At 31.6% G+C, this 72,089-nt stretch overlaps 2 protein-coding genes and 1 long non-coding RNA gene across 5 annotated transcripts; 2 read left to right on the top strand and 1 right to left on the bottom strand.

Moving 5' to 3' along the window:
- Nucleotides 1-3,733: 3,733 nt before the first annotated feature.
- LOC143046724 (bone morphogenetic protein 10-like) lies at nt 3,734-6,668 on the top strand. The gene is made up of 2 exons (XM_076219824.1): nt 3,734-4,331; nt 5,656-6,668. Exons 1-2 carry the CDS (start codon nt 4,010-4,012, stop codon nt 6,486-6,488), a joined length of 1,155 nt encoding a protein of 384 aa, XP_076075939.1. The 5' UTR covers nt 3,734-4,009; the 3' UTR covers nt 6,489-6,668.
- A 22,483-nt stretch (nt 6,669-29,151) lies between these two features.
- LOC143044762 (uncharacterized) lies at nt 29,152-33,088 on the top strand. Its single transcript, XR_012968768.1, has 2 exons — nt 29,152-29,483; nt 31,178-33,088. It is a non-coding gene; the product is annotated as an uncharacterized LOC143044762 (long non-coding RNA).
- A 5,515-nt stretch (nt 33,089-38,603) lies between these two features.
- LOC143046723 (perlucin-like protein) lies at nt 38,604-70,736 on the bottom strand. 3 transcript variants are annotated; one of them, XM_076219821.1, is made up of 5 exons: nt 70,592-70,736; nt 42,879-42,952; nt 42,169-42,253; nt 39,462-39,677; nt 38,604-38,696 (listed from the first exon to the last, which is right to left on the bottom strand). In XM_076219821.1, the coding sequence occupies exons 1-5, from the start codon at nt 70,728-70,730 to the stop codon at nt 38,689-38,691; spliced, it is 522 nt and encodes a 173-aa protein (XP_076075936.1). In that variant the 5' UTR covers nt 70,731-70,736; the 3' UTR covers nt 38,604-38,688. The 3 variants fall into 3 exon arrangements, with proteins under 3 accessions (XP_076075936.1, XP_076075935.1, XP_076075938.1); XM_076219820.1 differs by lacking the exon at nt 70,592-70,736 and adding an exon at nt 44,511-44,655; XM_076219823.1 differs by lacking the exons at nt 38,604-38,696; nt 39,462-39,677; nt 42,169-42,253; nt 42,879-42,952 and adding exons at nt 66,291-66,368; nt 66,952-67,155; nt 68,169-68,253; nt 68,822-68,895.
- Nucleotides 70,737-72,089: the final 1,353 nt, after the last annotated feature.

The following is a 72,089-nucleotide window of genomic DNA, read 5'->3' as shown; positions in this document are numbered from 1 at the left end:
TAAAAAATCATGTACGCTGCCAACACACTAGTAATTTTGGATGCATTCAACCTGTCAATCATGTCTGTAACGTGTGCACAACGAGCCATAGCCGTGTATTGGGCGTACGAGAAGCGTACATAAACGTTTGTCGGGCGTTCAAAAAAACGTATGTTTGCGTATGCCTGACGTTTGTCTAACGTAGATGGAATGCACGCTACGAAGGAAAAACGTTTCTTTAACGCATTTGAGACGCGCTCCGGTCGTATATTGGACGTTCTATTGTGGGGTGTTTGTTACAAACACACACGCATACGTTTTACATGTAGTTAAAGTAGAACGACCTGGAAGCGTATACAACGTGCCCTTAACGTGTCTCAAACTTTTCTGTAGCGTTTTCAACGCGCTTGTAGCGTATGTATTACGTTCGTGTAGCGTGCAAGTATACGCTAGACACACTTGAGCTGGATGAACATTTTTATGCTGCTTAAAAATTTCCTCGAGTTGTAGCGTTCACCAAGCGGATACCTTACTATTTCGACGTACTTCAAACTTATGCAACGCGCGTTTAACGATTGATTAGCGTTTCTCTGGCGTGCAACTAACGTGTACCGTCTTTGTCAATTTTCTCTGTACGTTTGGTGCATGCCGGTCTATACGCCAATGTGTGACACCGGCATAAAAAGAAACATTTAATTTTGTGTAACACGGGCACCTTATTAGACTTATTTAAAAATCACGATTATCAACATGTTTCTGGTCATTCTATCTAAATATAAATAATAAAAAAAATATCATCTGAATCCATCTTATAACTTTAACATTAAAAAGAGAATATCCTGACACATATACATATTTATCATTTCCATCAAAAATTTGAACTCATTCGTTTCTTCTTATGATTTTATACACATGCATTAGATGAAAATGAAAAAAATAAATCAAGTGAAAGCCAGAGAGGTAAAACAAAAACTTACAAGGGACATTTTGATTTTCTATAATAAAACAAAATCTTTCGATTTTTTTAAAATTTCTTTCCGTATTTGCAATCATTTAATGTTTTTCTTTTTTCATTTTGCATAAATAATTTTCAAACACTTTTGCAAAAGTAAAAAAAAAACCACAATATTATTGAATGAAGACAAACATATGATCTCGGTTGAGGAATAACATTTTACCGTATTTCCTTAGTATATCTGAATAACTAATCGTTTTTCACAAGTTAAAAAAAATCACAAAAGCTTTTCAATATTTTCTAATTTCCTGCTTAAACATTTTCCCACGTATTTTATTAAAACTTTTGTTCGAGTTGTCTGGCCGTTCGCAGATTAAAATTTTGTCGCCGGACTAATTAAAGATCGCTCATCAATTTGTAAAAAGAAATGATAAATGTATAGTGGTGGGAGTGATAGAGGATTGAAGAAGAAATAGGATTAGTACTAATCCGTATCTTATATACACACCTGTTTACGTAAATATTTTATTGTAATTCTAAGTACTTAAAAAGTTTCCAAGTAATACAATTAATACTAATGTAATTGTAGATTGGTTGCAAAATGAATTATTTTTGTAAGAGTATCGATTTAATTGTATTTATGGTGTTTAAAAAAAAAAAAAATAATAATCTGTACTACCTGATTTTATAATACTATTTTATTTCTTCTAATTTTCACATATTTGTCTGCAAAGCTATATACAAATTATATAATATCTGTATGTCTTATAATAATCAAAATAAGAAAAATACCAAGCAAAAGTTGTTTAATGAGATACTATATAAACATTTTTCGAATCATTCAAAATAAAACTAAAGTACGAGTTGCCAACTAAATTAGTAAGATCCCAATAATGATAGCTATATAAATTTTGTTAAAAAAAAAAAAGCTAAATTTAAAATTCAAACTGTATAATTATATATATATATATATATATTTCCTTTGAAGTAAAAAGTGAAATACATGTTCCACATTTCATTTTTCTCTCACTCAGTTCGTAACACGGGTTATCTTACTTTGTACACGAAATAAAAAAAAATATAAGTTACTTTCATGGAAATTCATATAATTTTTTACACAGCACGCTATAATTTTCCAATATGCTTTGAAACAGATGATCTTTGTTCTCTTTCAGATAAAGGCATACAGCGTACTCCACGAAAATCGGAATCACTCAAGAGGACAACATTCACAAAGTTGAAAAACATCTGGTGAAATTTGGACCGGAAAGAGCCAGAACAATATACCCAAATGATTTCGCTACCGTTTTATTCTTTTATAAATTAATAAAACCAAAATGTTTTACAGCGCTATAAAATTGTTGTTGAAGGCAATTTTTAGAAAATATGGAAAGTTTAAGTTTTTTGTAATATTTTGATCGAGGGATACCAATAACAAAAAACGAATTGTAATATATAACATGATAACTTTAATTGTGATAAAAATGCCAAAATCTCTGAAAATTGAAGTTAGCCATCTCTGAGGATACGTATAAATTTTATTCAAAGACGTTTTGAAAATGATTACTGTATGAATCCTTACATTTTGCACCTCTTTTGATTCTTTTCTATTTATTATCACTATTCTTTTATATTGAAATCAGAGTTATGTGTAAAAATAAAAGCGAAAGTAAAGCCATGCTATAAAATTACTAACTGATTATGAATTGCATTGTTCAAACCATATTTCGTCAAAAAAAAAAATAAAGGATTTTTCTAGGTGGAAAGTGAATATGATCGACCGAATTAAAATGAAATATTGCCTCTTACCCCCGTCCCAAAGAACTAAAATAAAAATATTGAGAAAAAAAAATCAACAGTTAATGGAGAATGAAAAATAACAGTAGCTTAGTTAATTTTTTGTAAATAACTTAGAAACGGATCCAGCTTTACATGCAACCAGAACTAACACAGAGCACCGGAGTAATAATTGTTTGCATCCTATAAGTTTGATAGCCTTTCAGATTTTAAATGGTTATTAATATCCCGACACTTGTAATCTTGGAGCGAAGAGATCCATAAATTTTGCATTTGAGGTACATGTATAAGTAAATTTGATTAAAACTAGTCTTCAGAAATGTAACATTATGTGTCCGGGGACGCACGAGGCAATTTTAAGTAAAGAATTGATTTTTCCTGTCCTATATGGTAAAATAAGAACAATAAAAGTTACTGGTAAATTAGGAAGAACCTCTTTACAGTTTCACATCCGATTACTGACTATGCAGCAGGCAACAGTACGCCAATCAAAAACTCCTGTACACGATTGTAAAATATGCATTGTCCCTGTAGTACAAATAAATGTCAATCATTTCGACCATCAAAATTCTGCTATACTCCATATTAGCAATGCGATTGTTTTAAATGTTTTTTAAACACACAACTCCGACTAATACATTAACAGGACAACAATATATTAGCTTTGAAATTTATTAATTGAATTTGTAACTTTGGTCGCTTCACATCCAGCGGCACATACTTCAAGAACTTTAGAAATTATTTTCTCTTTTTTAAAAGAAATTCATTTTTCTTAATTAATTTTGATTGATTTAAAGTTGTTTAAATATTGATTTACAAACTACGATTTTTTCATCTTATATTTTATTTCTTTCAATAATAAACTTTAATTTTATTCTTAAATTTGATACATGCACAATCGATCATCAAATATTAAAATTACCTAAAATCCTATTTTCCCACACCTATCATTCAGAAATGGTTGTCTGCAATTTCATCAAAGTCATAATGTATTCTAAAAACACGAAGATAAGTACTAAAAACAGAATATAACGAGATAGGATTAGCTACGTAGATAATACGATCTGAGATCAATAGGTCAAATGATAACGCTTATTAGTGGCGGTATATTTTAATCTTTCACTTTTCTTCTGCGATTTAGCGATTGACATTGAGCTATCACCGACCAATTTGCCGTACAATTAATTCTATAGAATTATATTCAGACCTACATGTATTTAAAAACCAACACATATCTCTTATCAGATTCAGTTGTCAGAAAGTAACGTTAGAGCCAACATGTGGACCATCAATATACAAGCAGCTAATTTTTTATCGTTATTTATTTTCCGATCTGTAGTTTGTTTTAGTGACTTTTTAGACTTATCGAAAAATTACCGAACACCATCAACTGTTTTAAAAAACAATTTTTTGTCCGAAACTGAGGCTGTAAAACTAACACACATTACTCCTAAAAGATCAGACCAAGTTATGTCTGCTGAATACATGTTTGATTTATTGAATAAATTAGAAAATGGAAATGACGTCTTCAAAGCTTCTGGGATGCTGGACACAAGTGGAGATTTGGATACTGCTGACACAGTTAGAAGTTTTTCATCAAGTAAGTATTATTCTTATGAATTATTGCTTAAAAAATTTAACGTTTTATTTAAAACCATATTGCTTTCAAATAATAACCGGCTTAGTATGACAGTATTATATATTTCAAAAACAAACTTGCAACAAATGCGGAGCATTTGCAGTACTTTCCCCCGACAATCGTCCTTCATAAGCACACTTTTAGAAGCATTTGTACAATTACGGTTCGTTACCGAATTTCTCTAATATATGAAAATTTTGAATTCAAATAGTATTTTACTTTCATTAGTTATAGGGGGAATTTTGGCATTTGAAACGCAAAATAAATAAGGCTCGCCACGCTCTTTGATATCATTAGCTTCTCCTAAATCATCGCTTGGAATTTCTTTTTAACTTCAGTATGGTATTTTAAATATCTGATCAGATTTCTGCCTTACATTCTTATCATGCATTTTCCTTAATCAAGCATTAATTTAAATGCGGGGGAGTTTTTTTTTTTCTCAACAAAATTGGATTGTTCCTACGTAAGATATACAAATAAGTTAATATCTGCTCCAAATTATAGTAAAATTAGGATTAAGAGTGTATTTAACAACGATTTAAGTAAACAAACGGGTATCAAAAAGTTATTACCCTGTTTGCATATTTAAGCCATCTAGATTTCCCGATCAAGTTGACACCTTTGTGCGACTTTTATCACTTATTTGAAATGGATCATATTTTAATACCACAGCCAAACATGTTTGTGTATCGAGGTTTATGGAATTTCATTTCACCATTTAGTAATTTGATAGTTGGCATTGGACATTGTGTTATTTCAATTAAGCTGTCAGGTTTCTCTAAAGTTTTTTTTATAAAGTCCCTATGTTGACCTATAATTGGTTTTGTCTTTGTCATTTGAACTCTGTTGGATAGTTGAACCATTGACAATGCAACCATATCTCCTTATTTATAAGTAAAGTACATTTAAGAGTAACGAAGATCCCGGAAAATAAAATCTTCTTGTTACTATTTTGAAGTTATCAGTAAATTTAATGTATATGTACATACAAACTAAAAAAATGGTCATTACGCACGGTCCTAAAAAATTACTCAACATAGTAAAACAAAAAGTTATTTCATATGTGATATGTGATATGAAAGACAATGAGACAACTACATGTATCTACCAAGTTCAAATGAAGTGGATGTAAGCAATATATATATTAGACAAGCACAATGTGTATTCCTGATTTCTTTTAATTTAATTAAAGTATGATTGCAATTGTAAAAGGGGTAGTTAGTTTTAATTTTTGGAACATTGCTGCTTTATCATATATTTACAATGTATTTATTTTCTTTTCCAGAACTTAAACAATTTAACAGAATGTATGACGTATACAAGTTCAAGGTTCACGCATTATCTGTGGAGGAACAAATAAAAAGAGTGGAACTGCGACTTAATCAGAACAAAGAATCTATAAGTCGCAAAACAAAAGTTAAATATGTCATCAAACAAAACGGACATTCGATTTTAAAGTACCATTCAAACGAAAATGTTGAAGTAGATGGGAAATATTCGGTTGTAGATTTATCAAAGACTATTAAATCACTGATTAACCAGGTTCATGGTAACATTACTATAAAAGTATCTATCAAGAAAAATATCAAATTCGAACCGTCAAATAAAATTCAAAAGCTTCGGCGAGAAGAAGTAAAAACGAAAAATGACGCTTTATTAATTATATTTTCTCAAGATAAAGGATTTCTTCATGAAATGTACGAAAAGATTATGAAAATGGACCCTGCAGAACAATTATCGAGATCAAAACGTGCAATACAGATGAAAGAGAGAAGAAAAAATAGAACGAAAGGAAGAAAAAAACGAAAAATGTGCCAATTACAAGATTTTGACGTTGATTTTAATCATTTAGGATGGGGACAATGGATTGTATACCCTAAAGTATTCAATGCAAAAATATGTACAGGCGTTTGTAAATCACCAGTGGCTGAAAAGTTTACACCAACAAATCATGCCATGTTACAAAGTTTAATGAGACTTGGCCAACCAAAGGCCGCACCAATGCCATGTTGTGTACCAACCAAGTTAAAACCCCTTAAACTATTATATTACGAACAAGACGAAATAGTAGTTCGCTTACATGATGATATGGTTGCAGGTTCGTGTGGATGTCGATGAAAACGTTAATGAAACATTTTGCCATTGTGCTTTCAGATTTGCTGACCAATAACTGTTAAACTATTATATTTATTGACCTGCTTTTAATCGTTTTTGCTTGGTATGAATGATTTGTTTTTTTATTTAATTGTATTATCTTTTTGTTATTATTTGAATCAATAAATACTTAATAAAGATTAATGCATTTAATCATTTATAAGCTTATAAGTGCGAAAAAAAAATATAGTCAGTACAAAAACAAATGAAATATAATGCATGTATATATGCATAACAATATTATGGATTAAATGCAAACGTCAACTGAAATACTTAATTTTTAAAACTTGCTTTCAGTAAACTGCGAGTATTCTTAGATTGGTAGTTAGTGAGCTTGTTTTTAAATGTTTTTGTTTGATTTTATGTTTTCGTTGAGCCGATCAGACGAGTCCAGTCTTTTTGACTGTTTTTGCAGTTCATTCTGTCAATACACCACTTTTCCATGCGGTTAGGTAAAATGAGGGTTCACTTGAACACTCTTCAAAATATTTGATAACACCAACATTGTTTATGCACCTTTCCCAAGAAGTCACAAGCCTGTAATTGATTGGTTGTTGTTAGTTGCCTCTGCAAGTTTTGTTTTCGTGCATTGCTTTTATATATCTGACAGTTAGTTTTCTTTTGAACTGTTTTAAATTTTGTCATGCTGGAACCTTTTTAATATTTCTATACGGTATGGGTTTTCTCATTGTTACATGCAATGACCAAATTGTGATCTGTAGTTTTAAACATCCTCGTATTATGGGTACTGTTGTATAGTTGGCTCCCTGTCCATGTCGTAACACATATATTGGTTTCAATGTCTTCCATGTAGATACAGGAAGATGTGGTATGAGTACCAATGAGACAACTCTCCATCTAAGTCACAATTTATAAAAGTTAACAATTACAGGTCAATGTGCGGTCTTCAACACGGAATTCACGCCTTATGCAATAGTTACCTACATTTAAGAAAATGATACTTTCATGGACATACACAAAAACTACAATGACGTCAAACATAAGCTATTGAAGTTGTGTATCAAATTTGACACAAAAAGATTTGCAGGTTTAGAATGACACAATTAAATCAAATTACATAGACAATCTTATTCGGACACTCAAATATCTACATCTGTACATTATCTTATAGTTATAGTCGAGAAAGAGAGTTGCATTGGTAACGGGAACTAGTACAGAGAGAGATATTTGATGGATCATTATAAACAATAAAAATTGATGAAAAAGAGACAAACTGATTGAGGTATAAAACAAGCACATAAAACACATGTCTAAATATATTTTACAGAACGAAGCAGATTGTCATGTATCAAAATTCGCTTCAGAGTGTTGACACAATTATAAGTGATTGTACAAAAGACAATTCAAATAAAAATGTATCAGCTTGTCTAAAATTGCAGCACAAGTATCCTTGGTACTAAAAGCAAGTTTAGAGACCAAAGAACAATTCATTAATGAACAAGAATGTGTCCGTAGTACACGAATGCCCCACTCGCACTATCATTTTCTATGTTCAGTGGACCGTGAAATTGGGGTCAAAACTTTAATTTGGAATTACAATTAGAAAGATCATATCATGGGGAACATGTGTACTAAGTTTCAAGTTGATGTAACTTTAACTTCATCAAAAACTACCTTGACCAAAAACTTTAACCTGAACTTCGCACTATCATTTTCTATGTTCAGTGGACCATGAAATTGGGGTCAAAACTATAATTTGGCATTACAATTAGAAAGATCATATCATGGGGAACATGTGTACTAAGTTTCAAGTTGATTGGACTTCAACTTCTTCAAAAACTACCTTGACCAAAAACTTTAACCTGAAGCGGACGGACGGACGAACGGAGGCACAGACCAGAAAACATAATGCCCCTCTACTATCGTAGATGGGGCATAAAAAAATAAAGACTGAACAGCACGATCCGCTAAAACCAGGGGTGCCCCAGAATCATATGTTACTCCTGTCTTAATACTCATATTGAATACGTTAATAATTTTTATAATGTCAAGCCATTTCCAACTAATTACAGTTTCATCTTGAACTGTTGATCAATTGTCCAGGTTAGGGAAGGATTGACCCCATACAAACATGATTAACCCCACCAAGTTCTGTGTGTGGCTGTTCTTAGTCATACAATGCATTTTATGCATTCTTTGTATCTTTTATGACGGGAATATAAATTAAGAAAATTAAAACGTTGAAACAAAAGTTGAATACCATTTCACAGCAGACACTTCTTTAGTCAGAGGTTTAATTTGTTGCTAAAAGTGGCGCTTACTTTATATTCAGCCCATACATACGAATAGGACAAGTTGGCACATTTCTTCAAATTACAAATCATAAGAAATAATGAAACGTGTTTCCTGCTTTAAACATGTTGTTTTGTGAGTTTTCGTTGTTGCGCGGTCATTTTTGTTTGTTCTTTCGTCTTTTTTTTAATTTTTTGTCAAGGCATTGTCAGTTTAATTTCGACTTTAGTTTGAATATCCCTTCGGAATGTTTCGACTCTTTTATATGAAATAGTTGATGCAAATTATGTAATATAAATCACACTCATTTCAACGTGAGGAGAGTTGTGTAATCGCATAGTATCGCAATTTCAATCAATTAGCAACAAGAGGAACCAAATTAAAGTAATTGAGATTCTGAAAAGGTTTCTGACTAAATAAAAGAGGGGGTATTTAAAAAATATAAATGAATAAAAAATAATCACAGACGAAATTCGTTCCTCAAATTATTTTACTGTTCCTTTTACTAATCTGAATTTGCAAATCACCAATTATAGAAAACAACGAAAATCTTTTGCCGCTATTAAGAAATGATTGAAAAGTATGTTCAATTAAATGTAAAGCACACTCCATTCAACGTGAGGAGTGCTGTGTAATTGATATAATTGACACTCGTTACTTCTCTATTACAATCAATTTACAGCACGATAAATCAGAGCAATCGAGATTCTTGAATGGCAATATATTTAGATTGTACTTATGTTACCTTTTCTTATTTTCATCCTTTTCTTGCAACACTTAAGGTAGATCATAGGTATATATTTCCTCAGATATAACCTTAAATACTTTGCCAAAATAAAGATTTTTCTATGCTTTCCAAAAATATAATAAAATGTATGGGTCACCGTGCTAGTTTTGTAGCTACAGGTCGTTCGAAATTGTCCAAATTTGCTTAGATTGCTCATGAAAAGACACATTTTTGTGCATACAAAGAAATCTATGATATAGAATTTTGAAATAAAATATGAGAAGATAGGTTTTATAATATGCTTTCAGAAAATAAAAAGAACTAGAGGCTCTAAAGAGCCTGTGTCGCTCACCTTGATCTATGTGCATATTAAACATAGGACACACTCACTCAGATGAAATCATGACAAAATTGGGTTCAGTTTGGTATTGGTGATGTGTTTGTAGATCTTACTTTATTGAACAATCTTGCTGCTTACAATTATCTCTGTCTATAATGAAATTGGCCCAGAAGTGTCAGTGGAAAATGAAAATTGTTTAAATTTGACTATCAAAGACAATAACTCCTTTAGGGGTCAATTGACCACTTTGGTCAAGGTGATTTATTTGTAGCTCTTACTTTGCTGTACATTATTGCTATTTATAGTTTATCTCTATCTATAATAATATTTAAGATACATGTAATACCCAACAGCTGCAAAATGTTTTTAAAATTACCAATTTAGGGGCAGCAGCCCAACAACAAGTTGTCCGATTGGTCTGAAAATTTCAGGGCAGATAGATCTTGACCTAATTAACAATTCTATTCACAGCAAATATTCTCTAAATGCTTTGCTTTGGAGATATGAGCAAAAAACTGCATTTTACCCTATGTACTATTTTAAGTCATGTCAGCCATATTGGTTAACGGGCGGGGTCATCAGACACATTTTTAGAACTAGCTACCCTAATGATGATTGTGGACAAGTTTGGTTTAATTTGTCTAAGTAGCTTCAGAGGAGATTGAAGAATTTTGTAAAGATTACAAAAGTTTACAAAAAATTGTTAAAAATTGACTATAAAGGGCAATAACTCCTTAAGGGGTCAACTGACCATTTTGTTCATGTTGACTTATTTGTAGATCTTACTTTGCTGAACATTGTTGTTGATTACAGTTTATCTCTATCTATAATAATATTCAAGATAATAACCAAGAACGGCAAAATTTCCTTAAAATTACCAATTTAGGGGCAGTAACCCAACAACGGGTTCTCCGATTCATCTTTCAGGGCATATAGAATCTTGACCTGATAAACAATTTTACCCCCATGTCAGATTTGCTCTAAATGCTTTGGTTTCAGAAATATAAGCCAAAATCTACATTTTACCCCTATGTTCTCTTTTTAGCCATGGCAGCCATCTTGGTTGGTTGGTTGGCCGGTTCATCGGACACATTTTCAAAACTAGATACTCCAATGATGATTGTGGTCAAGTTTGGTTTAATTTGGCCCTGTAGTTTCAGAGGAGAAGATTTTTGTAAAAGATAACGACGACGAACGACGACACATTCCCACCATATTCTGTATGTTCCTTTCAAAAGTCAGGAGCGTGTAATGCATGCATGGTGTTTGTTTCTGTGACATAATTTTGTATAGCTTGCTATACAGTATGGGTTTGCTCATTTAAGAAGGCACCATGGTGATCTATAGTTGCTAACTTTCGACGTCTTTTGATCTCTAGTGGAAAATTATCCCATTTGCAATCATTCAACATCTCTATAATTTCATTAATGTATGTATTCCATATTATCGTTGATACATGTAACACAACAAAACAAAAAGAACAGATACATTGTAATAAAAGAGGGACGAGAGATACCAGAGGGATAGTCAAACTCATAAATCGAAAATAAACCGACAACGTCATGGCTAAAAATGAAAAAGACAAACAGACAAAAACTAATACACATGACACAACATAGAAAACTAGAGAATAAGCAACACGAACCCCACAATCTCAGGTGCTCCGGAAGGGTAAGCAGATCCTGCTCCACATTTGACACCCGTCGTGTTGCTCATGTTATAACAAATCCGGCAAGTAATCTAATTCGATAGGTCACATTCATGAAAGGGAAGGGGATTGTAGTTACGACGCAAGGAACATATCCGATATCATCTGTGAAACGGTTATTCCATAACAGTCAACCAACTCGTGATGGCGTCCGTAAAATTTACGAAGGGATGATTTTAACTTCATCATTTGGAACTCTTGGATAAATAGCTTTCTTGTGAGCAGCAACCCTTCATCAAGAAAATCATGATAGTAAGTACAAGCACGGGAATACCGTATCAATTGGGAGATATATACACCGTATGCAGGTGCTGCTGGAAAGTTCACAATTGGAAAGCTGAAATCATCCCTTTTGTCGTAAAGTTTTGTTTTCAATCGACCCTCATTGTCAAATTTTAGATGTAAGTCAAGATATGAGTCCGACTTACATTGTAACTGTATTTGTTGTATCCTTTATCTCTAGTCTAATTGGTTATAGATGTGTTCAACATAGTCACCAAATTTTGAGTTATTTAGTGAGAGAACATCATCTTTATAGCGGAAAGTAAAGTTAAAAGATATTGCTAACTTCTTATCTTTCTTACTAAGAAGTTCATGTATATAATAAGCTTTCTTGTGTTACATGATGTATAATAATTAAATATAAAATAAGGTGGTCCATTCAAGTCTTTGACAAAGTCTCTTCTCGTTCTGAAAAATGTCACTCCCAATATATATGTTAAAGCTAATACATGAAAATATAACAGATATTTGAGATATGTGACCAAATAACAGAATTACCGCACTCGAAGTCGCTGCAATATTAAATTAGGAAAGAGATGTAGTCTTTTTTAACAGAAGAAATATATTTTTGTTCAATAAAAAAAATTCGTATGCAGCAAAAATAAATCGTGTGGAATTCTATTACATGTAGAAGGTGGGGAAAACAAAATCGTTTTTGAACTTTGGTATTGTACAAGATTGTAAATGCCTGCTTTGTTCCTGACGATAATGTACAGTAACTTTTCATTCTTATCAGTTGGCCATAGTTATGTTTTCTTACACGATTTTGGTTAGTATATTCAATTAAAATGCCTACAGCTGATCACAATTTAGACTCGACACAACATAGTGCTTGGTAAACTGTATCATGGAAACAGTATGGTGACCTCAAGTCTTTTTTTCAACTTTGTTGTTGGATTGCATTCTTTTTGCATATTCTTTTTTAATTAGAAAAAAATAACTCAAACGGAAATGGATTGACCTTGATATGTATAAAAATAATCCAATATAACAAATATGGCCAGGGATAAAAAAAAATAAAAATAAAAAAAGAGTAAAGTTGCCAAGAAAAAAGTACGTTTGCATTGTGAACCTATTACCCATAATTAAATTATTAATTTACAGCTTTGCTCTCAAGAGAAAGTATTAATATTAATATTAAAGAACAGAGTTGTTTGGCACAAATACCAAAACACACGTTGAAGTCAATGTGAGAGAAAAGACAATTATGATTAGAAAGACATTAGTGGTGTTATTGTGATAATAGTATCAGTAATTGTATAGATTATAAACAAAGGTATTTAATATATTATACTATTATACTTAAAGGGTAAACTATCTGCTATAATAAAAAAAATCTGTTAAAATCTGGAAAATTCTGTAAAATAAAAAATATGATTTCCACAAGGATAGTTAACGCTGTCCCAATATTGACAAATGTAAAACTACTCAAATGAGAAAACTAACTGACTGATTTTTGAACAAAACAATAAACGAAAAACAAATATTTTATATGTAGTAACAACCCACAACCACTGAATTACATTTGTACAGGCTTCCGACTTGAGACAGGCACATACACTTTCGGGTTTAAACATGTTAACCAACTTTGACCAGGGGTGTTCGCCAGACGCGCGTATTCACTTAACATTAGTATATTAGCATAGTTACATTGAAAACAAATGAAAACAAATTATGTCTTGATACGAAATACGTTCTTTTTCATGTTATTTTTATTGGAAAGTAAAATATTTGGTTCACTATCAAAACTTACTTTTCTGCTGCAAATACACACATGACTGAAACACTTTAATCACTCTTATGGTATTTGAAGAGGTTCTGCATTTTTCGTCCGTTTTGGATTTCTGTCGTCTGCAACCATTCGCAGACATTCTTATTTTAGGGATGCTATCCAATGGTGTTGACAGTTGCTGATCGTTAACGGTATATATAATTTTCTTCTAACAAACATATTCTGATCCCCAATTTAATGAAAAATAATATTCTGTTCAAGCAGATGACAGAAAAAATATTCCAATTTGTTCCCCCATCACGCATTTTCAATAAGGGGGTGCATTTGCGATATTTCAATATCGAAAATTTGAAGGAAAACAAACCCAACAATTCATGCTGATTTTGTTTCATTGATATGTTGTCTTGCTCGATATAAAAGCATTTGAACAAATAACAAAGGGTTTTCGTTTCGAGATTCGCCAACAACAAGCTAAAATACTGTTCTAAAACTAGTTTAAAATGTCCGTTACGCTGCAGGTACTCCAATAGATATTCAAGTGTTTTTATTTTACGAATATCCTCGTTTGAATAATGGGTGTGATCGCTTAACATATGCCGTAAATGACTTTCCCGTTTCAACAATTACCTACTGTTGTACTTTTTCACTCTTTTCTCACTAATTCAAAATTGCATATCTTTTTACAGAGTAAAACTCCTGGCAAAATTATTTAAAAGGTTGCGTTTAATTCCGGAATATGTCAATAATCTGGATATTTTGTGTTGACAAAGTTATATGACATCCTGCAAACTGACATAGTATCCAAAATGTGAAAGTTAATCAGCTAAAAAAAGTCAGTGTTTAGTAAAACCCATATATTTTCCGCAGGCTTATGAAAGTAACGAACATTTTCTAAAAATGGTTAAAAAATTAAATAAAATCTTTTTTGTATTCTGAAGGAGAGAGTGTTGAGAGATGTTGGGAAAACGATGATAAAGTGCAGCATTATAATTGAAACTTGATATATACCTGAAATTAAGGACTTTCTGGTGTTTCGACCAAAACGAAATGTACGTTACTGTAGTGACACAATACGAAACACATTTTCTTGTCAATTTTAGAATGAAATATAGCTACTAAAAGTTAAAATTTGATAGAAATGAGAGTAAATTATAGACAATTCAATGAAACAACATGTAAACTTTAATAAACAGAAGCAAGTAACGAACATTTCAAGATTTTATAATCTTCTGCTCAAGTCAATTTTTATTACTGTAAAGTTTCTCAATTTTTGCTGCATCATCGTGGTTTACTTTAAGCATTCTTTTCGATTTCCCGGAGGGTTGTGGATTTGATATCTTGCACAAAATGTCCTTACGGTCAACCCAAATGATATCAGACCTACTTGGCCACTGGAACATTGCTTTCTTCTTTTCTAGAAAAGAGATTTCAATGGTGTTATCTTCAATATCGATTGTTTTTATTTGACCGATGTACCATTTATTTAAGTAGATAGCAGCCACGTAATCTGCAATGCTATAGTCCATTTCTGGATAGGTTTCCCTGGCTTCATCTGCAACCTCTGCTGTTTCACCCTCTTGAGTTCCGGTCTTCAAAACTGTTTCCAGCTGCCAATTTTCACATGTAAATTCATCTGACAAACAGGTTACGCAATAACAACTTGTATTACGAACAGCAACTACATCATTGCCCTTTTCTGCTACAGCATGTAATTTCATCGTACCTGGTACCGGACGAAGCTTTTGTTCAGATAAAAGTTTGCTTTTGTTTTCACATTTGTCTTTGGGCAAGAAAATAAACTTGATGCTCTTTAGGCTACATGATTGTGATTGTGTCCATGCAAAGAAATCATGTGGGTCTTGTATTACGACTTTCCCAGTACGCACCGCTTCGTCTGCCATTCGTTTACTAGTACCTCCAATCCCATCGCATGGGCCTTTCCCATGACCGGCCTCCCAATAGTTCCACTTGGCCCTTATGCCGTAATCGAGACTGTGATTGGCAATAGCATTAAATATTGCTTTATTGCGATATTGAGATGTCGGACTATCCGTCCAGTAATGGATACATTCTACAGTTGGAAGAAGTTGTTTTATCTCTGGTATAATTAGGTCGATGATGGATAGTACAGTTGCTGAATTGTGACCCATCTCATCTGAGATTACTACTATACTTTTGTGTAGCAGCTCATCCTCGTCAACCTCGTAGTAAACTACAACGGGATGTATTGTCACGCTAGTCTGATTCCAATAGGCAGACTGGATCTCTTCCACGGATTTGCACTGATAGTTTTCGGCAAAGTCCATATGTACAATGCAATGATTTTTTGGTAGATTTATCTTCAATTCTTTCATTTGTGCATATTGTGTTTGTATTCTTGTTACATGGTCTTTGAATTCGTTCATCTGTTTTTCGAAATGAGCTATAAATCCACTTTTGTCAACTGTGCTGTCTACAACTTTCATTGTCATTTTTGTTCTGCCCTTCTCTTCTACTTTAACTCTTTTCCACTGACTAAATACCACATCACTGGCCTCTGTATTTTTCATGTCTTGTATAATCTTTTCTTGTTTTTCAACTTCTTTTTCTGCATTCAAAGAAACGTCTATTCCTAATCGTTTTACAGCTTTTAATGTAAATGACATGTTTTGGTGTTTGGTACATAAACATGTGTCTCTTCTTATAAATGATGTCAGAAGAATATTCTTTGGACGAAGTCGTGTAAAGGTGGTAAATGACAGCTTCACTGTGGGATGCTCCATCATAAATTTATGGTACAAGTTTGAAAGGTAGTCTGTCAAGATTCTTTTCTGAACTTTCTTAGCATCTGTTTTAACATAGTCTGCCTTTCCTGGCATAACTCTAGAGTTTTCATCCCTCTGTAGAAATCTTGTTACATTGTATCTATGCTTTCCCATCTCTCGAATTCGATAAAACCTTTTGATATTGATGTCTTTAGTTGCTACTTTTGCTAGTTTATTTCTACTGAGTCCTATTCTTTGTGCTAGTGTCTTAATCATCCTGTACTTTTTCATGGTTTTACCCGAGACAATGTTTCTTACTATCCTAGTTCTCATTCTTGCCTGAGTCGATGTTCCCTCTCCTGCTGATCTAATTTCATTACAAATTGTATTAGCGAAAAGTAATTCTTTTCTGACACTGCTTCTCTGTTCAGCTGATAAGTTCATTTCATCGAGTTGTTGTTCAGTTTTGGATCTTGGTGTACTTGTGTTTTTGTCAGTTTTTTTTCGTTTCACTCGTTGCAAAGAGCGAGCAGTTGTTCTGTACTTCCTCTTTAAATTTTCATGCTTGGCTTGTAGACTTTTCATTTCGGCCTTTATTTTAGTTAATTCTTTGCTTATTCTCATTTTCGGACCATTGGCTTTCTTCTGGAATCTCATTTGGACCAGCAGTCTATTTTCAGTAGGAATGACAGACGATGTTCCACTTTCATATCCACTTGTGGAGGGTTCAATCTGCTGGTTATTGGCATGGATTAATTCTAATACTTCTTTTTTTCTTGCTCTATAATGTTTTAGATAATCTCTGTTATATTCGTTTCTTTGCCTCCTCTTTCTTTGAGATAATTGACTACTAGGTACATAATTTTGTTTCCGTCTCTCTCTTTCCTTTTCAAGATAAGCTTCATTGTTTTTTTCTTTCAGGCGCTGTCTGTATTCTCTCTGAATCTGGGCCCTCGATTTGACCATTCCTGTAAATGAAAGATAATTGTATGTAGATACGGGTTCAATGATATACATAAAAAGCTTTCGGGGAAGTCGTTGAAGTCTTTAGAAATATTTATTTAGTAAACATTTAAATTTGAATACAAAATTTCATAAGAGGTAAGCTAAAAATTATTTTGAAATGTTCGTTACTAGAGACGAAATGTACGTTACCACTACATATGTGGGAATTGTCCTACATTTTGAATGCACAAACTTAAACGTGACGATTGGAAACGTAGTACTGTCATCACATTAGTAATTTCTTCAAGAAATTGCATTCAAGTTGCATGCATTCTTTTGAAGCAGGTAAGTTATCATAGACGTGATAATTTTCAATATAAATACATTAGAAAACGTCTGTTTCTGTAGGATTCAACTTTTTATTAATTTGTTATGTACTTTTATTTATTCAACTGACATACAATTATGCAATGAAAAGTGATAAATAGACATAGTGATAGTCCAAGACAACATTAAAGAACTATTTCAATGTGTATAAATTGTAAAAAGTTCGTTACTTTATATAACGAACATGTCACAACTACAATGTCATTGATTAACACATTTTAAGACATCCATGTCAATTACGATGTATGACCATATTGTTTGGGTTATTATGTAAACACGGTGATATAATATTTCATAGTTGTGTATTTCATAATAAGAAATGCGTGATAATATAAAATGTAAACGTACCTTATAAATGTGGATCCTTCTCCTGTCAAAAGTGTATCAAGGAATGAAACTGTTTCTCGTTTTAAATAAATGGCGGCAGTCAACTCATCCAGCATCCCATACTTTTATGTAAAGCTATCACGTTTTGAGTCTGTTTCGTATCCTAGGTAACGAATTTGTCAGTAACGTACATTTCAAGTATACTGAAGACCTTCAATTTAAGAAACCAATAGAGTTTATTGAATCGAAAAGGTTTATTTTTCTAGAAAGGATAATATACAGAATTACCCAGTGCTAATCGGAATATACTGATATTCAACTGAGAGAAGTTTTTAGCAGTAACGAACATGTCATAACTACGTTTTTACATCTAATATCTTCCCTTCCGACATTCCCAGAATCTGTAAACTGCACAATACAGAAAATTATATCTGTCTTGATTTGAGTAACTTTATCAACAAAGTTTTATTCCCTGTTTCAGCTCAAGTTTGATCATGTATATATATATATATTAAAAATTTCGACGTATTTAAGTTGGCGTAACGAACATGTACCTGCTTTTTGTGACAACCCTTAAGGAGTATGCTGTCATGCGTTTTCGGGAGATTGACGAATGAAAGTTTTTTCCCTGAAAGATATCACCAATTCCTCAACGCTGTGTAACTGTGAGGGATAAAGAAATGCACAAAGAGGCAACTTTCTAGTGATCAACACCTTATTTAAGATTTGGCGACAGTAACGAACATTTCAATTTGTTGATTCCGTTACCGAAAATTAAAAAAAAAATAAAAAAATTCTGATAACATTTTTTAATTAAAAGAGTGTTGGTCCACATGGATTAAAAATATACAGCAAATAAATCTGATACTCATACAGGAATTCGTACACACACCGGCGACAGCACATGCACCCTCTTATTGAAAATGCGTGCCATACCTTATACTAGTAGTATTAAAACTTGGAAAACATAATTTGATTGATAGCGTTAAAACTAAATGAAATTGTTTCTGGCTCAGACAAAAACCAATGCACCCCTTTTGAAGTTAAATGGTTGCTCCTTTTTCAGAAGCCTCTCAAACTGAGGCTGTGAGTTGGAATATCTCATTTGGCAGGTGCGTTTGAATCTGATCTTTATTGACGAGGATAGTCAGTTTTCCTTCCGAAGGCCGGTGGTTCATTGTGGATTTCGGCTTTCTACAACTAAAAAGTACTGATCGCCATGCAATAGTCAATAGTGCTGGTAGTGGCGTTATCAGCAATCAATCAGCGTAAGGTATTTGTTTTTTTTCTGTATAATATAAGAAAAAAGTTTTCAACCTTGGGAAACGAAATATTCATTTACGATATCATAAAAATTAAACTTTATGTTTAAGTATTAAAACAAAGCCTCGGTCACACCTTAACGGATAGCTCGAACGGATGACTAACGGATAACTTTTTTTTCAATAAGTTCATGTCCGTCAGACGTCCGTTCTTATCCGTTAGACGTCCGTCCATATCCGTTGCATGTCCGTTTACCGTGCGTTTTATCCGTCGACGTCCGTTCTGTCCGGTGAACAATTTTGAGCATGTTCAAAACTTTGAACGGACGTCAAACCGATGAAATGTCCATTGAACGTCCGTTAGGGTTCCGTTTGTACGGTACCAGTTCGTTTCGTTTCCGTTTTTTATCCGTTACGTGTCCGTTATCATACATCCGTTGGAGGTCTGGCAGATAAATTCACCAACGGACGTCTACCGGACGTTTAACGGATAAAACGGATGTTGAACGGATGAGAAACGGACTTCTACCGGACGTATAACGGATAAAACGGATGATGAACGGATCTGAAACGGATGAAATTTATCTTCAAGACCTCTAACGGATGTATATAACGCACACGTAACGGATACAAAACGGAAACTAAACGAACGCGGACGTCTAACGGATAAGAACGGACGTCTAACGGACAAGAACGGATTGAAAAAAAGTTATCCGTTAGGCGTCCGTTCGAGCTATCCGGTAAGGTGTGACCGAGGCTTAATCAATCAAATATTAATGGTAGATTTTAGACTGGCCTCATGAATATTAACGCCGTTTGCTATCGACGGCTAGCTTCACATTAGTGTTTATTTAGTATACTGCAATTTAAGCACACACGTTCATTTCAATGTGACTTTTGTATACATTATATAAAGAACGATAGATTATAGACTGATTCATTAATTATATTGTAAGGACTCAACATAATTATTATAAATTATGCTTAAGATCGAATTTTAAGCTCTGGTTTATATTACTTTACACATTTGCACGTATTTCAATTATATTATTCTATGCAAGCATCAAATTACCAAAAAGTGGTACATATACTGCACGAGCAACATATCTGCTTTGTTTAAGGTGTTTGATTTTATCATGTTCTTATTACAATATATTTTTTGTTTATAAACAAAATTTGTTTATGGAAAATACTAAATGCGATTTCCAATTTTGAAGTAAATAATTCTTGGCAATTGGAAAAAGGGGAGGGGTTAATAACTTTCAGTGAAATGTGTTATAAAAAAGGGGAAAATGTAAAATAAAAAATAAAAAAAATCTGCACACAACTTTCATAGCTGGAATATTCATGAATTAAGAATAAAAAAACCGGCATATTTTGCTGCATAAATATCTAACCAAAAACATATCGTCCAACATAAAATTTATATAATTGAGCTTTCAAAATTTTAGAGGTAACTGTCATTAAAAAAAACCAATTGCCCATGGAAAATTAACTTTTGCAAGAACAGTGTTTTCACGCTAAGGATTAAAATCCCTTCAAAAACATCTTTCTTTAATTTTTGTGCTATTTTCACATTTCCTGACCGGTGTGAGAAAAGTATTTCTCCTCACTAGAGAAAAATCTGTTCTCGGCAAATGATTAGTCGAAATTTGATTATGACGTCTAAATGTTTTGTTTTCTTTTGAATTAAACTATTTTGACGCCATGAAAAAAAGCGGCAATGCCTGATGACGTCGCATATAAGTTTATGAAAATTTTCTGAAAAAAAGAAGGACAAAAATCATTAGAGAAACAGATTCCGACACTATAAAAACAGTTTCTACACTGCAACACGTGTATTACGATATTTCTCCACTCTCGACAGTTAAATTTTAATATTTAAAGAGCTCGACAAGCCTCGCGCTTTCAATAATAAAATTTAACTGTCTCGAGTGGAGAAATATCGTAATACACCTGTTGCAGTGTAGGAATCTTTATCACATATTTGTTACGAATACGTTGGGTTTTGCATATGCAATAACCTCAAAATTGCCCGGGGCAAAAAAGACGATATTGATATTGTGCCCTGATTCCAAATGACGTCATTGTGTCCTTGACGACACTCTTGTGATACAAAATTTAAAATTTTACCTGTTATGTTTCATTAAATTGGTATAATTGAACTTTGTGTCTCTATTCTGCAGAACTTAGATATGTGATAAATAGATTATAACATGTCTTTTCCATATTGGCCCTGGTATCATCCCTCGACCCATATCGGCCCTCGGCTAAAGCCTCGAGGCCGATATGGGAGACTCGGGATGACATCAGGGCCAATATGGAAAAGGCCATGTTATAATCTATACATATTTCCTCCATTCGTTACACTTTATCGTCGTGAAAAATAACATTTTATGTTAGCGACGCTATCATCTCAATTGTAACTGTATCGTATACGCTTTATACTTGTACGTGAAAAGAGAGTACGTTTTTTTTTAATTGAGTAGAACTATTAATGAATTGTGTATTTCAAAATGCATTGATAACAGATTTGTGTTTTCATCTTTACGAGATTTGTAAAGTTGAATTTTCCTCGGATTAGGTATGTTTTTTATTTTACTTCTGACAAAGGAATTAGTTGCAATCTATACAAACAACTCTTTAATAAGGATAATCCAAAATAACAAAATGGTGCTATTAAATTGGCACGATGAGATACATGTTAATGAGTTCATACAACATGTACTAGGCATATCAGAAAAAGTTCTCTGATATCACAAACTACGCTTTCCTCTTAAATTTCTTCATATTTTATTGATACAATGCTTTTTTATTCAAATATTCAATATCATTTTGGGAATATTAAACATAGGTATTTGGAAACGGAAATGGGACTGGTGGTGTGAAAATGTGTCGGATTACATATTTTCTTCGAATTGATATAAAATTGTTTCATGTGTTTTAAACAAAAATTCGCGTTTTTAAAAAGTGCATAAGAAATTTCAATAACTTTCTAAAATTAGTACCGTTATACTAATAATCAGACCATGCTATAATTCGTTCCATACCAAAGTAAAGTGACCCACCATTTTGTATTAAACTATCATGTATCAAGTCATGTTTATGGCAGTTGTTATTAAATAGTTATAGTTTCTATGTTTGTTGGCGTTTGATTTTGTTGCACTTCACTGTTCCTGTTTGCCACACATCACGGTGCGGAGGTATTGTTTCAGTCGATATACACGCCATCTTGAAATAATTATTTATCACACATAGATTCTGATTGGTTGCTTCAAGATGCGGCTGTGATACAGCAATACACATGAAATAAAGAATTACAGACTTTTCTTGTCTCAGGATAAGACATCAAATGCCGGAAAATTAACTATGTGTATTTCAGTTCCGATCCACTGTCATTAATTCATGTTCGTGTTATTATGCATATATTGCTAAATTCAGTTTTGAAATAGCAATTATTGATACTTGTTTACTTGCTTTGTTAATCTGCAATATGGAAGATTTGTTTTGCAATTTTCCAATACTGCACCAAAAACAACATGAACACATATTAACTTAAATGAGGATACAGCAAAGCAGTCTACAGCTTTTTAGAAAGCTCAAGCTTGTGTTTCTTTGTTTTCCTTTTATAGTTAATCTGTTTCAATCGGTTTTTGTTTGTAACCCGGAGTTGTTTTCTCTTAATCGATTTATGACTTTTGAACACCGGAATACTGCTGCTGCCTTTATTTACAATAACAGTATAGCAGATAAAACCACCACAACAATAATGTTTATGTAAATATGTAACACTCAGAAACGTGTCCTTCCCCACAAACGTGTCCGATACTCCCAAACGTGTCCACATCGACGTCACTGAACTACATTGTTTACAGAAGCTCCCATTTCGCCTTACTTAATTCTTGTGTACCTGAAAATTTTTACTAAGGCAAACATGGATTAATTTTATATATAAATTTTGACAGCTAAGGCGAAATGAGAATAAGCCACTGCAAAACATGTCTAGTTGTAAAAAGGGCGTCAAAGCGTGTCATTTGTATTATTCAAACGCTTAAACATTTTTTAATGAACACCCAAAACGTGCCCAATCCTTCAAACGTGCCCAATTCCTTAAACGTGTCCTATAATATAAAGGGAAATAGATTGTTATACTGATATTCCGTAAAAATAAAACTGTCCAAAAAAAATATAATTTAATTCCGAGTTACGATTAGTGTAAATTCTTAATAACCGTAAAGTGTAAATTCTTATAACTGTACACATTTAGGCCTTATCCCAAATTCCCGGAATAATTAAGGTACAATCCAAGAGTTCCGGCAAATATAATGAACTATTTGCCACTGGACGTAATGTACAAATGTATCTTGTTTGCATGTATTTAAGTGATGCTCGAAACCAAAAGTTCATAATATAAAACCTTACTACAATGTACCACTTTATAATTTTAAGAGTTTTTTTTAAATTTTTTGAGAGAATTAAATAGTTTCTTAGTGAAGTTATAAAAAAAATCGGTCTTTACTGGCTCTTTAGATTTTTAAATTTAACTAATGTTAATCCCGAATAATCGTAAACAAATTTAGGCCCAATCCTAAATCCCCGGTATGATAATAAAACTTATGTATAGTATTTATTGTTAATATGATATCGTTTAAATAATGCATGAAATATTTGGCACTGGACTTATGACTTTTGTTTGTATGTCTTCACTTTAGTAGTGATGCTGGAAAACTAAAATTTATTAAAATACCTGATAACCAGTTTATGATTTGAATATCTTTTAAAATATCAGAACTGTTAAAAAAAAAGGAAGTAAATTCCTTTAAAAGCCCGCCGTGCAGTATTCGATGATTACAGCTGATTTCCTAATGCTTGCAAAGTAAAACTTTGTCTGGCTTGCTTGCTTTGTTTGTATAATTGTTAATACAAGCTTTGTAAATAAGATTGACATCTTTAAACAATATATATAGGCATTGTTTAACCTGAATATATTATATTTGAATTTAATTTGGTGTTATCCTATGGATTGTACAATATAAAAACCAAGCAAGCAAGCTAAGTAAACCAAAGTTTTGTTCTACATGCATTAGGAAATTAGCTGTAATATAAAAGGCATCATCGGAGTTTATTAGTACAGAATAATTACATAGTAAACGATTAATTCAACTGAACTAAAATTGTTTGTACATGTATGTGCGCTCTAAACGAGCATAATACTTGCAACTGGAATATAAGTAATTTCAGTCAAAAGTTGATTTATATGTTACAGGTTAAATTTGTAATAACAACCGGCATTGAACCAACTTATACTAATAAATGACCACTTCATCAACTGTGTCCCCCATTATAGAATTGCCGTAAACGTTATTGATTTAATCATGTATTTAGCGCTAAAAGTCGTGAGACGTCCTGGCGTTTATTAGTGGACACGTTTTGGCGAATAACAATTATCGGACAAGTTTGGGGGTTATAAAATCAGACACGTTTGGGGAATATTGGATATTACGGACACGTTTCGGAAGAATAGACACGTTTGGGGGAATCGGACACGTTTGGGAGTGTTACAAATATATCATAATACAAAATAACTGAATGTCGTACTTCTACAAAACATTGTTTTTTATCCCGTTTTCGAATTCCCCAAGTTTCGCATTTGAATTCAAACTGCCATTTAGAAATCATATAATAGAGCAATGTATTCAGGTGTAATTTGTTCATCTTTGAATTCAAAATTGAAAGCTTATTAAAAAAAGAAAATGATTTTTTTTTATGAAGATGGTTCTTGTGATACTCTGAGGGCAATAATCTATCTGCTTGGACGAGAGATATCAGTCCAAAGAACTAATATAAGAGAAACACGATTTAATTTGCTCATTTGTAATGTTATTATAGTTCACATTTAAGAATTTTATTGAAGATGAATAAATAAAAGAATCACTCAACATTATACAGTTATATTTTGACGTCTTTCAGAATGACCGTTTCCTTGCAATACGTTAAGTGTTCGCCATGATCAGTCAAATTAATTGAATAACACACCATAACAGACTAGAAGATAAAACCACAATAAAATAAATTTTTATGGGAAATATATCGCAGTACAAAATAACTGTTCATCATACTTTTATAATACATTGTTTTTATCCGTTTCTTCATATTTCACCAATTTCTCAATCCTTTTTCAGACCGTGTCATTATATATTCACAGAAAAAAGATACATTATATTTAGCTGTTAAATATTTGTTAAAATTATTTATAAGCTTGTTCAACGATTTTTTAAATGATCGGAAATACAATTAACCTTGATCGAAATAACAAAATTTTAGCTCCTACATACGTAAGTAAAATGTAATATCATTTTTGTGTGCTAGGACAAACGTAAGCTGATACGAAAGCACACATATCTAACTAATATTGCTTCATTTAAAAGTCGTCTGATGTTCCGAAATATCAAAACATCGGGTTCCTGGAATAAAATTTAAAGAGTATTAATGAAAAGAACTTCATTGTAATTAACGCTCGAAGGCAGATTATCAGTACCGGTGTAGAGATGTCTGAAAATTACTGTTGAAAGAAACATAACATTTATTTATGAAGAAGAGACAATGTTTTAAAAGCTTGAAAGAAAAGATCGGACACAGAAAAACATGGGGAAAATATTGCAAAACTTGGTATTGGGGATGCTCATGACGTCGAATCAAAATTTGATAATCTAAATTGTATATCTGAAAAATAATTTAACAATTATCAAAAGTACCAGGATTATAATTTAGTACGCCAGACGCGCGTTTTGTCTACACAAGACTCATCAGTGACGCTCATATCAAAATAGTTCTAAAGCCAAACAAGTACAAAGTTGAAGAGCATTTTGGAACCAAAATTTTAAAAATTGTGCCAAATACGGCTAAGCTTATCTATTCCTCGGGCAAGAAAATCCTTAGTTTTTGGAAAAATTCTAAATTTTATCAAAATAGTTATAAAACCAAACAAGTACAAAGTTAAATAGCATTTTGGATCAAAAATTCTAAAAAGTTAAGCCATGCAAGAGATTATAATACAATGAATAAGATTCTCAAAATTAGGAATATTTATAAATATTAATAACAATTTGATCAAAAGGGGAAAAACATCCATTGTACACATAATATTGTGCGAATAAGAACAAAACAGAATGTACAATAAAGATTACAATATTAATCATAAAAAGTAACATTTAGGATAATATATCAGGCAGCCACTATTTCTTTTAATAACCAGCTGTACATTAACCTTTTCGTATCAAGTGAGAGTACATTTTGTACTTAGACCAATTGGCCACCGAGACAACTAAAATAAACTGACTTTACAAAATTCGACTTGAAAGTTAAAGTAGCCAATACTTGTGCTGTGAACAGTTATACTTTGAGTATTATTTTCTATACCAGGAAAAACTATGAACAAAAATACCGAACTCGAAGTTAAATTAAAAAGATTTGCAGTATTGAAAACTTATGCACATATGATAAAGACACACATTTTGTCTAATAGTAATCACCCTCTGTAATACAGTATTGAAAAATTGAACGGTGCATTTATTTATTACTTCTGTGTTCTTAATTGGAGATGGCATTATAATGACAATGGTAAAATGAATAAGTGTATTGAATCTACGCATGTGACCTGTTAAGTTCTAATTGTCGTCACGTTTATTTTCGCTCGGTCAAATCTGATTTGTTGTATGTTATTTGCAAAATTAGTCATATGTATTCCTATTAATTTACGTTTTCGATTCTTCCCATAATTTTCATCACATATGCCTGAATATTTTTACTCGGTCAAACCAGATTTGTTTTCCTATTGATTTCCGTTTTCGATTTCTCCCACTACTTCAATTGTCCAGCATCTTTCGTCTTTTAAAAAAAATCCATGTAGATGAATTGGCTTGTCCTAAACATTCTGGTCATGGAATTATGTTCACTAGGTACATGTACTTAAATGAATGTCTACGAGAAAACCATGCAAAATCAAAAAAAAATTATGAAAGGGGTTGTGGAATTTTCAGCTGATTTTGGGTTCCTAGTAAAGTATTAAGTACATCTAATAGTTCTATGGTTAAAAAATGACAATTTATCTCAATTTATGTGAATACAGGGCAATTCTAGTTTAGTACCAAATTTGCTGGAAAATGTTGTTGAAAATTGACATTTTTGGGTTTTTTTTATTCAATAGTTCAAAGTATTATATGACAAAAAAAATTGTTTGGCCTTAAAATTCAGACTTTCTACTAAAATAAACTGTAATTTGGATCTTATTTCGACCTTTATTTTTGTTTTTATTTTTATTGACATAATTGTGTTTTTTTTAAATTTGAATTCAGCCTGTACTGAAAATGTCCATAAAACCTCAAAAGTCACTCAAATTGAAAAAAATATTTTGTTAAACGTTATGGTTCACTACAAACTAGTATTCCTTAACGGGATTTTGGTTGCAAATTGATATAAGCTTATTTGAATAAAAGATGAAAAACTGAAAAATATAGCTAAAATTATCTCCCTTTGTAAAACTCTTCACAATAAAAGGTCAATTAAGTGTCAATAACAGAAGGAGGGAAATCAACAAATGTGCAGAAGGATAGGAAATAATGGTATTTTTGATGAATATGGTGTAGCCAAAAACTTATTTTTATTGAAAGAGTGTAACAAAGACATCGGATGATAGGTCATAGCAAACCACGTGGCAAAGACATTCCCACTGCCACTGGGATAAGTCTGATCCTGATCAGATAGTCTAGACATGACTCATGAGGCGAGACTATCACTATCATGTCTAGGTTTCAGACTCACATTTTAAAAATATGCATATGCTGCAAACATGGACAGGAGTTGGATTGCAGTAGACAAGAAGACATAATGAGTTGCTGCCATCCTTTCATGACCCTTCCAAATCTAGCAACGGAAATTCCAAAGCAAAACTTTCAATTTCAGTTGGTTCTGGTAAGTTTGTTAACTTTTTTTGTGGTTAGAAAAAGCAATTTGACACCATAAAAAGACCTACTATAGAAACATCACATTAAATCATAAATATAGGAAGAAGAGCATAGACCATTTCTCTTTTGGGAAAAAAAGGGGGGTATTTACATAATTTTCTTGAAGCAAACACTGATTTAATTTTCATTGACATACATTTATAATGATTTAAAATTCTTCTGAAACTAAAAGATTTATGTGTTTGCCTTCTACATTTTAATAGAAAAACTTCTTCTCTCTCAGTCTCTCAAGAGATCTATAATAATCATGATAAAATATATATTCTATTACAAAGCCCTCCGGTATCAGGTCTGTTCGCCCTGAGTTAGTTTGCAAAATTGTCAATAGAGTCTATTGACTCTGTTTTTTTTCTCCTAATTTAAAAATAATGGTTGCTTCAAATCTATATAAAAAAAAGGAGAAACAAGAAACATGTATAAATTGCATAAACATACGAAAACTACTGTACATTTATGCCAACTAAAAAGTATGTGTGTTAACCACACTACCCTTACCTACCTTTATTTTTATCCCTACCCTTAAGATTTTTGTGACAGGTTTTGATTAAGCACTGTTAAAGTCACAATATAGCTCCCAAAGAGTTGTGAATTTCCTGTCTTTATTCATTCCTTTACCAGTACTACATGTACATTGTACAATGCAGCTAGATTAATACAATATATGGTTCTCAAACTCAAAAAATGTTTTACAGACTATGAGCTGGTTTTTTTTCTCTCTAAAAATTGGTTACTGTGAGACTTTTTCTTTACATTTCCTTAGTGCAGGTCATGTATCACAGTTATAAACATGGAAAGAGAACTTGTACATGTCTTTACTTCTATCGTTAATAAAATAGAATCTGAATAGAATATGCTTACAAATGTATTCCAAATTAAAGGGTCCAGAAGTGGCAACATGATATTATAACATTACAGATTACTCAGATAAAACAAATTCAAAATAACAATACTGAAGAAATGAATTACTTGATGATGTGATTGATATCATAGCATTTATGACATTTACACAAATTAATTATCATATCTACAAAACTTTTTTTTTCAATGAACCAATGCATTATGTTAAGCCAACTTAATGTACAATGTACATGTAGATGTAACTCACTGTACTGATCATGCAAATGTACAAATATACAATATTTTATTTCTTATCAACAGGTTAATTTTGAAGATGGAAAAGCACGAAAATAATGTTAAAATGAAAGCAGATATGATAGGAGATCATATAGGTAAATATATGATATAATTGATAAAAAAAAATGAATCAAACAAGTCATAACAAGAGACTACTAAATAGACAGCAAATAAGACCTGTGTTGTGGCATTATTTGTGAAATATATATAGAAATTGGAAATTGACCAGTTACATTTATTATTGTAAAAACATGATAAATAATCAATAAATTAGATTAACCCTTCAATTTTAAAAGTTCAATCTGGTAAACAAAAAGTAAAAATAACACACAGAACACTCAAATTATTATTTTATGATCAATTAAGGGCCATATCAGTACAATTTACACAACAAAATTACTCATCATTGGAATTGTTCTCTCTATAAGAATTAAACCTAGAAAAAAATATGTGTTCTTGTCAGCTTGACAGATCCTCATTTATAGTAAACATACATTTATGGTAAACCTGAAGACTACATATGTATTTTTCATTTTTGAAAAAAACACTTTTACCATTATTACAGCTATTTTCCTAATGTGTGTAGAGTAAAACTTTGGTAGGTTTGCTTGCTCTGTTTGTATAAATATTGATTCAAGCTTTGTAATTAAGGTTGATATCTTCAAACAATAAATATAGGCATATTTGAACCTTTATGGAGTACTTTTAAATTTGATTAGACATTATGTCAATTGCAATTGTACAATATACAAACAAACCATACAAGCTAACCGAAGTCTTAGATTTACATGCCTGAGGAAATAAGCTGTAAAATTAATTATATATTTGTTTCCAATGCTTATTGTTTTACCAATTTCAAATGTTTTGGCTTGTTTTTAAATTGGTCTATATCAGCTATAGGGTCAAAAAATACTTCTTTTATGTTTAGATTTTTAATATTCGTTTTCAAATTGCAAAAAAGATCACGGGGGCAAAAAACCTTTGTTAGTTTATTAAAATATTATTGAAGTTTTTTTTCTATGCTAAATGTTATCATGCATTTAGCATGTTTAGATTTATGATTTGGGCTCAGTTTTCAAGTTGATTCAAATTGGGGTCCAAACTTAAACTTTGTTTAAATTCATTAAAAATTGCATATATGGGGTTCTTTGATGTGATAAATCTAATCATGTCTTGTAGACTTTAGATTTTGGATATTGGTACAAGTCCAATTTCAAAATCATCAGTTCGTTTACCACATTTATTCTGTGTCAGAAACTTACATGTATGATGTGTCTAATAATTCATCACAATCCAAATTCTGAACGGTATCATGTGAATCAAGTTTGAATGTAGTGTCTATATAGTGCCCCCCCCCCCCCACCTGATGAAGGTGCAATCTCTGCATTTGTAATAGAATGTACCCTTCAGCTGTTTTATTCTCATTGTTGAAGGTTGTACAGAGGCATTACATTCATTTCATTTGAACTTTTGTGGATATTTGTCTCATTTGCAATCAATACTCATCTCCCTATTTTTGTATTGTCATAACGTCATAAATACAAGATGAAATCTGCAAAATTAACTTTATTTAAATTATGTTTGCTGCAGCTTGGAATAAGAAAAAAATCAAATTTAGGTCCATTTTTAGCTAGTTATATATACTCTATTTCTTATTCTATGTACTGGAATGTCAGAGTTGTGATAATAGAAACACATTTTACACTAAGACCATGTTAATAAGTAATTTCTTTTTAGGAAATTTCAATCATTTAATGGATAACAATTGTTTTCTTATTATTTTTTACAGACATTTGGTGATCCAAAAATAACTGGAGTTCATGAAAGAAGACTGATTGCTGAGACACATTTTTGTTGATAAACATGTTTATGATGAAGAAAAACTTAGATAATATTACTGATACTTGAATAAGGCTCTGATCTGTGACGTCTTTGATTTTTCCTGTTGATGTTAAAAAATTGCAAGCTCAAATAAAAATAAATTGAAATGGAACTCATATGCTTTGAAAAAAAGGGGAAAAAAACCGCAATGTGAATCTCGCTGAAGTCTTGAAAACCACCAAGTCAACACACGGTTGCAACACAAATGAGAAGAGAGAGATATTTGCTAGGAAATAGAATGTTCTCACTGTCTCACCATCAACAAGGCTTTCTTATCAGCGAATAAGAAGTCTAAAATTACTTCTGTATGAAAAGGTCATCAGTATTGAAGACAATCACGAGGATTACGAACGTACTTGGCCATTTGATAAACATAATAATATTTTCATTTGTCAGAAATTGTTTCTTAGATTGACTAACTAGTTTTATTGATTGGATTATTAGTAAATTACCTTTCATAGTTCATGTAGTTACATGTATGTAAATTCTTATAAGATAGTATGGAAACAATTTAATACTTCCCTAAATTCCATACCTAATGCAACAATTGTCTTGTGCTGCTAAGTCAATTCGAATTAACTTTTATGTATGTTTATAATAATCTTATTCTTGCATGTAAGCACCATTTAGTGTTATTGTATCATCTTCATTGATTGTTAAATATAATACTAATGCTATAAAAATAATTACATTTATGATCATTTATACAGATTGAGATATTTAAAAAATTATCAATGCTAAAAGAGAATTTATAAATTTAGACATTTTTTTAGGAGAATTTTAGAAAGTACTACAACAAAAGCAAACCAATAGTTTATGCTCAAATGCACTATTAACTCTCTCTCCAGATAACCAAATAGAGATATGTTTATATTTTATTAAATTGATGAAGTGTATGTTAGTTTAAATTAATATGTACATGCAATTTTAAGGTTTTAAAAATCAGCATTTTTATTGGATTATCTCCCTTTGTACAATAGAAATTCAGATTTTATCCACACTGTCTCGGGTACTCATGATCAAAATGACTTATATGGTAACCAGCATTCCAGTAAAAGGTTGCAACATGTCTTAATTTTGTTTACCTGTCAGACACAACTTCTGAATGTCAATACTTAAGATTTTTCAATATGATGAACTTGACATTGAATTTCATATCATTTTTCAGTAACCAGAATACAACTTTAGTAATTAGCAAGCTGCAATAACCAAAAATGGGATTACTAGGAAGAAATGAATGGATTTTACTCTTTAAAGTAATAGGGACAAGTGTACTAAAGGAATTTGGAATAAAAAAAAATACAAAAAAAAAATTGTCTTTGGCAGCTCCCCCCCTTTTTTAAGCCTAATTATGCTTACTATTGTTTGTGACACAAAAATCCATTTCACTTTGAATTTTCTATTTGATTTACCTATATTGCATATTACAATCTGTATAATTCAAGTATTTATTTTTGAATGCTTGGTTTCATTAAAATATGAGACTTTCCTCAATTTATTGCGAAAATACAAAAAAGGGGGGGGAGGCTATCTAAATGATCAATAAAATCTATAAAATTAATTTGCAACCGAAATCCCTTCAAAATCTTTTGAACCAAAGAAAATGCAAAGCATTTCTGAAATTTAGGGTAAATTAAAGCGACTTTTGGGCTGTATTGTCTGTTTTAGTGTGATTTGATGAAAAGGCCATATTTTTTATCATTTTATGTGTTTTGCCACACCCTTATTTTCTATATATATCATTATGTTTAATAAAATTATGTGATTTATACTTCATACACATCCTATCTGTGATATTAAAGTATTTAAACACTCAGAAGTATTATAGTATTTATTTCTATTTGAGAAATTTATGAAATCTATGCATTTCAGTAAATGCATCTATAAATAAACTCGAAAATACCCTAAATCCCTATCGTTGCCATGGTTACCAGCAGTGTAAGGGCTTCAAACTTGCATGATTTTCATATGATGTCAACCTGAACATGTCAGCAAAGTTTCATCAAAATCAAACAACTTTGCATGGAGCACCATCTGCATGGTTTTCTCATAGATGTCCATTTAATACAATCTAGGAAAACCTGGAAAAGAATTAAATCAGCAGGTACGTCAAGGACACACGTGTCCACACCTTCTAACATTGAACGGAATATTTTTTTCTTTCAGGTAATATTTATCGAGAACATATATCATATATACTTTGAAAAAAAATAAGTATTCAAACAAAAGATTGAAAGCACGATACATGTATACAGAGAGGAATATCTACTTTAAGAATAAATAATGAAAACAATCAGAATTCGGGATGGGAAATACGGTGTTGAATACACACACGACTAGCAAAACACAATACAAAGTACGCTTATTAGGTAAGCTATGATCGTGAATAAATGAAATTGGAGACTGAGTTCATTTTTGATTTTCATGTGCTCGTCAGATATCGTGAATTTCGTCAGTTGTTGTCTTTTGTTAATGTCTGTCTGGTTTTCCGTTTGTTTGTTTTGCCACAAACCTGGCTGTTGGTTTGTTCGTTTTAGTTTATTCACAATTTGTCATTTCGAGGCCTTTTATTGCTGACTTTACGTTATTGGTTTAGCTCATTGTTGAAGGCCGTACTCTGTCTCATAGCTTTTAAAGTGTGGTGTATGTTAAACGCTTGTCTTTTGGAAATCAAACAACATCTGCCCTTTAAAAATAAATTATACATATGATAGAGACACACAGTTTGTCTAGTTTTAATTATCCTCTTTAATGCAGTGTTGGAAAATTGAACGGTGCATTTATGTATTTATTTCTGTTTTCTGAATTGGAGTAGGGAATCATAATGCCAACTGATAGCATGTATAAGTGTTATGAACCCACACTTGTGACCTGTTAAGTTCTAATTGTCGTCACGTTTATTTTTGCTCGGTCAAATCTGATTTGTTGTATGTTATTTGCAAAATTAGTCATATGTATTCCTATTAATTTACGTTTTCGATTCTTCCCATATTTTCAATTGTCCAGCATCTTTCGTCTGTTGTAGAATTAAAAAAAAACATGTAGTTTGATTGTCTTGTCTTAAACATTATGGTTATGGATTTATATTCACTAGGTTATTAATTAACACTTGGAAAACGTTGAAAATATTTGAATCTACATGCAGGTGAAGGACATGCGTGTCCACATTTTTTTACTTTGAAGGGAAAAATTTCTTATACAAATTATTTCTATCAGGTAAGATTTATCGTGAACATATATCATATATACTTTTTCCAAAACAAAAAAGAAATACTTGAAAAAAACCCAGTTGAAGCACGATAGGCCGAAAGGCATGTCTACACGACGAAGTATTAAATCATTGAAATAAAGAAACAATCCGAGTTATGGGTTGGACACACAGTGTAGAGTACGCAGACAACTAGTTAAACACAATCCAGAGTACGATTATGAGGTATGCGATGAATAAATGAAATTGGTTGATTTTCATGTGCTCTTTAGAAGTCTGGAATTTCGTCAGTTGTCGCCTTTTGTAACTGTCTGTCAGTTTTTTCGCCTGTTGTTTTATGCCACAAACCTAGCTGTTGAATCTTTTCGTTTTAGTTGTCCATCTTGTTATTTCGGGGCCTTTTACAGCCGAGTTTACCTTTTGCTCATGATGGATCGCCGTACACAGTACTATAGCTTTAAAGTCATATATTTGGTCTCTGTTAGATACTTTTCTCTTTGGAAATCAAACAACATCTACCTATTCATAATATAAGTTCATGCCTATACATATAATAGACACACGCAGTTTGTCTAATATTAATTAACATCTTTAATACAGTGTTGGAAAATTGAACGGTGCATTTATTTATTTATTTCTGTTTTCTAGAATGGAGTTGACATTATAACGGCAATGGTTAAAATGTATAAGTGTAATGAACCTGATTTGTTGCTTGTAATTTGTATGTTTGTGCACATTATCCCTTCGTAAATTTTACGGACGCCATCACGAGTTGGTTGACCGTTATGGAATAACCGTTTCACAAATGATATCGGATATGTTCCTTACGTCGTAACTACAATCCCCTTCCCTTTCATGAATGTGACCTACCGAATTAGACTATTTACCGGATTTGTAATCACATAAGCAACACGACGGGTGCCACATGTGGAGCAGGATCTGCTTACCCTTCCGTAGCACCTGAGATCACCCTTAGTTTTTGGTGGGGTTCGTGTTGTTTATTCTTTAGTTTTCTATGTTGTGTCATGTGTACTATTGTTTTTCTGTTTGTCGTTTTCATTTTTAGCCATGGCGTTGTCAGTTTGTTTTAGATTTATGAGTTTGACTGTCTCTTTGGTATCTTTCGTCCCTCTTTTATTTCATATTGATTTTCATTTCTATTTCTCCCAAAACTTCAGCTGTCCAGCATCTTTTGTCTATTATGGAATTAGAAAAAAAACATCTGTTGCTAGGTAGGTTTTCTTGTCTTTAAAATTTCGGTTATGGCATTTTATCCACTAGATTCGTAAGAAACACTTGGAAATAAACTCATCATAGATACCAGGATTAAAATTTTATATTTACGCTAGACGCGCGTTTTTGTTTTGATGTATGCCCATTTTGTTATTTCGGGGCCTTTTATTACCGAGTTTTGCGTTTTGCTCATAGTTGATCGCTGTACACAGTCCTATAGCTTTTATAGTCATATATTTGGTCTCTGTTAAATGCTCGTCTCTTTGGAAATGAAGAAATATCTGCCTATTCATAATAAGATACATCATAAACATATGATAGAGACACGCATTTTGTTTAATATTAATTGACCTCTTTAGGTTGCATTTCTGTAAATATTGACAATGCAATTTCCCATAGGAACTCCTTTTACGGCTAAAACTGTACCACTTTTACTATGAAATTTTGAAAAAAATCTTATCCTAGAATTGAAAGCTCATATGCACCACAATTTTTTTCAAAGGTCAAAATATAGGGCTGTGCGGCATATTTTCAACGTTTATATGCCCTGAACTTCTCAGAGTTTAAACTTACACTAATTTTCTTAACTACTCCTACCTCGAATGAAAGGTTACCACAGATTTCAATGTAAACAATATGCACGTGTTTATTTACTGGTAACATTCCCAAGTTCTGTCTCTGCGATATGGAACACAGAGAGCATAACTGGGAACCAGTATGTAAACAAAATTAATTTTCTATGAATATTCAATTACTCCCCAAAAGAGGCGTATTTTGAAAAACAGCTGTATTTACAAAGTGCAACCTTTAATAAAGTGTTGGAAAATTGAACGGTTCATTTATTTATTTATTTTTGTTTTCTTAATTAGTGTTAGGCATTAAATTGACAATGACTAAACTGTATAAGTGTTATGAACCCACGTGTGTGATCTGTTAAGTTTTAATTTTCATCACTCATGCCTGAATTTTGTCACCTGATTTGTTGCTTGTAATTTGTTCAGTAAACTATAGTTTTTGCACATGTTACTTTATTGATTTTGGTGTTTGATTTCTCCAATAATTACAATCATTCAGCATCTTTCGTCTGTTATATAATTAGAAACTCATGTAGGTAGATTTTCTTGTCTTACAGTGACTTGACTGTTAGTGTTGCTCTCCACCAATTGCAACTCATTAAAAATTCTGACTAAATTGCAATTTGTTTTATAAAATCAAATTGTTCAACTGGTCAGAAATTTGAACAAACTGCTGTAGAAAACCACAGCCAAGTCATGAAAGGGCAAGGTGATAAAATAAAACATACTTACAATCCTATAAGACTTTAACTCCACTTTGATGATGTTGTGACAAAATTAGGTGAACTTGTTATTTTGAATTGCTGTAAAAATGTTCAAACTAAGCTTTCATATAGTTTTTCTTTTGAAAAGTCTTCTATATTCATAAGAATCAGACATTATGTGAATTAAAACATTTCATATTCAGTAAAACATGTGTTAAATTGCAATATGTTTGAAGGAAGTTTCCATGGGGAGATAATAATTTTTATTTTCAAAAAGTCTTTATTCAAAAGAATAATATTTTAGGTTATCTCCCCATGGAAACTTATCAATAGCATATTGTTATTTTACACATATTTTACTGAATATATGATGTTTTATTTAAAATGATATCTGGTTTTTATGAATATATAATACTTTTAGAAAGAAAAACTATAAGAAAGCTTAGTTTGGATATTTGTAAAGCAATTCAAAATAACAAGTTCACCTTAAGCATGGTAATGACTATAATATACCTATACAAACTGATAGACTAATTTTATCACAACATCAAGTTCACCTTAAGCATGGTAATGACTATAATATACCTATACAAACTGATAGACTAATTTTATCACAACATCATTAAAGTGGCGTTATAGTCTTGTAGGTTTGTAAGTATGTTTTATTTAATCACCTTGCACTTTCACATTTTGACTGAACAATTTGTTCAATATTTTGACCAGTTGAACGATTTGGTTTAATAAAACAAATTGCAATTTGGTAAAAATTTTGAATGAGTTGCAATTGGTGGAGAGCAACACTAACAGTCAATTCACTGTAAATATTCTGGTTATGGAATTATATTCACTAGTTACTTAATAACCACAAGGAAAACGTTTAAAAGAATAAAACGAGATCTAGATGGCACGTGAACGACACACTTGTCAACTGGTTTAAATATTGAAGGACATATTTTTTCATATTCAAACTACTAGTATTGCTTTTCTGTAAAATGTATCGTTAGTATGATTTATATATTAAGTATGGTAAGATGATCACCATTTTAGAGCTAGATAGTAGAAAATACCAATTGAATACTAGCTTTGTAAACATGATTTTTCAGACAATTTCCATTGTTTTGGTTAAAAAGAAAGTCCGACCATGTATCTTCCAAATATATCTCATCAGTTTTATATACAGAAATGCAGTGTAGGAGTATGACAGGAATGACCTCTCAATTTAAGATCTAAATACTATCATTGCCAATGGATGTCATCCGTCCGGATTTTAATCATGACCACAACCTTACTCAAACTGATTTCACAGGATTAACCGGTAAATAGTCGCCATATTCATCATTTAACATATGGCTGTCAATGTCAAAACAAAAGCAAACACTGTGAGGGGTGAATTTCCCAAGAATCACAACATTTGGGTTACTTAAGGGTCACGAAATTCTGCCTATAAGTAAGATCTACAGGACGTAGCTACATTAATCAACAAGCTAATCTAGCTATCCTATAGGGAATTAACAAAAGAGCAAGAGACGGGAAACCACTTCGCTCTTGCATTTTATTTCTGGTGGTTAGTTTTTCATAATGGCATACTGAAATCTTTTTGTTCTAATATCGAACACGGTATATATTGAAAAAAATAATTGCATTTTATTCAAGTTTTAATATCTATTTCAATCAAGTTCTTATGTGTTTAGTCTTTGATCTAGCTGCCTGAAAAACACAAATATAGGAAATAAGCGATTTTAGTTATAGAGCTTAATTGATACTATTGTATAAAAAAAAAATCGTTTTAAAAACACCTGCAATCGATATTAGTATATTTTAATTAAGTGATAATACTTAGTTAATTAAATGGTGAAAATAAAAAAAAGTCGTTTTTACTTTATACCGAACTCTTGAGTTAGCCATTTGAAAACAGTTTTATGATCACTGTCCTAGTTTATGAGCTTACGTTTCCTGTCATGATATCTATTACCATACGGTAACATATTATTAATTTTGCCCTATCGTCTGAATATTTGCCCAAAAGACAATAAAACCATATATCCTTATAATAAAAGAAGATGTGGTATAATTGCCAGTGAGACAACTCTCCACAAGAGTCCAAATGACACAGAAATTAACAACTATGGGTCAATGTACGGCCTTCAACAATGAATAAAGTTTTAATGGTTGTCACTTTCTGTATCTTTTTTTTTTAAATGGTTTAGATTTTTTTTAATCGATCGAGGTTGTAATATATCTTTCCAAATTGTTCCTAAACTTGATTCAGTGAGTAAACTTAGATAAAGCATGAGCGTTGCTTTCTTTTCCGAAGTTTGAACATAGAACTTGTACGTTATATCATATAAGTTAAACCTTTTTTGCTCATGGCGTTGTGAGAGTTATCAACATAAGCAACCCCCTTTTATTGCTCTGTGCTTTACAGTGTACTACATGTATGTGTGTGGTAAACTATAATTAAATAACATTTACAGAAGTTTCTTTCACATATCCAGTTGTACGTGTTGTAACATGGTGCGTCAAACCAGGTATCTAAGTGACCACCGGAATGCGCTGCACAATCCTCATTACCACGAGAGTTGCCTGGTTCTCCGCTGTTCCATGATGTAAATTTAGCCTTTTCTTGATCATAAGACCACCTGAAGTTTCCCTCGTGAAGATCCGTCAGACCAAGCCAGTAGTGGGATCCTTAAAAGTTCAAATCCTAATATTAAAGTCATACGAAACGAGTGACTGGTGAAAAATAATGTTTATCCAATTCTTGAACCAATGCATGTATATATCATAAACTTAGTGCTCTATGCTCAATTGTATCATTTTTTACGCCAATGTATCGTATAATCGTCAATTATTTTATCTCTGTCTGTTATGATTTAACAAATATGGCTACTCATTGAATGCCGTGTTTTGAAACTATGTATTATTCTTGATAATAATGATGTTTTTGTCCCAGGCGGATAACCCTGGCCTCACAACCTTTTTTAAACTTTTGGTCCTCTGCGATCTTCAACTTGGTAGTTGTAATGGCTTTCAAACTTTTTACATCTGAGCATAGTTTTGTGTGGACGTAGCGCTTGTCTGGTGTATACAAATATTTGTTAACCTGTTACCTTTGTATGGCTATTATTCGTTTGTTTCTCTGTCCTATATTTTCTCCCATTAATTTGTTTATTCATTGTAACCCTGTCGTGTAATGTTGTCATTTTAATGTTATAATTCACACTGCCATTAAAGCGGGAGGTTCGGCATGCCACAAAACCAGGTTCAACCCACCATTTTTTCATAAAATGCCCTGTACCAAGTCAGGAAAATGGCCATTGTTACATTATAGTTCGTTTCTGTGTGTGTTACGTTTCGGTGTTGTGTCTCTGTTGTGTCGTAGTTCTCTTATATTTGATACGTTTCCCTCAGTTTTAGTTTGTAACCCGGATTTGTTTTTTTCTCTATCGATTTATCAATTTTGAACCCGGTATACTACTGTTGCCTTTATTTGAAACCGAAGTTTACCGATTGTCACCTTATTGTAAATAATCAACAAAAAGCATGGGTATTGAGCACGTGTTTAACATGTACAATCAGATAATTGTTTATTTCAATGACAGATCCATGCGTATTGCGATCACCGGATTTTTACGAGGAGGGTCACACTAAGGTCACTATGCATACGGAAAATATATCGGCGAATTGCTTCATGGAAAGAAGAAATCAAAAATAAGTAAACTTCTTCTAAATGTGGACAAATGAAAGAATTTTCCTCAGAAAAAAGTATATGTACATGAGTTGTATAATGAAAGCTATCCATTTAGTCATAAACATTTATGCATAATTTGTTTTTAATTTGAGGTTTATTATGACTTTAGTAGATAATTTATCCTGAATACTATATTTGAATGCGTTTGAATCGAAGTGAATTTCAATGAATCTCTAGTTGACTACTTACGCTAAAACAAATTATCGCAATATCAATATTAATTTGAATTTTCTATATATTTACGCGAAAAGAAAGTCAGAAAAAATTGTGATTAGAAACCGTTAGAAGGTTAGATAAAGCAATATTTGAGAAAAAAAATACATTTACAATGAGAAATTTGTTTTACCGTATAAACAGAAAATAAATAATAAAATAATAACCAAAAATGCAATTAACCTGGTTTTTTGGTGTTTTTGTACAACCAAGAGTTCGGTTTTTAGATAAAAGGATGCTTTAGAATACGTCACTCTATACCTAACCACACACAAAAAAATGATACTAATCTTATGTAGCATGTATGCTACTACACAAGTACTGGTTTAAACATAGTCATGATAACATTATGATTTATGGTACTAGTGAAATAGAGGCTGCTTACCTTTTCGGAGCACTCGATTTCAACACGGTTTAAGGGTGCTCGCGGGTCTAAATCATTTTTTTATTTAATATAGGATTTCGCTATATTTTTCAATAAATGAACGTTATCTTATATTTAATAGAAAAATGAAATAAAAAAATGGGGTCACCGTTCATTTACGCTCACAATCTACCTTCGAAAGAAGCATACATTTTTGTTAATGTCCTTTTTTTCTGTTGAACTAATAGGATAAGTAGCGGTAATATCGAAATAAAAAAAGAACTAAATTACAGAAATCGCTTAAATTTTACAATTATTTAGTTATGTACAGCTTATTAGAAAACAACAATAAAAAATATAGGTCACCGATGAGTTAAAAAATACATTTCAATTTTAATGCCAAAAATGGCATTTTTGCACCAAAGGGAGATAATTTGGAGCTTTTCAATGATATCTACATTTTAAAAGTCACCTAGGGCCAACACGAATTGATTATTTTGGAATGATTTTTGTACCATATGATAAAGTAACAACTACTAAAGGTAATAAATAAAATTTGTAATAAAAAATAACTGTTTAATTCTTTTCTGAAAATCTTATACCTGCGAGCCTCCTTAAGTCCTATTCCTCTTACTCAACCTCAAGTATTCTGTGAACTAAGTGTTGTCTGACCCGTTTTTGAATAATGGCCATTGATTTGTCTGCTTTTGCATAACTTATGTTTTTATTGCTTCTTGATATTTTCTACTTTAAAAGTTAGTTTCATTATTTTTTTACTTCTTATATAATGTTGCTTGATATACCTTGCAATATAAATTAAAACTATCTATTTTTTATGTATGAAGACTCACCCTTACTAAACTGTGTTTTTAACCATTTATTTTCTGGTGAGTCGTCAATTTTGACAAGATATCCACCTATTTGACGACATTTTTTCTGCAATAAATCAAAGATTGTTACTAAGCAAAAAATCTAAGCTGACACAGCATCTCTGATTTCTTTGAAGATAAAACACAACATGATACAACTATTCAAATGTAAAACGTAAATTTAGAAAAAAAGACGTAGATGTTCAAATAGAATATGTGGCTTACAGAGTAATGATTTAAAATGATCCAAAATACAAGTATATATTAAGATACTCCATTGAAAGTTCATTACACGATCACATATCAGAACGTACGATTGAATTATGTTTGAATCGTTTCAACTACGTATACAGACTACAAATACGCAGATTTCAGATCAGCATGTTTGGTTGAATTCTCACAAGCTAGCTTTCCTTCGTGCAGGAATTACATTTTCTTGAATTATAACTCATTCCCAGGTGCACAGAACAGACCATGCTGCAGCACGTTTACTTTCATTTGTGTACCCAAAGACTAAACTGGTTTTCTCGTCTGTTAGTATAATTCTGTCATGAAACATTTATCAAGCCACACATGCAATATATGATAAATTAGCTTCCTCTTGCATTAACATTTCGCCTACCTTTAATGGATAATGATAATGAATGAATATTAAATTGTCATGTATCACATGAGCAAAACCATTAACATACCTCTGCGTTGAACCAAGTTTCAACATCTCCTCCAAGATAATAACAATGATCTTTGTAGGTTTTCCATTCTTTCTCTGTTAATTTACAAACCAATATATTTGACTATTTTCTTGTTCTTGTACTTCAATTTGTTTTGCATATCTGACTATATACTTGTATTGTAATTCTTGAAGTTATCTAATTGCAGATAACTATATATGTAATATATTACCAGGAACAGTGATTGACGAAATCATTTAATTTCTATAATTAATTTATGCCTTATAATATAAAATAGGACAGTGGAATATAAGTGATTGAGGTACAGATTTCCTTGTATGAAACTCTCATATATAATACCACGTTTTCGATTTAACAAATTTCATTTTAAAAAAACAAAGCAGCTTTGAGCAGTTAATACAAATGTACAGTAAAAATAACATAAAGATAAAAATTTACTCCCATTGCATTTGAAAGATCTACATGCAACTGACTAAAGTTCTTGTATTTCTAAAAAAAAAAAAAAAAAAAAAAAAAAACATCTTTGGGGGCACGAATTTGAAAGAAAAAAAAATGTTTGATAATAAATCTTAAAAACAAATCCTAATTAATTTGAAAACATAATTTGTTTGTTCTGAAAAAAAGAAAAAAAAACATGTGAAAGATAATCACATTTATATTTCATTTATGTTTGTTATTGACCCAAATGTTTGTCATTAAAGTAATAAAGAGGGAAGAAATCAACAACCACCCTACCCCAAACACATACAAGATCAAATGAGTAGATGACTGTTATACGTCCGTAATATTAAGGCAAATCCTGCTTTGTGCTAGAACGCCACTTTGTTCATATCTTCAGTTTTCTGTGTTGTATATTGTGTACTTTTATATGTCTGATTGTCTTTTTCGTTGTTAGCAATTGCGTTGTAAGTTTATTTTCGATCTACGAGTTTGACTCTCCCTCTGGTATGTTTTGCCTCTCTTTGAGTCGGAATTTTAATGTGTACAATGTTACAGTCCACAGAAAGACATGTCAAACTACCAAGACACATTATTCTGACGACCTCCAACAATGAAAACGTTACCAGGAGACTACTGATCTCAATATGACAAGACATACGATCATCAGTGACTTTATAAAGTAAGACGATACCGAATGACTTTACGCCACGAGTTATCGTTCCTGATGTTATCGAATAACCAGTCAATGCAGCAGGTTTTGCAATCACAAAGTGATTAAATTATTAAAATTCTTTTATTTTTGGTAACTATGTGACATTTTAAACGGTACATTTCCTTAGATACATGTACAGAGTGCCAATAGATTTGATGCAATACTTACTGGTTATTTGACATTGATTACTAATTCATTACTTAAAGCACGAAACGCAAACAGAAAATAGTTTGTTAGTATGGAATATATGGACTTTTCTAGGACCAAAAATTTTTTCACATTTAAATTTGAGACAAAAAATATGTATTCCATATTTAAACAAGAATTTGAAAATGTTTTTTTCTAAGGCAAACCAAAGAGACGAATTATTCGCGATTCATGCATTTACAATTATATAATTGCTATTGGGAGTAAATAAGTTTGCTTTCAGACATGGTTTTAAATTTATGAATTTGACGGAATTTCAGAAATGTACTTACTCTCTAGTTCTTTTTCCAGACCATCCAATGTCTTTTTAGTTTTCTCAAATATCTTCTTAGATTTGTCTGATAGACATGGCAGAGAACCCACTTGGACTACCGTTAAGGCTATGAATAACAACGCAGTAAATGCAGACATGTTCAATGTTCTAGAATAAGAAATTGATGAAAGCTACAATTAAGATGTTCATTAAATAAGTTTAAAAAAAAAACATTAACCACGATTAAATAATCCATGTTTTCACCCCAGTTGGTCAAGTCATTGCATGTGTTCCCCGAGAGCTTATTCAATGAAATAATAATTGTAATAGCCTAAACATCTACCAAGAAAATTACTGAAAACACTTTCTTTTAACAAAATGATCAGGTGGAAGTAGCTTCAATAATAAATATTCACCTCGATTAACTATAAATTTGGTATACATCGGCAGATTTTGATACCCTAAATTGTTTTTATTTGCGAAGGTATGCCGAGTGTAAACTTTACAAACCAAACCATGATTCTCAAGAAAAAAACACATGTTTTCTTGCTCCGTTCAATATATGTTTTATTTGATGTTTATTTCTGCTATTTGGATTGTATTGTTTCAAAGTTTTAAGAAACACGAATTACTTTTGTTTTTAATATCTATAACCCACTTACCTTAAGTTAATTCAACGCGCAATTTTAACTGAATAACATGTATTATATTGAATTTTGAGTCCTGCAATGCCATTATAATGAAATAGGAACCAAAATCAATGACACCTGTTACGTTAAGACCATTTCCACGAAATACAAAAACGTAAACAAATTTTATTTTTATGAAATGTCTTCCTGTTTTTCTTTTAATGAAATTGCTATAAATTCAAAAATAGATCATCTGAGCTTTATTTGACAATTTGTTTTCGGAAAATGCTCGTCAACTTCATACTTTTAACTTTTGAGTGCCACTGAGTGTTTTGTAGACGAAACACTTGTCTACAGAACAAATAATTAATCTTGGTGATTAGTGTGAGTTTATTTACCGTACATAGTTAAAGTGTAGCTAAACAGAGTTACTTCGCTTTGTGTATGAAAGTGTAAACAAAATATTTTTATCACTTTCAAAAAGGAAAACAAATATGTGGAAATAGGTGAATGTGTCTTAAATCGTAATTCCTCATCTGAACTATAAATGGTCAGCACCAACAAAAGTAAGAGAGTTCGGCTGAGAATTCTTATAAAAATATAAATTCTTAAGTATTAGTCATGTATAGAACATGTAGAAGTCATTGACGAACTCGCAGAGTGTATGTTTATTTTTGGTAAAATTATCATTCACCTTTGTTAACGCCAGTTTTGCTACTATGGAGTCGAGCATACCATTTTCATACAACGTATTTCAAATATCATGAACAGAAAGATGTATTTCTCATGTCACCTTGTCTGAAGTCGGGTGACATAATGATATTGTTCCATCCTTTTTTTAATTATTATGTTACCCTGATTTATATGTGTTATTGTGTTGATGTTTCGTTGATGTATATCTTAATATTATTAATTCGTATATTTTAACAAATTTGATTCGTTAAGGGATAGTCACATGTTAAACTATATTTTCGAAGGTAGAGAGAAAACGGCGGATAACAAAAAGCATATTGACCGGCAAAAAGCATATTGCACGGTTATTTTTAGAATATCTAAAACCCGATATACTTTGTGACGTCATGTAATGAATTTCAGGATATTGTTTAACGTTTTGAAACAAATGATATCTGTGATCGATTATTTGACGAAAAAAACCCTTCCAATACATAAGATGTCAAAAAAAAAAAGTAAATGAAATAACAACCAATATATTGTTATTGTCAAGGAGACAATGTAATATCTATAAAGTTCCAACAAACCTAAATGACGATTTTGATACATACATGGTCGGAAATTAATAATATAACAAATATAGCCTTTGTATGAGGTCAATACAGGATATATCGACCCAAAGAAGTATATCGACCTCGGACTTCGTCCTCAGTCAATATACTTCTTTCAGGTCAATATATCCTTGTATCGACCTCATACTAAGGCTATATTTGTATAGTACGATACATACTCCTTTTACACAAATGGTAAATTGTAAAAAAACTTGCGACGTACATGTCTCGACGGCTGGTCCAGTTTCTGTAGTCTAATAACTACACGATGACACTATCTCATGTTGTTTATTTATTGACAATTTGGTAATTATAATCAAACCGAACTCATCTATATGATGTATAATATGATTCTAGGAAATTCAATTCGCATAATATAGGTTTTATTTTTTGCTTGTTAAGATTCATAGAAACCGACGCGCCTGTCCTATAAATGTTGTACACATTTGCCCGAGAAGTGCAATAGGTTTGACGGGGAGGCCAAAAGACTGCTTTTATAACTGTATGTTGCTTCTTTTTTTTTACTGTAGGCAACATTCAAGGATGACAACAACTAATTTCCAATAGACTGACCGGTATTAAAAAAAATAGAATTTCCAGATTAGAAAAATATATCTTCCTATGGGCTGTTACCTTAAAAACTAGCAAAATGCAGACGTATCAGTGTATCGGTATAGATTTAAGAACAACAGATTCCTTTGTGTTGTTATTTGAACACCCATAATATGCATGTTACATTTGCCGTTGAAGGGTCATTGAAGGTTTATGATAATTGAATTGTTAATCAGTCAATCATTTATTTTTTTATAAATCACTGTGTATTTATTTTCAGTTCTTTGCTTCAACAGAGCAATTAATTAAACTGTTCGAATTCTATCAAATATTTGTAAAGTATCGTATGCATCAATAACACAGATACCGAAGGGCACAGTGAAACATATATACGACTCTATTCTAGAAACTACTAAAGAGTTCCTGAATGCGTAAAATCAAGAAACAACAAGAACCAATAACCAAGCTTTTGGCTAAGAATGTGAATATTAATGTGCAGAGGGATTCAAATAAACATTTTCTTTTAAAATTAGTTTTGTGGTTACATTAAATTCTTTCCATTTTTATCATAATCTCTGACTTACATAAGATACAAGACAAAAACACATAAGAAATCTGTTTGACAGTGCATTTTATTCAATGTTGTTGGTATTATACTCATATTGAAAGAAAGTTGCATAATAAAATTATGATATACCGCATGTATTTCACAAACTTAACATGAGTTTATTTGTCCCTCAAAAAAGACGAAAAGCAGTCTTTTGTTTCATCTGGATTATTTTTGTCGTAGGAATGTGATCCATTTACACACGAGATACCTCTTCATAAATGCATACCTAAATAATATTATGTTTACAATACGAAACTTAGGTGTCGGGTGTATTTCATATTGTTATTATTTTTTTTACATTACCAAATATTCATCTTAATGAGATATGTAGTCCATAGATGCAGTTACAAAATGTACATAAGCCAGCTACTTTATAATTATTTTAGTCCATTGTTATACAGGATTTACATTAACGAATTGTCATTGCTATTCAAATATAAATTATTTGTCAGTGAGTTTATTTTTTGGTTCTGAAGGTTCCACTACTTCCTTTCTTTTTTCCCTTAACGTTCTAAAAGCGCCTCTATGTTGCCTAATGTTCTTCTTCTTGCACGCTGCACCTGCTGCGAAAATTATGTTACGCGTTTAATAATTCGTCTGGCATTTGCTGTAAATGTCCCACACGATTTGAATGTTATCAAATACCCTGTTGAAACATCTATTTGTACTACAACGGTGTTGTCCGCATCCTCGAACCCCTTCAATAACTGGCTTAGATGAGATTCTAATTGTGGAATTCAGTCTTCTTGTGATTGCGATTGTGACACAGTGGTGACTGCAGTACCCCTATTTTGACAATTTTACCTTTTATGTCTGTTTTGTTCACTCAAAGTTGTAAATGTAATGGAATTTGATTCGACTGTCATATGAGTTAGAGGTTTAGCGCTATAAAACCAGGTCCAATCCACCATTTTCTACACAAGGAAATGCCGGTGCCAAGTCAGGAATATAACAGTTGTTGTCCATTCGTTTGATGTGTTTTATTCTTTGATTTTGCCATTTGATTGATGACTTTCCGTTATGAATTTTCCTCGGAGTTCAGTATTTTTGTGATTTTACTTTTTAAATATTATTTTTTATAATTATAGCATACCTTTTCTCTCTCTTTTAGAATTATAATTATAGCATATCTTTTTTCTCTTTTTTACATTATAAATATAGCATATCTTTTCTCTCTTTTACATGTATAATTATAGCATATCTTTTCTCTCTCTTTTACATGTATAGTTATAACATATCTTTTCTCTCTCTTTTGCATCTATAATTATAGCATATATTTTCTCTCTCTTTTGCATATATAATTATAGCATATCTTTTCTCTCTCTTTTACATGTATCATTATAGCATATCTTTTTTTTCCTTTTTTGCACGTATAATTATAGAATATCTTTCCTCTCCCTTTTACATGTATAATTATAACATATCTTTTCTCTCTCTCTCTCTTTTGCATGTGTAATTATAGCATATCTTATCTCTCTCTTTTACATGTTTACTTTTTGGGATTATTGAAAAAGGTTGTCAACAGAGAAAAACAAGCATTTGTATTATCCTTGCAAAACTAAATATTTCCTGAAATTCATGTAATTTTAAGTAATTGTATCATTGGCAAACATACCCCAATCTCTTTATTTTTATAAGAAGCTTTTATCGATTGAAGGAAAGTGTATGTAGTTGATCACAAAGTTCAGAAGCAAATGATGATTGCCGATTACTAGACTTTCAATTCAAGTCTCAAGTAGTATTCAATTTTTACAATGATACGATTTGGAATAAAAAGTGGTTGTCTTTCATTTAAATTTATTCACATCTTATCATTTCGGGTTCTTTTATTGCTTAATTTGCGTTACTGGTTTTGCTCGTGGCTAAAGGTTGTGCACAGTCCCATACTTTTATTGTCCTATCATTTGTTCTGTGTTTGATATTTGTCTATTTGGAAATCACCAAACAACATCTGCCGCTTAAAAAGAGATACATATGATAGAGACACGCATTTGTCTAATATTAATTTACATCTTTAATACAGTGTTAGAAAATTAAACGGTGCATTTAGTTATTCATTTCTTAATTGAAGATGACATTATAAGGACAATGATTAAAATGTATAAGTGTAATGAACCCACACATGTGACCTGTTAAGTTCTAATATTCATCACATCTGCCTGAATATCTTCACCCTGCCAAATTAAATCTGATTTGTTGCTGGTAATTTGTATAGTTTGTGCACATGTTTTCCTATTGATTGCCGTTTACGATTTCTCCCATAACTTCAATTGTCCAGCATCTTTCGTCTGTTATAGAATTAAATAAAAACATGCAGGTAGATTTTTTATCTTAAACATTCTGGTTATGGAATTACATTCACTAGGTTTCCTAATAAACACTAGGAAAACGTTGAAAAGATCTAGAATTAAATCAGCAAGGAATTTGTTTCGGTAAAATTTATCGTAAACATATATAATGTATAATATATACTCTTTTTTTCTAAAAAAAACAAAAAAAATAATTGAACAAACATTAGTCTGAAAGCACAATAGACTGAGAGGAATATCTACAAGATGCAGAATTATAGGGAAAACGGTACTATTTATTTTGCCATAGGCGACAATACTAAAAGTTTCTAAATTAACCTCTTTTCATTATAAAACATAGACAAAACAGTTATGTTTGGTTTAAGTACTTTATTATTCTGTTTTAAAAATTGAAACCAAATTGTTTGATGACCAACTTCCAACGGAGCTTGTTTATGTTATCCATGCCCAACGTCATTTTTCACCAAATTGATTAAATTTTGGAATTCTTGTCGAATAATTCTCTAGAAACTATTTCATTGGGTTTCAAAATTTATATTGTAAATATACACACTGCAGTTATTTTGAATTTCATAGATAATTAAATATATATATATATATATTGTACCATCACATATTATGAATATAATGGAAACAATCAGAGTTCGGAATTAGAAACGAGTTCTAGATTACGGACTAGCACAACACAATCCAAAGTACGCTTATTATGTACGCTATGATCGTGAATAGATGATATTGATGACAGATTTCATATTTGATTTTCATGTGCTCGTCAGAAATCGGGAATTTTGTCAGTTGTTGTCCTTTTTTACTCTCTGTCAGGGTTTTCGCTTCTTTTTTTTTTGCCACAAACCTGGCTGTTTTTTTTCTCTTTCGTTTTGATTTATCACCTATTGTCATTTCCTGACTTTATGTTTTTGGTTTGGTCATTGTTGAAGGCCGTACACAGTCCCATAGCTTTTATAGTCCTATATTTGGTCTTTGTTAGGTACTTGCCTCTTTAGAAATCACCAAACAACATCTGCCTATTCATAATAAGACACACATATGATAGAGACACGCATTTCGTCTAATATTAATTAACCTCTTTAATGCAGTATAGGAACATTGAACGGTGCATTTATTTACTTATTTCTGTTTTCTTAATTGGAGTTGAGCATTATAATGACAGTAGTTAAAATGTATAAGTGTAATGAACCCACCCATGTGACCTGTCACGTTCTAATTTTCATCACATATGCCTGAATTTTGTCATTCGGTCAACCTAAATTGTTGTTCGTTATTTGTATCAGTAACATATATTATTTGCACATGTTTCCCTATTGCTTTTCGTTTTTAATTTTTCCAATCGTTCAGCATATTTCGTCTGTTATATAATTAGAAACACATGTAGGTAGATTTTTGTTTAAAACATTCTTTTTATGGAACTATATTCATTAGGTTCTCAATAAACACTAGAAAGTGTTGAAAAGAATAAAACAAGAAGGCACATGAAGGACACACGCGTCAATTTTTTACGAATACTTAAGGGAAGATTCGTCTTATACGAAATATTACTTTTCGATAAGATTTATCGTGAAAAGATATCATTGATATCACCCCATTAAAAAAAACAAGAACAAAAGAAAAATTAATTAAACAAACACAGTCAGGATTGAAACACGCATTGGTAGGAATATCTACACGAGGAGTCATTATGTCATAGAAAAAAAACACAAGTTAAGGATTGGAAACACGCTGTACAATACGCATATGTCTACGAAAGCACAACCGAATTATGCTTATAAGGTTTGCAATGATTGTGAATAAATGTTTTTATATCTCATTTTTAATTGTATGTGCCGAAGTCGGAAATTTCGTCGGTAGTGGTCTTTTTAGATATCCTTTTTTTTTTGTAATTCGATGTAGATAGAAGACAACAAACGAAAACTCCAGTATAATTTGTTGATATTTTTAAGATTCAGGACGTATTGCAACATCTAAAAGTCATAAAGTTACAGTAAAAAATTATTTCAATTAAATTGAAGTATTTTTTGTCAAATGATAGACATGACATACAAAAAGCACTTTAATATGGTTTAATTACCTCAGGATATGTGTGTTTTATAGGTAAAAAGAAAGCCCTATTTTCTTAAACTCGTGTATTACTTATTAAGTATATTTGAAAGTCTTATTTAAGTTAAACAGGATGTTGCAATTTTTAATAAATGGTATTTAGAATTTAATACCTCTGACCAGGTGTTATCTTATTAATGAGTTTGTCCCAAGCAGAGGTAATACTTTATACTTCACCACTAATCAGAAGAACAATTTCTTTTATTTTAATTTTATCCCTTTTTCATATAAATTATATATAATATAATTTTCTTTTTATCCCAAATTATAATAAATGATTAATTTCTAAGATAAGGTTAAGCAATTCATTTATTCTATTGGCTGTTGTTATATATGTCAGTTAAAAAGAAATTTAATTTAACAGTTAAAAAAACGTAGAGGTTATTTGGTCGAGTATGGTTCAGACTGGTCGATCATTTTTCAAACCTTTGGTTAAGTATGGTTTAGAATGGAAAAATAGGTCGAGTGCAGGTCGAGAATGGGTTTAGACTATTTCAGACTGGTCGAGTAACAGTTCAGACTATTTTCAATGGCAAAGATAAGGCTCAAGTATGATTCAGTACAGTCGAGTATGGTTTATACTTGGGTCGAGTACTGTCAAGCAAAAGTCAGACAAATTCAGACTGGTGGAGAACAAATCAGTACAATTAAGTACAGATACAGGCCATTTCAGACTTTTACTGGTGTGTAATGATATACCTCGATTTAACAGAGGATCATTTAGCACCACAAATGTCAGAAAATAAGTGCCCAATATGGTAAGCAATCTATGCCAATGGATAGAAAACCTTATTGTTTCAAATTATCTAGAATTTGTATAAACAGTACATTTAGATAACTTCAACAAATCTATAATATTTCATGCAACGGTTAAAAAATGATTTGTAGTAGGAAAATCTTAAACAACGTTTTTTTCACATTATGGTTATATTTCTTGTCATTTTTTGTGTATTAGTCTGCTTGACTATAAACGTTGTAGTAGTTGTGTATTTCTGTGTTTAAAAAAAGTTTACAATTTCGGCGTCTATGTTTTTCAGTTTCCTTAGATGTCTTAGGTTCTGAATGTTATATTCTTATCGTTTCGAAAAGTGTAAAGAAATTGTTTTTGGTGTTGCACAAATTTACGTTTATGATATTTCATAACCAATATTAATAAATTCATTTCGTTTTGATATATAAACTACCTTGGCAAAGATTTTTTGAACTCAATGGTATCTAATATCCGGTACAGGACGCACCATCAAAAGACAGATAAAATGTCGGTTTCTGTTTATTTATTTGCCATTTTTTATGATATCGAAGAATAACAATAAATATATAAATATTTTCGAATATGATATGCGATATTTTCTACATAATTTCGTTCTAGATTAACGGCGAAATAAGTAAAATGCATGTCAAAATGACGAATTCAATGAATCTTGCCTCGTTAAATTTTGCATCGCAAACACATATTTATGATTTTTTTTTTATTATGGCACCCTCAACGGAGTTTTTTTCTTATTATTTTTCTTATTTTTCTTCCACACATTTTGTACAGAGGACTCTTAGGTGAAGAGTTGCAGGCACCATGGAAACTGCAAAAATGTGAGAAAAATTTAAAATTCAAAATTCTTCATTATAAGACCCAAGTGGATGAAACTTTGTGGAAGTGTTACCTGATATGCCTAGATGTGCATGCAATATCAAGAGGTTACAAAATGGCCGCCATTGTCATGGAAACAGGGCGAAAATTTAACATTGACCGTATGGGGGAACACATAAAAGCTACAAGTACAGAGTTGCTTGAAGTCATTAGTCTTGCAATCCTTATAGCAACTGTTTGTATTGGAGACATTTTACCTATACCACAGTTCATCGACCTCTTATAATAAAAATGCATAAAAAGCAAAAATGTCAGTGATGGATAAAGGCAACAGTAGTATACCGCTGTTCAAAAGTGATAGATCTATTGAGAGAAAAAAAATCCAGGTTACAAACTGTAACGAGGGAAACATATTAACTATAAGAGGAAAACATCGAAACAACAGAACGCTGAAGTTCAACAAAAACAAAAACAAAAACTAATAGAAGGTTAATTGGCCAGCCCATTTGGAGAAGCCTGTTGTTTTTGGCATTTTAAAGATGTTGTTCAATAAACATTTTGTCCAGAAGAACCTTTTAGATTTTAACTGCGTTTGGAGGCTTGAGGGTACACAAATTTCAGGAAAATTTAAAACATTTGTTTTCATTATGAATTTTATTTATGATACTATTATTTGTTACTTCATCATGTTTAAGGATTTTCTTATCCCAGGCATAGATTACCTAAGCCGTATTTGGCATAACTTTTTGGAATTTTGGATCCTCAATGCTTTTCAACTTTGTACTTGTTTGGCTTTATAAATATTTTGATATGAGCGTCACTGATGAGTCTTATGTAGACGAAACGCGCGTTATTATAAACCTAGTACCTTTGATATAGTTCGTTTTTTGGCTCCAGATGACTTTTGCAATGTTAATATCATTGAAAAAGTTCCAAATTATCTCCATTTGGTGATTTTTTTAGCATTTTAATTGAAATATCTTTTTAAACTCATCGCAGACCTATATTTTTTATTATTATTTTTGAATTAAGCTGTACTTAATCTAAATAATTTTAAAATTTAGGCGATTTTTGTATTTTAATTCTTTTTTTTATTTCGATAATTACCTATATTTCTCCTATTAGTTTAACAGAAAAAAATTACCAAAAACAAAAATACATGTTTTTTCGAAGGCAGATTGTGAGCTTAAATGAACGTTGACTCAATTTTTTTAAATTTTATTTTTCTATAAAGTATATGATAAAGTTCATTTATAGAAGAAGAAGAAAATAGCGAAATCCTATATTTAAAAAAAATCGATTTATACCCGCGACCCCCCTTAACAGATTTTTTTTTGAAATGCTGAAAAAAAATCTAACCTTTTCCCTTGAGAATTGGAAATATCAGATGAAGCACTGTGGGTGTCATGGTCAAGCTACTGTAACTTATATATTAACATCAATATCAAAAAGGGTGCATTCTGTATGTTTCTGTCCCAAGGCAGTAGTCTTTTCTTAAGTTACCAATACACAGTTAGGAGTTTAGTTTCGCATTTTGGCCCCGGTGGATTTTTCAAATAGGAAAGTTATTGTGTAATAAAATTCATTTTTAGATAGCTGAGTTCTAATTTAGCCTTCAAAGATGGTTTATAAGAGCATCAGGATTATTTTTTACATGTTTTATGTTCTATTTTCTGTTTGACAATCCGTATTTTCACAGCTAGACCGGCCATCGGTCCAGAAATTAATGTAATGTTTACAAACACTTTTTTTCTACACGAAGTTTTTGACGCAATTTTACAAAAAAATGAGATGAAAGACAGATCATTTTCATTGGATTTACTGAATGATATATGTACACAGTTTCAGAAAAGGTATTACTTCAAGCGATTGAAATTCTACTTTTAGCCCAATTTTGAGGAAATATGTAACATCTTTCCCCCTTTTTGCAATATTTTATAGCAAATAAATGCAGATTGTTGCAATGGATACACCAAAAAGAAATTATATTTTACCATTTTATATACTGGCTATAAAATCTATGGAAGATTCTGATTACATATATATGCACATATATGACACAAACAGTAAGCTTAATATTGCAAGAAAGCAATGAAAAGGGGTGGTAAAATGTTTGAGGGCAAATTTTAATATTTTTTCCTAACTGTTTATTGTTACCTTATGGCATACTTACCAAGCTCAGAATTGTTTAATTTAAGACTTTTGATACCACCCATCTATTGATATTTAGATTCTAAATCAACTTCTGAGAGAATTAAGTGTTTAACAAAGACAATACATGTCAATTTTATTGTTTACAGTCCTTAGCAACCAACATTAGATATTTTGACACAAGGCTTATATTTGTACTCTATCGGCTTACCCCTTTTCTGCAGAATTAGGCTGCATATAGTAGCCTCAGTATTGAACGTGATTTTTTTTCTTGCGAATATATATAAAATTATTATTTTTATCAAGATTTCATGTTACATTTTGACATGTATTAAATGTAGAGTTGAATCAGATGTAAGAAATTGATTCCTATTACCAAGTTTTTTTAATCAAGTCTTTGGTATGCAATAAACATAAAGATTAACATTTTCCTGCTTGAAATTGCTAAATTTTGTACAATTTTGCATCATTCATAGATCTTATTAAGATTTTTCACATTAAAAAACTGACAAGAGAGGTAAAGTTTTTAAGATTTTGCCAAAAATTGAGGTAGATACAAGATTTTGCACTTTGACTTTGCGCCTTTCTTTAAATCAGTTTTTGTCGCGTTTCAGTGTCAACTGTAAATCTTCATAAAATATTCATTACTCAACCAATTTTCAAAACGTTAACGAAATAGCGATTTTACTCGTTTTAGCTAGCAGAATACAGAAAATTAGTAAAAGGGAGAATTCGAAAAAAATATTTACTATTAAGGTACCAATACACAGTTAGGAGTTTCGTTTCGCATTTTGGCCCCGGTGGATTTTTCAAATATGAAAGTTATTGTGTAATAAAATTCATTTTTAGACAGCTGAGTTCTAATTTAGCCTTCAATGAAGGTTTATAAGAGTATCAAAATTATTTTTTACATGTTTTATGTTCTATTTTCTGTTTGACAATTCGTATTTTTCATAGCTAGACCGGCCATCGGTCCAGAAACTAATGTTAATGTTTACAAACACTTTACTGCTACTAGTTTTTGACGCAATTTTACAAAAAAATGAGATGAAAGACATATGATTTTCATTGGATTTACTGAAGGATATCTGTACACAGTTTCAGAAAAGGTATTACTTCAAGCGATTGAAATTCTACTTTTAGCCCAATTTTGAGGAAATATGTGACATCTTCCCCCCCCCCCCCCCCCTTTTTGCAATATTTTATAGTAAATAAATGCAGATTGTTGCCATGGATAAACCCAAAAGAAATTATATTCTGCCATTCTATATACTGGCTATAAAATTTATGGAAGATTCTGAATCCATACATACGTACATATATAGCACAAACAGTAAGCTTAATATTGCAAGAAAGCAATGAAAGGGGATGGTAAAATGTATGAGGGCAAATTTTGATATTTTTTTCCTAACTGTTTATTGCTACCTAAGGGGTTGTTGTTTGCTGCTGTTTATCACAGCTCTGTTTTTGTATTTTTTTTAGAAGATACTTTTTTGTGCTGTTGTACAACTTTCACTAGGTTATGAGGAGGGTTCGGTGCCATTGACATCCACATTCTGTATGTGCTTGTCTCCAATCAGTAATTTCGTTCATTGTTTTGTACATAAATAAGCCGTGAGTTTTCTCGATTGAATTGTTTTGAATTTGTCATTTCGGGGCATTTATAGTTGGCCATACTGTATTTAGTTTATGTACTGTTGAAGGCTGTACGAGGGTATATAAAGTGTTTTGGGTCTTAGTAGGTCTCTTGTTATATAACTCGTATTTAATGCTTCCTCAACAAATGTACAATGCAATGTAATGTTAATTGATATGTTTTTCTGTATACCTTAATTTAACTTAGGTGATACCAGAATAAAATAATATACTAGTTGGCATTAAATTCACATCTTCTTATTTTTATATCGTCCTGACAATCCCTGAAATATTTGCCTTTGCCTTTAAGCAACCAATTAGCAATCAATCTTATCATTTTCATACAACTTTGTTTAAACAAATCTAATGGCGAGAAGGAAATTTCAGCGGTTGAAATATTCAGATATTCAGATGTTGAGTACTTTTAACCTAGCATCGCTTTCGAGGTATACAGTAGTCATTTCAGTCAAATATCTTTAAAACGAACTAACCAATTGTCACTCAGAAAAGCTCCATTGTGTGGACAAAACGGAATATTCGAATAATGAATAATCAGAAGAACTACGTGGCATCATGTGGTGTACACAGAAATGCAATATAGGAGTATGTAGGATTTGAAATCACAATTAAAAATACCAAAATTGCTGTGCCAAGGAACAACTGTGCGTTAGCAGTCCTTACTTAAATCATGAATAGACCCTTATTCAAAACGTATGATTATTAACTTTACACGACTAACATGAATATTGTTGTCATGTGCATGAATTCATAAAAGGCTGCCAATGCCTATACAGATGCATCACACCGTTTGAGCCACTTGAGATCCGCGAGATTCTACTCATTGGCAAGTGTCACATGTGGCTGTATATGAGTGGAGAAATATACCAAAGTCACATTCGACGTAATAAGTAGAAAAAACTGTCAAGGTCATTTCTGTGGCAACCGTCGTGTTGCTTGTGTAATTACACACCCGGTCATCAGATTAAAGGGAAATCACACTATTTATACTACTAATAATAATTGATTGAAATTTTGCATGTAGACAGATCATACTTATTACGATATTTTAGGCGGAAAAAAATTTGGGGTCACCGATGATGATACCAAAATATAGAAATAGAGCTCTAAATTGCTTTAAAATGGCAAAATTATTGAAAAACGATTTTAAACTGGAATATCAAAATACAGTCAAATGTTATTTGTACCTTAAACACATATTATTGTCTCTGTTTTTGGAGGCCTTTGGACATTTCCCGCCATTTTTAATTGCTATTTATAATAGATTTTTCTTGAAATAAAAAAAATCTACTAATGTTTTTCAAACTTATGCATAAGTTGCAGCTTCAGAGAAGATTTTAAAAGCATAAATAAAAAAGGGGGGTCACCGATGTTTTAAATCCGTTAAAACGGAAATAATCTTATCATCGAATTTTGGCGGGAACTATACACTTTTCTGTTAACGTTATCTATAGAACGACGTTGCTGGCATAACAGCATTTCTTGCAACGCTTGGGCTGAATTAAAATATAATAATCTATATCATGATTGAACATTTATTTAGATATTTTGATTATTCATTGATATTTTTATCATTCTATCGAATCGTTAAATATAGATACAGTAACATTTTATTGTAAAGTAATTGTCAAAGTTGAAGTCATCTTTAGTATTTCTTAATTGCATATTTGTTGTATGGGGAAAACGATTTTTGTCTCCGATGATGCCGTACTATGCAAATAAGTTTCGGCTTCCATGTAAAGAATCTTCTATCTGGGAATACCGAGGATATCCGTGCTAAAAGATACCACGTTCCTTTTAGACTGCAGACAGAATAATTTCACGAGCTTGTCCATTCGCACCGTGTAGATAAAACCTGAAATGTCGTGTTTAAAATGCCATAAACTTAAAACGTTAATAAAAACTATTTTCGTAAGGAATTAAAAAATGGTTAACATTTCTGTAATTACACAACGGTTCATAAGTCAGTTATTCGAACTGTGGAAACCAATTTTTTTTGTCTGAGTTCTATCATCCCGCACCCATTTTTCATACATCGTTTCGTGTTCATTGTACATAATATGTTCAGTGTTCATCGCCTGGGTATGAAAGCTTTATGTATTACTTATATATGATATTTCCGTTCGATTAATCGCGGGTACGTTATGAGATATACAATGCATCTCATAATTCAGTGCTAATACAGATTGACAATAAAAGACAAATCGTTATATTGATATCAGGAACATATAATGTTCCCAGTTGATATGTAATAAATCAATCTTTTAACTTATAATAAACGGAACTAGTTTTTTTTTTTCTTGTTCTGCTACATCTTTCCGTGTTTCTATGGAAAAGTTGATATATTTTATCTAACTCTAGTTTTTTATCAGATGACAAGTGAAGTGTTGATAACATTTGAAGACATTTTTTAAATGAGTTCGAGTTCCAGTTAGATTTTGAGATGAAGTTCGAGTATCATTTTGAGTTCGAATATTAACTCGAATAAGAGTTCTAGATAAAGCTCGAGTTCCGCTTAGAACTTCCAAATTATAGTATTACTGTGAGATAGTATGAGAAATTTTGGTAAGAGTTAAAATTTTGAGATCCGATATTATTGATGGTGAGATGTTAATAAATTAGTATTGTATTATTGTATGTACGATGAAATTAAGAGAAAGATTGCAGTTTCTATTTTTTGTTGGTGCACCTCTTTTTCTTTGAATGTATATTCTTTTATCACATTTATGTTTTAATATGGTATATATACTTTTGTTTCCCAATACGGATTAATAATAGGTAATTTGAAAATAACTGATTAATTGTGTGTGCCATTTTCAACACTCTGATATATCATGTTGGCCATTATTTGTAAATTACCAAGGTATCAAGAGAAAATCAGATGCCTTTGTATTAAAACAAAATCGTAACGGTTCCGCGGAACCAAGTGTCTCGCCTTCTTTTGCTGTCAATCCCTCAACAAAAATGAGGGGTGGGGGGGGGGGGGGGTGGGGAATCAATAAGAATATTCCGCTCGATATTATCTTTTCATTGTGTCCAAGATTGGTAAAAATTAAGGATTGTTTATGAATCTAATAAATGTTTTTAAAACTTTAACTGTAGACTGTATGTAATATTAACTGGAAGAAAAACTAAGGTCATTTATAAGTAAAATACGGATAAACAGGTACAAAATTTTAACAAAATTTCCTTCTAGATACTAGCTTTTAATCATAAACAAGCTTCGGTCCAAGTTTGATACAAATCCAGAATAGTATAAGAAAGTTATTAAAATTTAAAAAAAAAACTACAATCACAGAGTTAATGTATTGTATCCTGGCAGAAAACCTAAGTCTATTTATAAGTAAAATACGGAAAAATGGATATTCTTTTTTCAAAATTTACTTCTGGATACTGTCTTATGATCACAAACAAGCTTCTGTCCAAGTTTGGTAGAAATCCAGAATAGTTTAAAAACTTTAACCACAGAGTGAATATTTGTGGACGCCGACGCCGACAGAATGTAGGATCGCTATGTCTCCCTTTTTCGACTAAAGTCGAAGGCTCGACAAAAATTGTTGTCCTTTTCAGTCATGATCGGATTCCGACAATCTCTATTATTAACTTTTTTTGAAAGGCAAGTGATCACATTGAGAGATCTGAACACGCACCTACATGTACATCTGAACTACTAGTTTTTGTTTTGTTTTTCCCCCGTCTTTTTCTTTATTTTTGCAAATATTTCAGTGGCAAATATTACACGAAATTCAGCACAGAAACATTCTTCTATATGAGTTGAATACTCTTTTACAAGACGGACCCTGGTGTGATGGTTACAGTTTAGCACTCTAAAAGTTATGTTACTCTACATAAATACATGTATTTGTGAGTTAAATATTTCTCTTGTCGATGACTTGTAAGGCGAAATATACAGTGTGGAACTTTTGTTGTTGTGGTCATCAATAGGACCAAAATAACTAGGCATAGTGTTTCAGTGTATATAAAGTGCGAATCCAGCTAGTTCATTTTTACTGTTATATGCGGGTATGTCTATTGTAGAACAAAGGATCATGGGAAAACTGTATTTGTTTATGTTTTGAAAATATCAAGTTAAGTGATTTGAAGATAAGTTTTAACATATTTTCATTGTGATATGTCTTTATAATATACAAACATAGCATTAAAGTTCAAATAAGTGTTATAAAAGCATCATAATATAGCATATCGATTATTGAAAGCGATCCATTTTAGCTATAGATGCGATGAATTATCACTGTTAGTGCAGTCATTATTAATGTAGAATTTTCAAAGATGCGAGGAATTTTTATTATAGAATTATGTGATAAATGCACTTGCAACAAACGAAAAAACTTAGTTGATGACTTTAGGATTTATGATACATGTATTTTCAAATTGAAATACAAACTCCTCATTCATTCTTCATCAAATATATAGCTTTTCAAACTTGTAACAAAAGCGATTCTCAAAATGAAAGATTCTAGATCCGCGAATGGATACTACCGCAGAGGTAAAACCATACACATTTTGGTTATTGAATTGTACACGAAATGATTGCTACAATTCATTTTTGTTGATTTTAGACCCTTTGGAACTCTATGTGGGCTGTTTCAGCAACTAGACAAAAAATCCCCAAACTAGATACACGGTTAGATTCAGCATGTCAACGAATCCCAAATATCTATATTTAAGGACTTTTGTCTTTAAATTTGGACCCCTCAAAATTGAAAAAGGGACCAAAAATATAAAAAAAATGCATGCATCGGATACATTTGTTATTGAAGGCTTGACTGTAACAATAGGATTGATATACACAAATATCTTATTCTGGGGGTCTCATTGGGGGGAGGGGGGGTTCTGATCCCGGATCCCGCTTACTGTTTTGGCAGATTCCCGTATTCCGCTTATTGTTTTGTCAGATTCCTGTGTCCCGCTAGACTTCATCTCTCGTTTTTCACGACACAATCATTTGACTTTCACCTGTCACGCTTGCAAAAAATCGGCAATCCGGCGTCACGCTTATACCCAAATGCGACCCACTATTTTACTCTATTCTGAATCATATTAAGCCCATTATACATATATTAAAAAAGTAGTGTGGATTTTTTTATACCTTTTTATCCCGTCTCGTTTCGTTTTTGAGCCATATATAGATGTCGTATGTGACAATGAGACAACTCTCCATCCGAGTCACAATTTATAAAAGTAGACCATTATACGTAAACATACGGTCGTCAACATGGAGTCTTGGCTCACACCGAACAGCAAGTTATAAATGGCTCCAGTGTAAAACCTTTTAAACGGGAAAAAAAAGATTCAATCTATATCAAGATGTACGTAATTAGTGGTGAAGTGTCATGGAAATGGATAAAAAAAAAATAAGGATAAAGATCCCTATACGCTTTATAAGAAACTAAATGGAATACATTTGAAATAAATGTTATTTCTATTGAATTTATTAGAGTGTTTTAAAACCAAACTTTCCTCCGTAAGTAAATCTTACTTTATCTATTGTTTGAGCAAGTCGGCTAAATTAAGGCCTTACAGCTAATTTCATAATGCATGCAAAGCAAAACGTTGGTTGGCTTGCTTGCTTTGTTTGTTTAATTGTTTATACAAACTTTGTAAATAAGATTGACATTTTTAAACAATATGATTAGGCATATGATAGTTTAACCTGTATTTTTAATATTTGAATTAAATTGGGTGTTATCATAACGATTATCCAATAAAAGAAAAACAAGCAAGTCAACTAAAGTCTTGCTCTACATGCTTAAAGAAATGAGCTGTAATAGATAAAAAAATAAATAAAAAATTATACAGTGAAAATGCACCGCATATACAGTACTAATGATTCGCTCCACAGTAAAAATGAAAGAATAGTATCATTATTCGACAGTAAACATGACTAGCATTACGAAATCATCATAGTGGAATTTAGTTAAATATGAAGAAACTGAATGACAAAACATATTCTACGTTATACAACTTTATTAATTGTATTAAAATGAATATTTTGTACTGCAACAACATCTTACCTGTTAGTTATAAAGCACCTGCACGATCTGTTCGTGAAATGTCATAAATATTCACCTATTTTGGTATATATTTCAAAGCTGGATGGCTTTAGGCGCGATAAAACCCCGCTCGCATCTCTTACTTTGTTTTATTAGTATTATGTATTTCTGAACATATACATTTTAACTCATTTTCTTCATTTTCTTCGAAAGTAAAAAAAAGTTCGTCTGTTTATTTATCATTCTACATTAGACATTTATGGCATATACAGTAAAAATGATATTTTAGGATCCGCACTTTACATACACTGGTGTTTGATATTCCCATATTGCTATGACGTTTAGCGGTCGTACGTTTTAATCTGCTGGTCGTAGTATGCTGCATGTAGCTACAGTTTGAAGAAATACAACAACATATATTGTTTTGGTGCTTAAATTATAAATTATTAAAGAAAGATTGAGTATGATTTATTTTATAATACGGTGCTAAATTTTCATTGATTTTGACAGCTATCAACCGATGTAAAATTTTGTATGCTTCTTACAGTGATTTTTAACTGGCGTTATTCTTAAATAACGTTTGATATTTCAACAAATATGTGATTACTGTACAAATCGTTCGTGTTCATGTATTTGTGCTCCACCTCCCCAAAAGATAAAGAAAAAAAAAGAGAGGGAAAGAGAGACGTAAGATACCAAAGGAATGTTTTAGGAAAGATGGATGACACAAAAAAAAAATTACATTAATGTAAACATTCGTAAGATTGTCAATTATATCCCGAATTTGTCAACTAAAACAGAAAAAGACGTAGAAATATCTGAATTTTTGGTATTTGAGCAAGTGTAAAATCATTTGTTCCCCGGACTAATGCTATACCGACCAGAAACTATAAAAATTTATGACACTACAGAGACAAAAGTCAATAATTTCCGTCAGTTCTACAGGTTTAAAGAAAGTAAGACAACATTAAAACATGAGGGAAAATACAAAAACTATGACATCTTGTGTTTTAGAAATTGAAGTTAAGTTAAGTTATTTAATATTATATAAATCAGCCTTAGATGCACGGGATTCGAACCGTTGCCCGGTTTTATTGCATTGATATCCGCATCGTAAGCGAGAGCCTGATCCCCACTGCTACCGGGGTTAACATTATCAATTGCCAAATCAAGCCATTTAAACTGCACTTTGAAAATGATTGAAATACATGAAATAATTCACTAAAAATCTTGATAAAACTAAAGGAGGGGGGGGGGGGGCGGGTCTCAACACTCGTAGGTGCGTGTAGCTCACAGCTTGATGATATGAGGGAAAGTAAATGTGTTTTATAAATCACAAGTTTACTACCAATAATTATGCACACTTTTTAGAATTTCGTAAATTTTTCGTTTTTGTACCTTTTCGCATGGACTGGCTCATATAGTAATGACGTTTCGTGTGCTATGAGAAAACTTACAGTCGACAGAAACTCCTTGTTCTTGTTTATGTCCCTATGCTGGACAGAAAACTACAATTTCTGGAAGCTGTACGCTTACATGCTGTTTCTCTTGGTAATAATATAATGTTATTTTTTCCGGAAAATATACGCTGAATCCCACATACCGCATCGCGGTGATACGCTGCCAACAGCTGGGTTACACTAATACCAGGACGATTGCCCGGATTGTGACAAGATATTCACCGGAACTTTCTTGTTATTTGATAGATTATTTTAATATTTGAATACCTTAGAGATACAAGACTATTTTTTATGAAAATCTAACAAAAATAGTTAAAAAATTATTTTTGAGCAAAAAAAATTGACCGGACGGATTTCACTCTACGTACGCTTTACATCGACAAAAAGTGTTAATATCTCTTTTGATTTACATTATTTTTTCATGCCACTAATAAATCTGCAAGGTTAATAGTTATCTTATATGAAAATGTAAACTTTATAGTAAAACAAATTGTTTTTCTACACAAAAAAGTTTGACCGGACGGATTTCATCTTCGCCAATTTACGTGTTGATTATATTGAACTGATCGACAAAAAGTTTTAATATCTCTTTTGTTTTACAATATTTTTTCATACAACTAAGAAATCTGCGAGATCAATAAATATTTTATTTGAAATTATATAAACTTTACAGTAAACTTAAAGGTTTTTTTTATATATACAAAAATGAGTTGAGCGAACGGTAATTCATATCAAGACCATATCAAGACCACAATCGCCTATTTTTGTTGCCATACATTGTGATTGTATAAAAAAAGAAGATGTGGTATGATTGCCAATGAGACAACTGTCTACAAGAGACCAAAATGACACAGACATTAACAACTATATGTCACCGTACGGCCTTCCATTTCAAGTAGCATTTTCATTGTTGCACTTAAATCAACACGTGGTTTGCTTTCTTTTGCTTTAGTGAAACAACCCTTCGAGCGGGCCGCCATTTTAGAAATAAGCAACCACTGCGACGGAATCGAAAACGGCGACGTCATAATACTGCCACGACACTATAGCAGCGCCGAGAGCGATGCGTATAAACAATAGTGTGATTTCCCTTTAATTCCGTAGGTTGCATTCGTGAAAAGTGTACGGAATTGTAGTTACTACACCAGGATCATATCCGCTATGATCTGTGATATCAATATTCCATGACGATCAACCAACTCGTTATGACGTTCGTCAAAATTTTTAAGGTATGATTTTTACTTCATTATTTGGAACTCTTGGTTCAACAGCTTCTATTAAGACAATCATGATAGGAAATACAAGCCCGAGGATATTATATCAGTTGGGAGATAAATACTCACTATGCAGGCGCTGCTTAAATGTTAGTACATAGAATTTGAAATGGAAAGTTTACTATTGGGAAGCTGAATGTTTGAATATCATAAAAAGTATATAATACTAAAAAGGCATTTTATTCAACTTTTCAAATCAATTATCATCAAGCTTATATGTCTGTAGTCTTCGACTTAGCTGCCTGCAAAATAAGAAGAAGAGAGAAATCATACATTTTCCAATTTATCAGATTATGATATCTGTCATCATTATAAAATGATTATTTTTAGCTGAAAAACTCAATTGATACCATTTTAGTTTTTTTTTAAATACATGCCGCCGAGGTTTGTTTGATATGGCGAATTTTGATTATACGATAGGATTAATTAAAAGTATTTTGAAATGATATGAACCAAATTAAGGGAGTTGTACCGTTTCCTTTATCAAATATGTTCCTTATATCGGTAAATACTTTAAATAATCCTTGATTGAAGACTGGGTTGTCTTTATCTGGTTTTACTCTTTTTTAATCTTATTACTGCTTTTTTTAGTCAATCCGCTGTCGTATTGATAATATATTTCAGATTTTACGTTTTGATTTTATGATTAAAGTTAAATATAGCATCAGATCGACTCCCTTTTCCAAGGTTTTAAAGTAATGTCATGATTTATAATAATTTCACTCTTTGAGTGTGCGAGTTGCATATCACCATTAACCTCGAGCTATGTGCATATGTGTGTAACAATGTAATATTTGTGAAAAAAGATAATTAAACAACATTTACAGAAGTTTCTTTCACATATCCAGTGGTACTTGTTATAACATGGTGCGTCATACCACGAAACTGCGTACCCTGCACAATCCTCATTGCCACCATGGTTGTCCGGTTGTCCGCTGCTCCATGCCGTAAATTTTGCCTTTTCCTGATCATACGACCACCTGTAGTGTCCCTCGTGAAGGTCGGTCAGACCAATCCAGTATTGGGCTCCTGAAAGGTTCAAATCCAAATATTAATAGATTATGAATCATAAATACTATATTTGAATTCTTTTGAATTAAAGTGAATTTCATTTAAGCGCTAGTTAACTACTTACGCGAAAAGAATCATTGTCATGTCAATATTAATTTGAATTTTCTATATTTACGCGTAAAGAAAGTTAGAAAAAAATTCTGAATAGAAATCGTTAGAAGGTTTGAAAACATATATTTTTGAGAACAAATGCATTTGCAAAGAGTTTGTTTTATAGTATAAATGTTTCAAAACATGTGAGTACTTAGACCGTACCTGTAATATTTTAACTATTTAAAAAGTTCCGCTAATTTGATCTGTAAATTCCCTGTATTTAGCATGTCAGTTATACATAAATTGAATTATGCTCACTAAAATTGAAGTTATCGGAAGTAAACATATTGTCGGTAGACAATTACTTTTCTAATATCATTTAGAACTATAGAAAAAATGCAAATAAAAAGGAACATGAATGAACAAAGCATGTACAAATGATGACGTTCCTTGTGGAAGCAAGTGTCACCTTTGGCGAGGGTACCAACATAGGATTTAAAATATTCTTTTTTTATGTGGTAGGGTATACAGTCGCGTCTTCTAACTGATCCTTTTATCCATAAACCGAACTCCTTCTTGTACAAAAACGTTCAAAAACCAGGTTAATTGCATTTTGGATTATTTATATAATTTATTTTCTGTTTATGTTCCAGATCATACAAGTAATTTAACCGCACGCGTATGGTCTGACCGTACGAGTATACAGTCCAAATACTTTCTACTTTTTATGTTGTGTCATGTGTTCTTTTTTTGTCTGTTTTTCATTTTCATTTTAGCCAGGCGTTGTCAGTTTATTTTCGATTTTTTAGTTTGAGTGTCTCTCTTGTATCTTTCGTCCCTCTTTTATACGTTAGTTTTATTTTACTTTTCAACTAATAATGTTGATTGATAACAGACCTTGAACATAACTATCTATCTTTAATTGTATGAACACTCACCCTTACTAAACTGTGTTTTTAACCATACATTTTCTGATGAGTCGTCAATTTTGACAAGATATCCACCTATTTGACGACATTTTTTCTGCAGTAAAACAAAGAATGTTACTTCCAAAAAATAAAACAACGCAACATCTCCAATCATATTGAAGAAGATAAAACACAGGATAATACTATAATTCAAATTTGAAACATGACTTTAAAACTGTTTTAGAAGGTATCACTTTGAGTAGCATTATGTCAATCTTTTCTAAATGCAGACTTCAGAATTTGCTTCAATACTTTTGCTTGAATTATGCATCCTTTGTTTCGACGTGCACGTAAAGACTGAACATGTTTATGTTTCCTTTGTTCTGTCAATGCGCATAAATCAAGTCAAACACGATATATACAATAAATAATGTAGCTTTCTCCTGCATTAACGTCGGTCCTACTGAAATGCATAAATTTATCGATCAATTCAACTTTACCCTTATTGACTACAGAAGGAAAATGAAATGTTAGTAACTTATACTTAAGAGAAATCATTATACTACATGTACCTTTACCGAGCAATTCAACCTTACCCTTTTTGATTAAAGAATGAAAATGAAGTGTTAGTAAATTACATTTAAAAGATTCACAAAAGCTCAACCATTATCTTACAAATGTACCTCTGCGGTGAACCAAGTTTCAGCATCTCCTCCAAGATAATAACAATGATCTTTGTAGGTTGTCCATGCTTTCTCTGTCAATTTATAAACAAAACAATATATCTTATAAACTATTTTCATGTTCTTGTACATCGTTATTCCAAACTTTAATGTCAAACAAAGATATACTGGCTGTAATTCATTAAGTTAATTTAAACTGGATCTTGCCACTTATTTATATTCTTAGTAACGTAACAGCAGTTATCGGATTTGTTATTTTCTTTTAACTTAAATGATCTAGTGAAACACGTTTATATCATGTATAATTGATTGTTGGTACAAAGAGATTGCATAAGTATGACATTCTTCTATATACATCATGTATTCCATTTCACGAAATTCAACATAAAAACTCAAAACAACACAGGGCGGTGAATGGAGTAGAAATGACAAAAATATTAGTAATTACTAGTAATTCCAATTAGAATATTTTTATGAACATTCAAATAATCTACTTGCAACTGATTACATTCGTGTAATCGTGGTAATAATTCACAAACCCTTCTTTTAGAGACTTGGATTTGAAAAAAATTTTGTGATTGTATAATATGTAAATCTTAAAATATTTCATTTGAATTGAAAACTGGACTTGTTACTTTTTACTACCAGATATGAGAACAAATGCATAAAAGTTGCATTGGTAAGAATAAAAAAATACGTGTAGCTAGCTATATAAACAGTTTTTATCCACTATTTTCTACATTAGAAAATGCCTGTATCAAGTCAGGAATATGACAGTTGATGTCCATTCGTTTGATTTGTTTGGGCTTTTTATTTCGCCATTTGAATGTTCCTCCGAGTTCAGTATTTCTGTGATATTACGTTTTGCTTTTGATACCTTAATTACTGTTAAACTTACTTTAAATGCATTTTCAAGACGAAAACATGTTAATTGGAAGTCATACTAAACCGACCCGTTGAAATGGAATTTTAATGTTCTCGTGCAATCGGCCAGAAAAATGTCACTATGGCAAGACACATATTTCTGACCCCGGGCCGACAAGTCTTTGGTAAACTCATAAATGCCACGTTCTTCCAAAAATATGCAAAAATACTCATTTTAGATTTTTGTTTAACATCACCACTGATCGAAATGATTACCTCCCGCACTCGAGGCGAAAACGCCAATCTCTAGATCACTTCAGTACATTGGTTTACGTACATCTGAATGGTTGAATTGCAAAGGCTTCATTCAGTCTGTTGATTTTGATATCCTCCTCATCATTTATCATCTTGGTTTACGATTAACTTTTTTGGTAAACATTTTTTTAATCAAGTTTGATCGTAATAGATAAGAAAATGTAAATATTGTTATATATACGATGCACCTCTATTCTTATTTGCTTTGAAACGCACGTTTGAATAAATATATAATTCCGAATCTAAGAGTTTTACAAAAAATAGAAAAACCACGAAAAATAAAATGAATTTGAAATTTCAAATGAGTTTTGACTGTAAAAGATGTCTCCAAACTCAGATGACTGGATTCATAATTTAGACACCAAACATTCTTCTCTTTGGGAAAATGTTATGTAAGGCATAAAACCCGACAAATGGCCATACATTTACATGAACAATAATTGTGGATATATCATTTTGTTTTGAATAAATCAGACAGACGACTGATTCGCGTTTCATGCATCAATATAGTATTTCTATAATGTCTTTGCTCTAGGACAAGTTTTGATTTTTTTCTGAACTTGACGAAATTTTTAATTGACATGTACTTACTCTCTAGTTCTTTTTCTAGACCATCCAATGTCTTTTTAGTTTTCTCAAATATCTTCTTAGATTTGTCTGACAGACACGGCAAGCAACAAACATAAACTACCATTATGGTTAACAAAAATAACACAGTTAACGCAGCCATTTTGTAGGTTCTAAAATAAAAAGTCAAACTTCTCGTTAAATAAAAAATGTTAAATAAATACGTTTGATTGATACAGCATCAACCACTCATGTATGAAAGATTCAATACTTTGTTATATGTATAACATGAATCTTTAAACCATGTATATTTTCCAAGTGGTCAAGTCATTTTTGATTTTCATAACAGTTAAGGTATTGAGATTAATTTGCTCATATGTATTCAAATTACTTGACATTCATATGATGTAATGCAAGCAATGTTGGTCCAACCATCAAGTATAATATTCTAAAACAGTTCTTAGTGAAATGATATACATATGAACATCTAACAAGATAATTAATGAAATGTCTGGTAACAAAAAAGATGAAACAGCTTTAATTGTAACTATTCACTAGACCATTTAGTGCGGTAGAGTCTGGTATCCTGCATTGTATGTTATGCCTAGGTATGCATAGTTTTGTGTAAGAAGCCATTTGGCACAGAATTATAAAACCAAAACCATACACAAGTTAAAACATGTTGGTTCATGTACGTTCAATCTGAGTTTATATGACTAAAATATAATTCCTGTTATTTACATTTTTTTTAGAACTGTTTATGAAAAACGTTTTGCCTCATGTAACTTAATCTTTGTCCTCCAACAAGTGTGATTATAGCACTTAAAAATATAAAACAGTACCTGCTTTAATTTTAATTAGATTTACTATGTACAACAAATTCATGAAAATGTATGGTTTGAGTTACAACAGATAAATAAACAAAATCAATTCGGCGAAGGAATATTGTATAATATGTCCGGATTCTCATTATTCAACATTCTATATCCAATATTCACCCGGTTGCAATCAGCCGGTAAGATGCTCATTTTTTTCTGAGGGAAAAGTAAACTACATATTTTAAAATAGATAAGATGAAAGGAATGATGACAATATTCAAAACAGTAAAATGGGAAGTCGAAAATAATTTGGTAACCTCTGCAAGCTATTATAATACAAAAAGTCATCTTTATTGGAATCAAAGTAAATTCTTTAAAGCAAATTCTCATTAAAATGAAATCAAAAATGTTATCTAAAAGTATGATAAAAAGTAAAATTACAAAACTACTGAATACCGATGAAAATTCAATCGTAAAGTCCCTAATCAAATGTCAAAACACATCAAACGAATGGACAACAACTGTCATATTCCAGACTTGGTACAGGCATTTTCAAATGTAGATAATATGTTTATATAATTATAAATATAACCAGGGCATGGAGACCTTCCTTATCTTTACATCTTCCTTCGATTTGGCTTGTAACTTGAAAGAACATAAATATGAATGACATGAAGCAGAATTTACCATGGACATTTGAACCC

Source organism: Mytilus galloprovincialis, chromosome 9 (assembly GCF_965363235.1).
Source record: "Mytilus galloprovincialis chromosome 9, xbMytGall1.hap1.1, whole genome shotgun sequence".
NCBI classification, from domain to species: domain Eukaryota; kingdom Metazoa; phylum Mollusca; class Bivalvia; order Mytilida; family Mytilidae; genus Mytilus; species Mytilus galloprovincialis.
Note: the sequence above shows the minus strand (reverse complement) of the source record. Positions and strands in the feature narration are given on the sequence as shown.

What these genes read in the sequence shown, in the direction of transcription:
- LOC143046724 (XM_076219824.1), top strand. Translation starts at nt 4,010, where the DNA reads ATGTGGACCATCAATATACAAGCAGCTAATTTTTTATCGTTATTTATT. An exon ending in AGTTAGAAGTTTTTCATCAA is followed by an intron (nt 4,332 to 5,655) that starts GTAAGTATTATT and finishes TTTCTTTTCCAG; the next exon opens with AACTTAAACAATTTAACAGA.
- LOC143046723 (XM_076219821.1), bottom strand. Translation starts at nt 70,730, where the DNA reads ATGGCTGCGTTAACTGTGTTATTTTTGTTAACCATAATGGTAGTTTAT. An exon ending in AAACTTGGTTCAACGCAGAG is followed by an intron (nt 42,254 to 42,878) that starts GTATGTTAATGG and finishes GATTTATTGCAG; the next exon opens with AAAAAATGTCGTCAAATAGG. An exon ending in AAAAACACAGTTTAGTAAGG is followed by an intron (nt 39,678 to 42,168) that starts GTGAGTCTTCAT and finishes TGAACTTTTAAG; the next exon opens with GATCCCACTACTGGCTTGGT.